Raw genomic sequence first — 62,045 nt, 5'->3', positions numbered from 1 at the left:
TTATTGTTATACTATTAATGCACTAACTAAATTATATCAATACTTAAAAAATCAGTATTAAGCCAAGGATATTTTAACGTTTACTATTATATACATTTTTTTTTTTTTACATATACATAGACACTTATCTATAAAATATCTATAATGTAACAATATCATCACCCCTATCCTTGTCTGGTTTGGCTTAATTTGTGCAAGAATATAATATTATGTCTGTTTATATACAAATAAATAAGTATATATATATATATTATATATGGTTGGAGTGTGTACATATATATATATTTATTTATAATTACAATATATTGTATTACTATTTTGTTATGCAACATGCTAAAAGTTTAGGCTTTTGATAATTAAGTGCCTTAGGTCATTCCTTTATAAGCGAAATTATTCGAAACGGAATTTGTTTTGTTTTCGTTCAACAACATCGCGTCACTTTGTCTCGTACATAAGACATTGAAGATCGTTAATTTATGATTGTGTACTGGTTGATATATGCATGCTAATTATATTTTACTTTCCAATTTTTGGAGAAAAAATAGCATATTTAATGTTTATTAAATAAATATATGAAAACCAAAATTTGTTTTGTTTTTATTTCTATACATATTTTAAGCAGCAATAGAATTTGAAAAAATTATGTTTAATGTAACAAAAATGTTAAAAAGTTTTCAACATATTATAATAGTCTATTATATGGGTGGCCAAACTGTGACTCTCGACATAGTCAGATGTAGCTCACGTCTTTTTATAATTATTAATATAAATTGTTATGTTTTTGGTAAGTAAACATTAATAAAAATGTATCAAATTATACAAAATATATTCAAAATACCTATATTTATAAACATTTTGGCTCTTGGTATCAGTGTATTTATTTATGTGGTTTGCCAACATATTCATAAATCACTGATCTGTTATAAAATTAATCGTTTAGTAATTAATAATTACTATTATAAATTATAACAAATATTATTATTAACTGAACAATCAATAACTATCTAGATCTTCGTCACTAGATGTCGCTATCTTATATGAATATACGCTTTTTATTGTATTTCATTCAATTTATACTCAGGCCAAAATAGGTTTAAATTTTTTTGTGACAAACTATACTATTATTTTGAACAAAAGGGACATTCAAGATCTTATATATATAAATATCTTATAATTACAAAATTTTATTGACTAATGACTATGTCAATAGTACGATTTATGGTATAATAACTTATTTTCTGTTATTAAATAGGTAGGTTATATTGGTAATAAAAGATAAGCAACTATAACTCAATCTAATTTGGACTATTGGGCACAAAAAAAAAACTTAGAAACCAAAAATAAACAGTTTGATTTAGTTTAGTGTTAGCGTTACATTCGTTCAAATTTTGGTAAGCAAAAAAATTAATAAGGTTTAAACGTTCGAAAACTAAATATTACTTGCTGATTAGTATTATATAAGTGACAGGTCACAAATAAAATGTATGAAGAAAATTATTATATTTTCCTGTTTGGAAAAATTATAATACTCGTTTTTAATCAAATTTGAGCGTATAACTTTATAATTTACATGATGAATAGAGACAAATTATTGTATTAAAAGTGCGTTACTCTAATAATAATGTTTGTTATCAATATATTTATATATTTTACTGGACATTGCCCTACTTAGCTATATCAAAATCAATTTCCTGTAGAGACACCCACTTGTTTCACTGAAAATAAAATAAAAATCTGCAGTAGTCAATACAATTTAACATGTAGAGCTTCTAAAACTAATATTTAAATTTTAATATAGCAAAAAAATAATAAAAATATGAAGTTAATAGTTTTTTTAATTATTTTGATTATTGAGAGGTTACATTGCCGGTCTGCAAATGATTTTTTGAAAGACGTATTTTCAATTGAAGATGATCTAAAAGAACAAAAATGCTCAACAATGCAATGTCAAACGGCAGGTAATTATCTAAACACCATTAATTAATAAAAAATTATAATAATATATTATTAATGTTTAGGTAAACTTTTCTCAAAATAGTTTTTATATTTATTTATTTATTAGACTCTGAGGTTAACAATAATGTACCATATGTATTATGTAACAATTAAAAAAAAAAAAAAAAAAAATGTGAAGCTAATTATTAGCTAAGCAATAGAATATTACAAAGCTTTAAAAATATGTATTATAATTCACTACTGTTATAGAATATCTGTTGAAGAGTATAAATAGATCAGTAGATCCATGTGAGGATTTCTACGAGTTTACGTGTGGTTTATGGGTAAGAGATCATCAAGTTAAAGCCACTAAAGTGTCTTGGTATCAATATAAAGAGGCAGAAAAGAGTATAACACATAATTTAAAAGGTATTTAATAAATTAATATAAAATTGTATACACTCTCTTAGGGTTAAAGTTAGTACATTACTTCTAAAGGTCATACAAACAAACGCACCTGACTATGTATATTTCGTTAATAACATGTTTAAAAATAAAAAAATCTTTAATTTGAATAGTAAGGCATTAATAACATAAATATTCTTTTTGTTTAGTTATAAATTGTATAATCATATATTTTAGAAATTTTGGAAGACAACAATCCTGATACAATTTTAGATCCAGCGCAAAAGTTCTATAAAAGTTGTTTAAATTCTGGTAAATCTCAAAATTGTTATCAAACATGAGATATTTATATTTAACGTAAAATTACTTAATCTTATGTCCTTAGTTAGTAACGGAATGAATATTGAATATTTGAAATCGATTGTCTCATTATTTGGTGGATGGCCAATCGGACAAAATGACCACAGCGACAAGTTACAATCTTTGGATTGGATTAAAATGTATATTTATATGGAAAAAAACTGGAAAGTATCAACAATTTTAGACACTGGTATATCCATTAATTATTTGAATACCAGTCAATACATTTTAATGGTAAATGGGCGTGATGTGTTTGCAATGATTTTAATCGGTTTTATATAGAATTATAATGTATAGATAGGGCAGCCAGATTTAATGTTACCGAGATCAATGTTTATGAACCCAGATCGATACAAGACTCAAATAAACGCTTATTCAAAACTTATCGCTGGTACGGTATTTTTGTTGCACGAAGAATTTGGGTCTAAATTCACTCGAAGCAGACATTTCGGAGATGAAATCGCCGATGAAATAATTAAATTCGAAATTCAATTGGCCAAAGTAAGTGCTTTAAATATTTTGAAAAAAATAAACTGTATGTCTTTTATAATATGAATAGATACAAAGCACCGGAGAAATAAGAAAAAGCGAAAAGGTATTAAAGAATCGAATAATGACAATAGACGAACTTCAAAAAGATTTGAACAATGTATCAGATTCGTTTCAGGTACCTGTAGACAATAAATTAAAATTACACCGCCCTGTTTGGTTTACGTACTATTCGTACACGTGCTTATGAACTAATAACGTATACATTATATATTATAATACTTTTAACAGGTTGATTGGTTAAAAATGTTTCGGCTTCTTTTTAAAGGAACTGATGTACTTCTAAAAAAAACAGAACAAATATTTGTTAAAGAAGAGAACTATCTAAAAGACTTAGTACGGTTATTGGAAAAAACGCCAAAAAGAATTTTAAGTATGTTATACATAGGTAGTCATAAATGTCATAAATTTACTGTGAAATTTCACATTATATATTAATATAATTAGTTTTGTAATATTGTAGTAAATTATATGTCATGGTGCCTTTTAAGATCCATGTTATCTGATATCAAAGAAGATTTGAAAAATCTCGTTCAAGACTTTAATGTGGTATTCACTGGAGATGTTAAAGAAGTTTCTAGGTAATATTGAAATAATAATAAAGATGTTTAATTTATTAGTTCGAAACTTAGTAAAAATATAATGTGCATAGACATATTCTATTCCCCATATTATATTATATGGATAATCAATTTTTTATGATCATATGGGTTCCAATTAGTCAAACATATATGAAAAATTAACAATAAGTCTTAATTTTTCAGAATTTAATATCATTTTTTTTCTTTTTACTGACAAGTAAAAAATAAGTAGGTATTAGGTGTATTAAAATTATGTTCAGAGAAGCTTTTTTTAATATTTAATAATAAACTTCGTTATTTGTTAATTTGTATTAATTTATGTCTTGTAGGTGGGTGGATTGCGTATCAATTACCAGTTCATATTTTGCATTTAATGTTGGTTATAAATACGTCACTAAGTATTTCGACGAGTCTACGAAAGACATGGTGAGGTATTATAATAACTTAAGACACATTTTAAACCTACTTGATTTGATCACGTTATTATAATAATTACACTGCTGATTGGAGTTTAAATTTAACGTTGAAATAAAAATCCATAGGCTACAGAAATGGTTAATAATATACAAGAAGCTTATATGGAACGATTAGAGAACATAGTGTGGATGGATTCGATTACTAGGCAATCCGCTATCGATAAATTACAGTCAATGCACAAATTTATTGCATACCCTGATTGGTTCCATGACACTTCATATTTACACAATAAACTAAAAATCGTAAGCATGTTAAACCAGTACACACAGGTACTTAATCAATAATATTGTAATAAACCGTTCGTATAAAATGGATACAATTAATACATTTTTATTTTATACGGTATAGTTGATACTATATATATTATAGATATCGCAAATTTTTGGTTTAAAATTAACTGTTGTGATTATTAAGATCAAAATATTACAAAAAAATCAATTTCGGTTTATGAAATTGGGATTATTATATTGGATGAATACTTTTTGCTTTAGGTAAATATGACAGACAGTTATTTGATGAACTTGGAGATACTACAAAATGAATCAAACTTAAAAAAGCTTTCAAAATTAAATAGTTTTCATAATCATACAGAGTAAGCAATATTATGTATTAAATTGGTGATTTTTTGGTTTTGATTTTGTTGTACAAAATGTGTTTCAATATTATATAATAAGTAGTAATAAATTATAATAAATGTATTTAGCATAAATCGAAATGTTGACTTCCCGACATAAGATATAATACTGCATCCGTTTATTTACCCATAATACTTATAAACAAATATTGTACAAAGTTGCACTAATTAGACTATAAGAAAAACTTGTTCAATTGATGTGAAGAGTGATTTTATTAAAAGCAGATATTTATACTAATACATTAATTTACATTTTATAAATATTACATTCACGTTATACGATTATGTTTGTCTTACAGATGGACAACGGATATAGTTAGTGTAAATGGATACAACGATATTTACTCGAACGCAATAGGTAAAATAGTAATTTAAGTTCAATTATCTTTAATAAAAGCGATTTAAAAATCATATTAAACATTATTTTTATTCATATTCGTGTAAATATATAATTTATAAATTGTTGATTGCTTAATTTCTTTTATAGTTGAAAAGCATTTTAGATTAAAAATAAAAAATTTTTGCTTGAAATAATTTTAATAGATTTTATATTTTATTTATAAGCACATAGCAGCACGTATTTATATTGATCGTCTTGCGGAAGGCAATCTGCATGGTAGTGCACGTTATTAGTATTTCAATTACATTTAATTTTTAATTTTCAAAGCTTATCTTTGATGTATAGAATATCTTTAAATCATACATATTTTATTTAAATTAGTACAAAAATACCTATGGTAGTTATAGCTGAAATGTATGTTTACTTAAATAAATATAGAAAACCAAAGTTAACTGAATGATATTTTATATTTACAATAAACTACGTCGGAAAAACCCATATTAATTTGTAGAGAAGGAAAGAAGAAATGATATTTTTCATTTTATAAAAAAAGTATCATCAAAAAACATCCATTTTAAAATTTTGTCTTTCACGACAGTGTCCGTATTACATTACATTATTATGTAGTTATAACTTTAAAAATAATTACTAATTATTTAGATTTTTAATAAACTTATTTTTTCAGTTTTACCAGCTGGAATGTTACAACTTCCATTTTACCACAAAAGTCGAATTCAGTGAGTGCATATTAAATACCTACTTATTTGTAAATGGGATATAATATACACTGGTGCTCTCAAACGTGCTTATAAATATTTTGTTTTTTATATTTTAGGGCTTTAAATTATGGAATGGTGGGTTTAGTCGTAGGACACGAAATAATGCATGCATTTGATGATTCCGGTCTGTATACCTACACTTTATTATGTAAAGTAGGGTTTCATGAGTAATCATGAAGTTTTGTTTTTTATAATTAGGCAGAATGTATGATAAACATGGCAATAGGCGACAATGGTGGACTCAAGAAACACAGGAGACGTTTTCAATAAAAGCCGAATGTTTCGTCCAACAATATAATAATTATAGTTTGAATGTTCTTGGTAACGAAGTTAAGGTAGAGGATTATATTATTTTCGACTTGATTTCAAACAAACATTTATTACTATTATAATTTATGTTTAATTTAAGCAGAGTATTAAATTAAACTTTATGTTATAAAGCCTTTTAGGCTTATTTTTTATACTGATTAAAATGCGGTATGCTTTAAAAGTTGAACTAATTCTAATAAATATGGATTTTTTTTTTTTAAACCAGTTAAAAAAAAGTTAAAATAATAATAATCTTTATTTGTAAACACAGTCTAAATAATTTTGACTCTTCACACTTTTACAGATATTAATGTTTTTTTGGTGATTTAAAACTGAAAAACCCATACAATAATTAAAACATTATTCAAAATATTAACTTTTTTTTAGATAAATGGCCAAATGACTCAAAATGAAAATATTGCAGATATAGGTGGTTTAAGTCATGCTTACATGGCATACCAAAAGTACGTATCAAAACATGGCGCAGAAAACCGGCTACCCGGATTAGAGGATCTGTCAGCTGAACAATTATTTTTCATTGGATTTGCTAGCGTAAGATGTCGTTTATTATCATTGATATTAAACATATAGATACGGATTTACTTTCTATACTAAACATTAAATTTTATGCCAAAATAACGGAGTGAGAAACACTTTGTAACACTCGTACAGAAGCTTTTGAGCGATTAAGAAACTAACATTTAAACAAAAGAGTAAAGAGATATAACGATGTAACAACTAATTATAATATCAGTTGTGTTGGCTTACAAATTTGTGTATAATACAACATTCGTACGTTTAATATCAACGCCTATTACGTACATGGTTTTTTTAAATTTTAAATTTAATTTAAATTTACAGATATGGTGTGAATCGACAACTGAACAAACATTATTAAACGATTTATTGACGGACGTCCATAGCCCAGGTAAAATTCGAGTATTAGGAACCTTATCAAATTCTAATGAATTTTCTAAAGCTTTTCGTTGTCCAATTGGATCTCCCATGAATCCATTAAAAAAATGTAAAATTTTGTAAAATATTAAAATAAATAATTGAACAATTTTTTTTTTTTTTTAATTTCTATTATCTTTCTACAACGTAATTCGTCAATAAATAATCGTTAATATTAGATGAAAATAAATTTTTCATTATGGTACATTTAAAAAAATATATTTGATATTGTTTGTAATAGAAGGATTAATAATATATATATATCATGTTTTTGTATGCATATTCTGTTATTTCGACTTTAAAAATTATAAACAAAACATAAAATATCACAACAAATCGAACAGTAAGTATAAAAAAGGAAATCACTAAATCAGGAAAAAGAAATCATTTATGCTTAACGTATTTCATTTTAGTTAAATTTCCATGTAATAGTTGGTCAAACTTGTTATAAAATATGATTAATATTCCAGACATTGAATATTTTTCAATATTTTAGTAAAAACATAAACTTGTATTTTGAATTATAATTTATTGGCTTATTGTGCTTGCCATGAAAGTAATAAATTCTATATAATAATTATTACCAACAATAGTTGACTGTTTTCTTCACTAAATTTTTAACTCTCTGTGGTATTAGTTTTACACAAAATATATTGCCTTATTTTGTTGTTATTAAAAAACAAATAACCGTCAATACTTGAAATTTTCACCAAATATTTATATACAAATTTTATATACATCGTATAATTTTTGAAATATTTTTACTCTTTATCGCATTTGAGTTATTTATAGATATTTGATATTTTATTATTATTATTTTTTTTTTTCATAAATATTGATAGAAAGTTAAATTTGGTCAAAAATTTTAAACATTTAATATCATTTTCCTCAAAACCTATTAGTGTTTTTATTGAAATCAATACAATAGTTTTTTTTTTTAGATATTTAAACTAAGTATAATAATTTTAGTTTTTTTGTTGCAATATAAAAATATTATTTATATATAGTATTGAAACTTTTATGTACGAGATATTATTACCGTATACTACAGACCAATTTATATTGTTCTACGATTAGTTAGTATTGGCTATTGACTCAATAGAGTCAATAGTTAATAACGATAATATATTATATAACATAATAAATATATGTTACTATAATAATACTAGTTGACTCACTAAAAGTTGTTTTCCAATAAAAAATTTTTATATTTTGTAACTGACTCAACAAATGTTAAATACGCATATGGTTGTGAGTTCATACGAATTTCTAACAAAAAAAGCATATTTAGTTGTTCCTGAACTTTTCAATTTTCCAGACTACTTGTCCAATTTTTCATTCAATAAAAACTTTACTCTAATTATTACAAACTTTTTTTTTTAATGTGCTCAATCATTTCGTTTGTCTTTAAATTATGCACTTACCAACAAACAGTATTTTATTTATAGAAATGAATGAAATTTTTTAGAAAAAAATGAATTCAACTTATCATATTACTATTAGTAAAATAAATAACTGTGATAATTAATATAAATATATCATAAAATATACTTAATAATATAAATTGACAAACTGTATTCATTTAAAATTATTTTGTATGGAATAATTTATCATTAAATCCAAACATACACCTTACAGTAACTTGCACAATCACGAGGTACAGCAAAGTGATTATCTATTTTCCTTCTTTTTAATTGTCCACGATGTCTCCTGTTAGTATAATAACAGACAAAATTAAAAAAAAAAAAACAATTGTATTAGATGATAAGAGTTATTATGTATTATTAAAAATCATTCACGACATGTATTAGACTCGGATGTTATTTTTATTAATACTTTTTATTTATAACATACATCATATATTTAGATATGAAATATTCTGGAAATTGGTCAGTTCAATATTCAACGGATTAAGGTAACTTTTATTCGTGATTTGTGAGTTTTAAACTACATAATAAGTGAATTGCATTCAGTTTTAAAATAAGTAATGTTCAAATTGCACTTAAGTGAAAAAAGTTGTACTCAAATCCCTCATGTTCTGATCATTACAAAAACGTATTTACTAATAATCAGTTAGTATATAGTAAACTGTAATTTTAATATATAAAAGTTATTGTCTTTATTGTATTAGTTTCTTATAGTTACAGTTTAAAAATAATATAATGAAAAGAAATTTTAATTTAAAAATCAATAAATAATAATATAAGGTATAATGAGTAAATATTTTCAGAAATAATAAATTATAATGAAAATAGTTTCAAAACTTTTGTTTGTAATAATTGTAAAATCCACATTTTTAGATTCGCCATTATATTTTACTTTTATTTTTAAATGAATTACTCTACGAATATCAATCGATTTTTAACTAAATCAATATGTACAATATATTCCAATTTTTATTGAATAATAATCGAGTGAAATGCAATCCATACATTTTCATTTCTGAGCCTGAGTGCAATTTGAACATTTTAGTTTATATAATGAATACATTATCCTAAAAAAGATAACTGTCAATATTATTACATATAATTCTTGATTCCCGCATCGTTGTATACATTATATATTTATTTTAAGTACACTGCAAACATGATTACGTCGATATCAACAATAATATGCAAACATGATTATATGTCGATATCAATAATAATATTACATTATATTGTATTATACATAATATGAAATGTTTAAACTTATATTATACTATAATCAATCAATCAGTTATTAGTTATAGTCAAGCACTCTTATTCACATGACTACAGTGTTACAATGTATCATTAGTTTCTACAGGTATTTTTTCAGAAGTGGCGTGGCAAAAGAATAATATGAATTTGAATAGCATTTTCTTAGGTTATAGAAAGTATGTAACCAGTGATGATGGTATACTAAGATATTAGATTATAATAAATAAACGTTATTTGGGCTAACAAAAAGTTAGGACGTGTAAATATATAGGAGTAGATAACAGATTTAAATACAAATGCCACGCCACTATATGTATGTATGTATAAATGTAAATTTTTGATGTGTAGGTGTATGTATTAAGTACGAATATACAAAACGAAAAAAAGGAAAAATTTTAAACGTTCATTATATTATGCGTTTCATAATACTTTCTATCGAATATTGGAGACATGATCTAAAGGCGAAAACAAATAATTAGCCATTATAACATGTATTTTATTGGAGATTAGGGATTTCTGAGTATTTTTTTATTTTATTTGTTTGCTTGTTACACGACTGCTTCTACTGCTCGCACACTAATGATGGCGTAGCTTCGACGTCGGGTGGTGTCACAGCCACTGTGACAGCGTTGTGAAATTGTCCACTTGAAACAAGTCTCACCGTGGTCACCCCACACATAATCGTCTCCACAGCGTTTTCTATGGAAGAAAATTAGCGATACACAACTCGTAATATTATACTAATAATAATCAAACGAATATCTATTATAAAATTCTCACACGGCTCTTGAAATAGGCAATTTTGGTACGCGTAAATAAACATTGCGAAATTGTTATGTGATACTTTTTTCACCGCCGGATCAGTATTTTGTTATTTTTTTACATTTATTTGTTAAATTTTAAACATTATATAGCTCATATCAATTATTTTTTAAAACTTTAGCCTCTCTCTAGAATTTTCACCTTAGGCGCGCTGCTATGATTCCACTATTCATCAAATAGTATTATACGAGAAACATGATTTAATTGGAAACTTTCGACTACGAGACTATGAAATAAAATACGAACGATTTGTTTTATACATAATGAGAACCTCTAATCGATTCCAGTGTTACCGTTATTTTGTTGTACAGTAAAATATATTTACTGCTATAGTAATACTTAACTTAATGATAATAAGTTGTGTTGTCTTACTCACCTGGTTTCGAGTTTGTGCCGCAAATTGAATCAATCATGGACAACTGAGCTAAGCCGTCCCCACCGCCGACTTGAACAAAATCTGGCAACCCTTGTTTGTCACACTATTAATTAATTAATTTTGATTTCGTCAAAAGTCACAGTAACATAATTAATCATACTATAAATATACGATATGTTGTTATAATTGAGTTAGTAAATACATAATTACGTATAATATTATATATACGTTTATAATTTATGAGTCTGCTCCTCTTGTGCTAAAGACGCTGACGCGTAATATAACAGAAGCCACGTACGAATGACTTATTTTTTTCATTTATTGCCATAATAATGATTATATTATAATATATATCATATACCTTGTGAATCGTGCCGGTTTCGCGTTCCGTTGGTGTCCTTTTTTGTTCATGCCCGAGACCAACACCCAATGCTAAGATTTTCACCTGAGCCGGATACAACATCGTCAGACTGCAGTTTACTGGTTTTCCATAATTCCTCAGCGTGTGCACGTCACTAATGTCAGCCATAAGTATGTTGCAAGCTACAGCGACGAATTACCAATTACAGAAGTAATAATCGTTTTCGTAGTAAAAAAAAAAAAATCATTATTTAATTTAAAAAAAAATAAAAAAATACTCATGTGTTTGTATTGGATGAAAGCATTGAAGAATTTTTTTCAGAAATTTGAATTCTCAATTGTCGTTTAATTTTAGAGTGCCAAAAACAATTATTTAAAAAATGCAATTAAATGCGTAATTTAACGTTTTGGTATTTGTGTAAATTATTACATTCTACATGATATGATAATAAATTCAACTCTTTGAGGATTCTGTCACTGAACTGCCCTGCCTCTATTATTAGTAATGATGTTAATAATTTTCACATCATATATCATACTTTCTTATTGTACTTATGAATATCGAGCGGAAAACCACCGTGCCCTGGTCGTAATAGTGGCACATTATGATGACTTAGCAGAACTGACGTCCCGGGAGGGATTTCTGGGGTGCTTGATTCCAGGGAGCACACCATGGTTTCTCGCCTAGAGGAAGATACTCCGCAATTACATATAAGGGTGAAGTATCGCTGAGATAAAAGTCAGACAGACTTGTCAAACCCCGTAACACACAGAAAGATCTACTTATGAATTATGATACAGATTGTAAATTTTCTATTTTAATAAAAAAAAATTAAATTAAATATCTATATTATTATTTTAACGGCGTTATATATTATGTCAACCCTACTCATACAGTATATTCAATAGAATATTTTCAGAACCAATAAATTTAAATATTAATTGATTTAAAACTTCTTAACAACAATTTAAACTTTAAAAAATTATAACACGAGTACTGTTAAAAGAAACCGAATTATATAACCAACCACTTAATACGTTCATTGATTACGGGCCTTCTTCATGTATAAAAATATTGACAAAATCATTACTATAATAACTACTATATAGATACTATATATGTATACATATAGAACTATGTGTTATTATAAATACAATTTTAATTGATTGTAATATAATAACATTTATAATTAAACAAAATTTAATTATATATAATATATGTGTTCATCAAATAAACGGAAAAAGTTGGTTAATTGGTAAGATGCTACGATACATTTCTTTAACTAATATCTTATTTAATGCGAATACGCAATTGTGTTTGTACATTAACGTGATCGATTGTTTTTGTTAAATAGATCAGGGAGATAAGTTTTTTTTTTTTTGGCATACGACGTAACGAAGTTTACTATAATCAACTATGAACAAACAGGAAATTTAATTCATTTTCACTAAATGCATATAGACAACTTTTACAAACATCAAACTTAGACGATCTGTCGTGGCACTTATCCAATAACCACAAATGGTTTTAATCACTATATATATATATATATATATATATGTGTGTGTGTTTGTGTTACCTACTTAATGAATTGAATTTGCTTTATATCTTTGTCTTTGGTAGAGCATAGTTTTTCAAAGATCACGATGTTTACTATAAAGAAAATAATAACAATCGAGTGTCTGTGTCACATTTTATACGAGCATTATTCTCCACATAACTCTGCATTAAATCAAGAAAATAATTTATTTTGAATTATAAAATAACCTGTTTTACCTGCATGTGATTTTCAAGAACACTTTTTAAATATTTACATCATATATTATTAAACGTTTAATATTATTTAAACATCACATACATTTTTGACACTTTAATCGTTTACTCGTACCAATATCAAAAAAAAAAAATAGATACATTTAAGAACTTAAATTTTATATTTTTACAAAATTTCAAAAAATTTATTATCATTAAGTAGATAAATTTAAAGTTATTTAATGATAAAAAGAAGCAAAATGTACAATGCTGTTAAATTTTTTAGTACTTTTGACATATTTATACATATATTTTTATTTTAATAATATATTATAAGTATTGGTCACATAATAATATTCAATGCGTTTATTATTTTATATTTTATTATGTAAACATATAATTTTATTTTTATCTGATTTGACTGATTGTTAATCAAGTCAATCGTGTCATTTTTTAATGGTTTTTAAATAAATCCCATATCGTATTTTATAATCAACTGTTTTTATTTTAATCAATCACTTAATAATTCTATATTTTATTAATTAAACCTACTAATTTAATTAGGTGCTTTTTAAGATTATTATTTTTAACTTTTCAGTATTTTTGTTAACTTACAAGTAATACTTTTAACTTTTGCAGCTATTCACTCATTTCTCAATGAATATAATGTTCATGTATATATTTTATATAGAGGCGTTTTAGTATATTACTAAAAAAAGTTGAATAATTTCATTGTACATATTGCAAGACATTATAATATTGAATATACATTAATTTACACGAGCATATGGCTTTGATCACCCCTATTTACTATTCAAGAATCAAAACACATTTATTTGAATACCTCTTCGAGATTTGAATAATATTTATGGATATAGGTGCCATCATATTATTGTTTTAAAACAATAAAATAACGAGTGACATATACTATCACGAACAGGATGCTAATACAGTATAATAATATAAATATTCGCTTGGAAAAACAATTGCTCACCAAGGCATATTATAAGTACTATAACGTCGCTTAATAGAAATGTCTAATCGATAATGCAAATTTATTTATTGGAACGTTTATTTCTAAATTTTACTTTAACCATTATACATCTTATAAAATATTTTAAGTCTTCATCAGAAATTTATTGAACCGACGTGAAAATTAATTTAAAAAATAATTCAATAGAATATTCATTTGAATTTTTCATAATTTATAATATAACATTTAAATATCCCAATTTCCTTCTAATATGGGTATTCGTTTAGATTTCGTACAAGCAAATTTAAACGACAATTTATTCAAATTTGATTATTTTGTTTATAAATGCAAATAATTATAATATATTATGTGTACATGATTATTTTTAAAATCATTTTTCACATAAAAAATAAGTATTTAAATCAGATATTGGAATAACATGGGTTTCTGGTATCAAAGGAAGAACTACCATATGGAGAAATGTTTGTAATTCCGATATGTAGATGATACCGCAATAGCCGCATTAAAACGTATACTTATTCTATTTATTATTAGTTATTCGTATTCAGTTGGCGTGAGAATTATAACCGTAACGTAATTGCAAGCGAACCACGCACATCCGTGTTGCCATTAAATTATGCCAGCTGTAATTTAACGGTGTCCGGGTAGTGTGAGCTTAACCAAATTTTACAAATGGAATATAATTTGATAACGGCGTAATATATACGCACCCGTACGTACAAGCACATATTTAAAAGGGTTTACTGGTGTAGATATATAATATATTGTGTCAGTTGCTTATGATAACGATTTGAATTGAACGTAAACGCGGTTTATACTTTGTACACTATTGCTGGGGTTATGTTTTAGGGTCACTGAAATCGTTTGTCATATAATATTTTGTATTATTAAGCACATAATCAGTGACAGTGACCTATCTAGTGACTACATAGGTGTACATTTAGTAACTAGTCTTACAAAATCAAGTTACGTTACGACCAGAAGATAATCTGAGATTTTCGTTTATTAGGAGCTTTTTTTCTTTTTTCTTTTTTTACCTCATTATATCTTATTTGCCTTTTTATAAATCCCTATGCATTTTTTAAATTAGCAGCTAAGATATAAATTTATAAACGTAATAAAATAATTGAAAAATCAATATTATATATTTTTATATAATTTAAAAAGACTTATAAAAATAATTAAATAATATAAACTAATGAATTTTTAACGTAATTTAAAATAATTGAAAATTAACTCAGATAATAATGAAAGTTTCAACATTTTTCCATCACCTAAATATGTTTCTGATTATGAACAATAAAACTTATTTTTATGTTAGAATAACCATGTATAAATATTTGATGATTCATTTACTTTAGAAAACTCATTATATTGAAATGTATTAACTTTTTTGAAAATATTATAGTTTTGAATATTATTATTTTTATAGTTTTTTAAGTTTTTAGTTTAAAAAAAACTAACTAACTAACTTTTTTTTTTTATATATATTTTAACAAATAATTGAAAATATCTTTTTTATAATTCTAATCAAAAAATGAATGAAAAAATTGAAAATGTTTTGATGATTTCTCTTTTGCTATAAACAACTAAACATTTACATTTTGTCTAGTCAAGATAAAGACAAAATCATTTCTTCAACCTACCTTTATAATATTATTAATTTATTAGTAATTATTATAATATATTATTATACATACGGGTAGGGTTGTCGATGAACGATACGTAAAAGCTAAATCCATTTCCTCTACGTGGAACTCTGTATTGTATCAAAGCAGCATTCTGCGACGATTTCAATATTTGTTTGTGTTTTTTTGTACCACACATCTCGAAGAAACGGTCATTTATCGATTTTGGATGGTCTTCTTCATTGGGAAATAACTGTCCGTTGAGTTCCCATCCATCTACAAACTATACACAAGTAGGAAAATATAATTTATCACATATATATACCTTTGTAACATATACGACTTTGGGTACCCGTATAATATTTAAATGGTAGATTACGTATGTATAGTATAAACATTGAATATTATAATAAAATCATATAAATATTTACTGAATTTAAAATAGCTAATAGTATTTACAATAAATAAAACAAAAAATACGACCATTTATTCGTGATCACATGGTCTATGTTGTAGATTATAGATATGGCTATTCAAATTTAATTTCAGCGTGTGATTGAAAAATCTTCTAGTTATATATACACTATATTATACATATTTATGTATTATAAAATGACTGCAAATTATCATAATTCATAAGTCATAATATTATGACTTACTATTAATTATTAAGTAACACCATAAGTCAAACCAGCATACATCAAACCAAAACATTGAAAGACTTTTTAACAGACTTATTGTTTTAGAACATCATTATCATCAATACTATTTACTACTGAACAATTTGGACATTGTTATTAAGCTATATGTAAATCGAATTAGTAAAATATACTAAATAGTAATCATACTAATTTAATGATGGCATTATGTATACATTTACAATAAATATACCGATGTGATATAATTACAAATGAATTGCCCATTTGATGTAGGTACAAAATTACTATTGCAGACGCGTGAACATAAGACATGTTGAATTTATTTATAATTAAACAACATTTAATGTTTAAATTTTATTATATAATATTATTAAAATAACGTTCTAGCTTAAATTAATAAAAATGATTATCACATTTTATTATATGAATACTGAATAGTACTGTATTATATGAATTTTCTAAAATAAGTTTTCGATTTTCACTGTTTCATTATTTTATTACTAATCACATTATGTTTAATGTAAATTTTATTTATATGTGATAATATAATTAAAGAATCAGATCAATGATTCAATAAAATTGCACGAAAAAAATAAAAATAACTTTTGAAAAATAAAGCATTATCTAAAAAACTTAATGCATTACAATCGGATGATCTTATTTTAAGGTATAGGTACACATGATTATATTATGTGTTCAGGGAAGAGTGTATTATCACTTTGGTACATCATAAATTACTACAATACTTATATCTTTCAACAAAGAATTTGAGCTCAGTTGTTTTAATAGTTTATACATTTTATGTATAAAAAAAAATGAAAATGTACGTTATTAAAAATTTTACCCGCATATATATATATATATATATATATAAATATACGTTTTCAAGTCTAATTGAAAGTATAAAAATGTAATAACTACAAACATGAAATGTTTATATAACATTTAAATATTAAATGATCAAAAAGGTTTTCAAATAAAATAAACCAATTATATTATTCTAATAGCTTCTCGTTCCCGTTAAAAATCAAAATATTAATAATTAATAAATATGCCTCCTAGTAAACTATTTTATACAACAATGATTAAAATATAAATTATTAGTATGATGTGTATATAGTAGTATTCTGGTTTTGACATTTCGATAAAAATAAATAAATAATTTCTATAAAATCAAAAAGCTGGTTGTCATTAAAGCTTAGTAATAACCGTGTCAGTAACATTTTTCCGTCAATACAGTGTATTTATATATTTTTAATATAATATGAATAATTAAAATGTGTCTAAAATTAATACAAAATGTATTGCAAAAAAAAAAAAAGATAAAAAAAACTATAGCACGGCTTGAGTAAAGGGAATTTTTACTGTTCATTAATGATATCATCAATTTATGTATTTGTATAAGAATTGGATACATTAATTAAAACAATCTTTATGTCATTTACGCTAAAACCGACGAGATGAGCTATCTATGAGAGTGTTGCAAGTTTACATTCATTATATTTCATTACATTCATAGTTTTTATTTTGAGCTGAGAAATGCACGAAATGATTTAATGTTGTGTCATTTACTGCTTCAAACTTCAATCTTGATATGTTTTTTGGTATGAAAATGTATCTATTTCTTATTTTAGGGGTCAAAAGTAAAAAATTCCCAATACTTTTCATAATAATTTAGAAAATAAAAAGTAGAGAAAATGGTCATTTTTACACAAAACAATTTTTGAAAAAATCGGTTTTATTTAATTTTGTTGTATTATTTGTGGGGGGCTTGTAACTTTTACGCAGATATCTACTTGTATTATTATATTTTACTGTACTTTTAAAATATTTAAAATGTCTATTTATACTAAGAACTAATTACCTACTCAAACCGTTTTATGCAGTGGCGCTGAACTTCTAAAAATGTTCTCAGGCCAAATGAAAATACAACGGCCCCAAGCCACCCCAGCGGCCACAAACCTACTCTTACGTACCTAATGGCTAATTTGATTTATTATTTTTATATTTTGTTTCTGTAGCTATAAGAATTCAACTGAGACAGAGAAGTCTTTAAACTACAAACTAGATACCTAAATAAGTAAGTATTAATATACATTTTTTATTTTCATCAAATAACCAAGTACATTATGTTAATTAAAATATTGCAAAAACGTCCAACCCCCCTCTGATCGCCGACCCCTTTTAAAAATTTTGTCAGGCTGTGGCCTGACCTAAACACAGGACTTGGCGCCACTGGTTTTATGATAAGACAGAATTGACTTAAAAGTTATATATTATGTAAGCATACTATTATAATAGTACCTATTATTATAATAATAGTTTCTCGCTTTTTACTTATATCATACAATTATTCAAAATCTGATTTTAAGTATACTTGCAAAACATATTTTTTAATTTATAAATTTTTATACCATTCAAAAAACATACTGTGATCAAATTTATATTTTTAAATAAGAACAATACTTTTATGTTTTTACGGTAAATTTTAAACCTTTTATAAAAATGTTTATAAATATTAATCATGATTTGATTAAATCTGTTTTGAGTTATTAAATTTTAAGAGGATATCTATTATGAATAATAATCTATGAAAATGGACATAAAATATATATGGGCTATGATGATTATAATATTATAATAAACATTTTATAATTTGTAAAAATTATCCGAGCATTATGAATATGTCTTAATTAACTAAATTATTTATTATAACTCATGTCCATCCAAAAACGGTGTATATGTATTACACGTGACTGGTATAGAATTGGTTCCCGTATAAAAAAAGTATTTTATTAATATGAGCTAAATTGGTTCCCGTTTATATTTAAGCCAGATAGTTTAAATTTTTATTTTTAAACAATAAAAATTATTATTATTAGAACTACAAATGTTAGCGAATCGTTCCATTTAAAACTAAATAATGAGTTTACTAGCGCTCGTCTCAGTATAATTTATTTTTTGGAAACTTTGAATGAACAATACTTAAACATTAAATTATATTAAATTTCTCATTAGTATTACAATTTACATAAAAACTTACCAACAAACAAGAAAAAACAATCAACATTGGAAAACTGTATGACTGACTACATTAATGGGAAATATAAACGATTTAATTATTTGAAGAAAATCTGGTTCAAATTTTCAAGGTTAGTTTAACTTGAACCATCAGCTCAACAGTTTTAAATTTTAAATTTTAAATCATTATTTTTTATTATTTTTATTTTATACATCTAAGTAATAACTACTTTAACGATCGCTTATACACATTCATTTTTATCTACGTCTCCTAAGTCGGTAGACTTAAATCTATAAAATTGGGGAAAGAAATGTTAAAAAATGAGAAGCAACTCGACCAGTAGTGGGATTATTATAAATTTAAACTATTATAAAATAATAACTAATCATATGAGTGTCACCAATGTCAAAGTCATAATTTATTACTCTAATCTTAAATTTTACATTTTATTAAATATTTTATTGATACATTAATATAATGATTAGGTATGATGAAACGTTTTCGAAGATTTTCATCGTGGTTTTTAGATGTAAGAAATTTCTCTGCGAAGCTAAGATTTTTAACATTTCATAAAATATCATTTATTAAATTATAAAAGGCACCTATATTTATATTTTGTATATTACTATAGTTTAATTTTGTTTGTAATTACACTGAATAAATTGAATACCCTGAACTTGATTGTTAACTTGATTTAACTTTTAAAACTCAGCTTCAAAGGAAATGTAGGTTTTTTAGTAACAAAATTATTATGAACATTCAATTAAACATAACTTCACAAAGTATTGGTATTAATTATGTAATGTCTTAATTTGTATGGATATTTTATTATTAATATAATAAAATATATATTAATATAGATATTAATAATTTTATTATTAATATAGATATTTTATTTAAATTACTCGAATTATGTAAATATATTTTTATCAAGAGATTATTTATACTCTACGATTATACATATGACTATTATGATATTACACTGAATTATTATAGGAAAAAAATGTCTATAAAATAAATAAAAATGTAAATTCAATTATTATTGTAATTTATATTGGATATTTGAACACGCATGCATACTGTTTAAAACACAGAATACGCCACTGATGTATTTGAATTATTCTACAGTAAATATTTTTAAATATAAAATAATTTATAACTAGTTAATAGAGATTGACTGTGTCGAGAAACTACATATTATAGGTACGCATGTTTGCCTACATCATTATTAATGCATTCGCGTAATCTTACTTAATATGCACTTAAACACAGACACTTACCGCTATTAAACCACCGGTATTGCAGGGTACGTCTACGTAATCAAAGTAAACGTGAACCGTCTGCTCGGGTTTTGCTATTATGTAAATGCCACACACGGTCGGATCGTTGGTTAGCGATTTGTAGTATAGGTGGCCTTCTTCGGACCACACGGTCATACAGTCTATAAAAAAATACAAACACGTTATCAACTCTCGACGTGACTATCGTGAACATACAATCATAAAGTGATGATCATCGCATCATCTTTAACTAAATATTAAAATTATCTCCTTCGCGATTTCTCGCGAATACACAAGATCTACTGTCATTGTAATATTATGTAAATAATATAATATAGTATGTACATATTATAATATAGTTTACCTGTAATGATTTTCTCTTGTGTTCGGATCCGTTTGCTCTGTACTGGGTACAATAATGATGATGTCTGTCGGGGATACGAAAAGCGAAATAATAAACAAATATATATTAATGTTATCATGAACTTCAATTATTGTTATAACTATACCTAATTAAATCGTCTCCTTTTCCACCACCTATCTTATACGGGTTTTCTAACTACGTCATCTTAATTAAAACAACAATATATTATGAACTAAATAACTACAACGCCGTTTAAATAGTGAACGTTTATAGTCTATTTACGGGTATTGAGAAAATATGGTCATAAAAATACAATAAAAGTGAAATTAAGTTATAAATCTCGCGTTATATTCCTGTAATTTAAATGAATGTTTTTAATATTTTATTTTATTTATATTTTTTGTAAATGGGCAGTTTTATTTTAAATATCTAGTATGTAATTATAATAGCATTAATTATATAGATTATCTATTTCATATTTAATAATAAGTACTAATAGTTTTGGTACTTCTAATTGCATCGTCTAATATAATTAAACATTATAAAGTCATATCATAAATTATCATAATAAGCTTGTGTACATTATGATATGAAGAGGTGTGTCTGCAGGTTAGGTTAATGAAAAAACACTCATATTTCAAATTATGCGACCCTATCTAGTATCTTAATCATTCAAGGATTATCCCAAAATGGAATAGCGCTGATTATCTGTGCACAATTATTAAATTATTTATAAGGAATACATGTACTCGTATAATATTATGTTAACATTACAGATTTATGACACACCATTGTAAAAAAAAAAAAAAAAATTATGCGATAGTACAATTTCAATTTTTTTTTTCACATATTTATTTTTATTTAAACAATCTGTTTAAAGTATTTACAATAAGCACAATAGATGGATGATATTATAATTGGCCATAGTTGGCTTGGGTGAAAAAGCTATTCAGTAATAGCACTTCATGGCGTGGGTGGTGACGATTTCAATTAAAATTAAAAATATATATTTTTTACCAATGAAATTCGATTTAATAATAATAATAATTTATTAATTCTCCAACAAATAATATTTACAAGGTGAATTACAATTAAAAAATTTTTGTGAATCACCTTCAAAGTCAAAGGTAGTGTTGAAGGTGAAAGCTCATGTAAGTAGAATATTAAATAAACATTAATAGTAGATAATAAATGCTATTATTAAAATAAATTATTACAAATACATGATAAATATATTCAAATATTATTTAAATCCAAAAACATAAGATTTATTTTTAATTGTTTAAAATTAATAAAATTATGAATAGATACAAATTGTATGTTAAGTACAAAAATGATTGAATAAAAAATATGATCTGGATTGAAAAAGTCAGTTCTCGATTTAGGTAATGTAATATTAATATCTTTAACAAATAGTCTGTTATAACTATGAATTTTAAAAGTTATTGTATTATTGTATTTAAAATATAAAACATCAAAAATATGCATTATATTAAGAGACTTCATGTTTAAAATGTTACATTAGTTTTATAAAAAGTCGTTGAGAAGAGACAAGGATTATTTAATATATACTTTACAAGAGAATTTAATGTTATATGTAATATTTTATTATGAGTATCAAAAACGTTATTACAAAATCTTATATCATAAGACACTTATGATTACATTAGAAATGTATATACTATTGTTTTAACATTAACAGTTTAGATATTTTCAAACATTCAAAAACAAAAAAAAATTGGACTGAAATTATTACTTTATTTATGCAGACATTCTTGACTTAAGTATTTTACTAAGCTAAAAAAATAAATAAATAAATAAAATGCTATTTTTTATATAAGTAACCATTTAAATCTTAAGTTTATATCACATTACACATTTTTAAGTAGTTTTATTTTAATTTTTTTTTTTTTTTTTGAGGAGAGCAAATAAACAATTTTAATATATTAGGTTTCTAGCGTTTCAACAAACATTACACAACAAACCTGGAATTATAATTTATATTAGCATTTAAAAACCATGTGCAATATTTATTTCATATTATTTGTATAACTGTATGCGTAAAATTGTAATAAATAGCTTATAATATGTATATTTTATTTAGCTGTATAGCTATCACCATTTTTGTCACTTAATGATAATAAAGATAAAATTTGTCACGTGTACAATTCGACGTTACCTATGGTTGTTATTATTTTTATTTCAACCTATATTTTCATACTTAAATTGAATAACCAATAGAATGGATGGGTTATGGATGTGAACGATAAATATAATTATATGCCCACTTGTATAAATTAAGAAATGAACATTTTACAAACATGTGTCAATTTTACCTAATACCTACATAAAAGTCATATTTACGTTTTATTGTTAACACTTTAAAAATAAAGAATATTGATAGAAAAGAATAAATAAAAACTACATAGTTATCTATATTATTATATTGTTCTTAGTTTTAATTAAATTAATAATAATTATGTTTTAAAATGGATGAAGTGTAATATAAACTGTTTTTAATTATCTCAAAAATATAGAGTATTATAAACAATAATTTAATGATTTATGATAATGAATTATATTTTTATATAGATTTTGTACTATGTTCCGAGATTTACTTAGTATAAAAAAACTGTCTTTGGTACCTACGAGTTATTCACTGGTGCTTGTCAGACAAAATTTAATATCCATTGAGCTTATTATGCATAACTTGGTATAGTTCTCATATTAAATATTAAGTAGAATATACATTTATGTATGATCGTGTCCCACTGCTGTTTTGTCCCTATCGATAACATTTATTACTTCATTTAGTTTTTTTTTAAATCTTTTATTAATCTTTGTTTTTTATATTAACTATAAGGAATTTTCTTATTCATTAGCTGTATATTCATGCTGTAAATAAACTTAGTCACAGTTATCAAGGAAATAAATATTATTCCTTTTTTTTTTTTTTTTTTGAAAAATTCGAATGCTTTATACAGTTTTACATTTTAAATTGAATTTAGGAAAATCGAGGTTATTGTATACAATGAAAATACGCCTAAGTCGTGTTTCGAAAAAAAGTGAATAGTAAAATAGTCGGTGAAAAATTTACAGTGTGCTACGCTCTATACCATATAATTTATGTGTTGGTATATCACGTAAATATTCAATAGAATAAAATATAATAGCATAGTTTGAGACAAAAAATGAGTCAATACCATAAAGACAGACAAATTATTATTACGAGTGTATGAGTAATAAAATATAATATTAAGTACGTTTAAATTAAATTTAAATATTTGTGATGTATCCATTATTTAATTATACTCAAAACGCATTTATCGATGTTAATGAGTAATATTTTATATTATAGGCTTCACGATGTGTTTTGTTTGTACCTTAATATAATATACAATAATACACATGTATGCTGAATATCGAAAAGTTATGTTAGCATATCATGTACATATTATGTTATAGCATAAAGTAAAGGAATAAAATAATAATAGTGTCAGTTTAATAATATATATGTGCATACACAGGGACTTTTCAAATCAATATTATATGTACCAAAATAGCTCGCACAAGATATTTGACAAGTGTTGAGTAGGTGATGGCATTATTGTGTTAGCAATATCATCACTCCTTAACGCAGAGATAATCAACATAATATAGTATTAACATTTACACATACGGTTTCAGTATAAATTGAATGGAAATTGTCGGTAGTCTTATTCACTCAATATTTTCCCGCATGGTTTGAGTGAAGTTTCGAAGACATTGTTCAATGGTCTTGGCAAATAAATGTTATTATTTATTTACTTATCTCGAATTCTCTAGTGTCTAAATTCCATAATATCTAATACTAATAAAAATATCATTGGAACAGTAAATAAAAACTTTGAAGCTTCATAATCATTCAATAGACATAAATTATTGCACATAAACAAATAGTTAATTTAACAAGTTATTTTATGAATAGGTATAATCTTTTTTTTGAGTACGAAAATGTTAATTAATTTTTTTAATTTTTTCCAAAAAGTTTTCTTAACTTAACGATATAAAATAAAAGGATGAATGATGGTCAAATATTATCCTAGTCTATCAAGTTTTATTTATTTTTGTTAGTCACAGATCACAGTTTAGTTTTCATCTTAACTTAAAAAATCATAAACATAATTAGATAATACAATAAAATGTACTTCATGATTTTAATTATAACTTAGTACACAAGCAAAATTATATAATTTAAGAATTAAAATGGGAGGTATTTTTGAATAATTGTTTAAACATTAATCGTGAAATAATTACTCCAAATAAATAAATTATTACTATTCAAGTTATTCTCTTCTCTTGATAAATTATTTAAATAATTATTAGAAAATATTACTACTATAAATAAACCCAGATATTTAGTTCTTGGTATTCATTTATTTTAAGCTATCTTTAAAACGATCTAGGAATTGTACACTGGTCTGTTTTTCATATACATAATGTCATATTATATCTCACGTGAGATGTTGGTACTCTAAGTTTTGTATAATTTTCCGAATTTTAATATCGCACTAAATGTTTTATCTAATTGGCGAAAAATATTAATGTGGAGTATAATATTTCCTCGAGTTCCACCTAGTATGGGACAGTTTTTGACACGGTTTTATATTTTATTTTACTTACAAAATCATATAATACATTATATTAAGTAAATACTAATGAAACTGTACAATGCTTGCACAGTTTAACAAGCTCCTTGAAACTAAATAACTCATGGGTAGAAAAAACAATATAAATACATATGAGTATACTTAACTCTTGAAAGTGTTCAATTGAACTTAGGACGAATCTAATACCGATATACGCATGCACGAAACGAATGGAAATTGTTATTGATGGTTTTGAGAGTATTCTATTAGTATATATTGATTAATCAAGACGCAATCAACAAAACAATACTCTGCAACAGGGTTAATCGAAATGTGTTCCTTACACACTATATTGTATAAATTAATTGTCTTCCATTTTAATGTTGTTGAAATTGCGTAGGGTGTATTTACATTTACTTAGAATTTAGAAAATATAATTCAGCCCCTAAAATAGTGTGTAATACATTATACTATGCGCACTACGAAAAGTAAAGTTTACAATACGAAATTTAAAAGTGTACTTTTAACAATATTTATTTTGTCAAAATATTTTAGCACTTTTTTTAAAATCATTGATTCATTAGTATAAATAACCTAAAAAATTTTAATAATATAATATTAGAGTAAATTAAAGCAATTTTTTTTTTTTTTAATTAATTAATATATTAGTTAATAATAATTAAATTTTTTTTACAGTTATAAAATAATTTATTTATAATATTTTGTTGTTTAATTTATATTATGCATTTTTGGTTAAAGAAATGCACAAGCATCGGTGCTAGTTTTTAGAGCATTAATTATTTATTTAGATTTGACTATGTGTGTAGTACGGAAATTCAGATATTTTAGGGGATGATATAATGGTATGAAAATTAAAAAATGTAATTGTTAGAATCTATCTAAAACAAATATTTATCCGAATTTCCATCAAACGATAATTACAAGTATTCAATTAATTTTTAATTTGACCAATACGTGACACGCAGTGGGTTTTTCAGTTTTGTTCTTTCATTTTTTGTCTCGTACTTTCATAATGATAAGATTAAAGTTGTAAATAAAAATTAATTTAAAAACCGAACATCACTGTGTACAGTAACTTAATTATCAAACTGAAAATTGTTCTAGATAAAAATCTTGGCATTATCATAATATTTTATGCGTAATTATATTTATAAAACTACTATTGTATACATGGTTATTGGTTACATAGTTTCTGCCGGTGCAAAACATAAATTCATTTACCCACTGAATTATAAATTACTGGTGTTAAATACAATGTTTGTTGTTAAAACTATTGTATTAAATAACTTGATGTAATACATTTAGCTAGATAAAACTTTTTTTGTAAAATAGCATTAAAATGATGAATCTCACGGCAATATTAAGAACGCTATAAAGTTTTGTCATAAAATTGATATTTTAATTTGACGACACATATTAAAATTTTAATAAATTTTAGTTTTTTTGTTGAGATTACAATGCACAATATATTCCTTATTTTTTACATACTATAATATTTAGTATCTAAAAGTAATTAAATTAGTTATAACCTTTTATTTGAACATTTAAAATGTTATTAGGTTATAATTAAGATAAATATATAGTAAAATTATAGTTCATCAATTTGCTTGTAGTAATATTTTCTCTTATACTTAAAATAAAATTCAGATAGTGCTAGAATGATAATACTTTGATTTACATTATGTTGTAATCACTTTGTTTTTTTTTTTTTACTTCAGTCAGTTAAGATAAAAGTTCAAAAGCATTAATATCACAATAAGATTCTTAAATTCTTATAAGAAGTTTAAATATATAGAAATTAATTACTAAAATGATATATTTTTAATTTAGTCTTTAATTAATAATTCACATGATATTTTTAGACAATCATCTTGGAATAGCAAAATGGCTAGTTATTGGGGTATATGGTTTATGTTAATTAATGACCATTATCAATACGATATTTATTTTTATCGTTGGTAGTAAGTATTGTATTCAATACTATGGTATATGATTTTTAAGTATTGTAACTATTATAATAATTATATTTGATGTAATATTTAGTAAAAATCATGTGTTTAATGTAAATTATATTATAATATGACACAATACATACCGAATTAATATAAGTTAGAAATAAATAAAATAATTCTTACAAAAAATAAAAATGATTTGAAATAGTACAATAGAAAATATAAGTTTGTTCACAATAATAAAACCCGAACAGGATACAGTGACTTGGTGTGCCAAACTATCAACTCGCATCTATTCTTTCATTTCCAGCTATAGTTTGGTTTTTCTTAATATAAGTTTGAAAACAATAATATATCGCTGTTTTAGAAAAATCGATTATGCTTTTAAGTGCATAATTTATTATAAATGTTTTAAAATATTAAACTTCACGACATACCTATTATTTTTTTAAATTTTTGAATTCAATGTATTTAATCTTTTTTGAAAATATCGATTTTTTTTTTAAATATAAATAATAAATATATACAAATAATTCCAAGTTTTTAAATTAAAATACAACATTAAAAACATAATAGTATTACTATGTTTTTTACAATTTTCGATGACTATTCTTTACATTTAGGAAACCTTTATAGTATAAAAGTATATGAGTTTATTGAATTTTGCTTAAAAATAACTACAAAAAAACAACAAAAATACAATTTTTTTTTTTACATAAGTACCTATATACAGTAGTATTTTTTTCATTCCACTCAGAATTTAGAATTGATTATATAGACGAATATTTTTACTCTATGCTCTTTTTAATCGTATGCAATTCAGTTATTTCAAACACAATTTTTAAACATTTTTAAATTCAACTATCAAATATTTATAAAATATTATGTTTTTCTACATTTGCAGTATGATCCATCATATAATGTTCTTTTACCTCCAAACCAGACAATTATGTGTTGCTTGCTGCCAGTATTACTATAATACTATATTTTATACAAGTGCAAAATATTCTATATTGTGATCTTAAATTAATTCTTCAAAAACACTTTAAAGGCATAATTTTAATTGATAAAGTACCTACTTTCGTTGGTTATAATGTCTGCACTGTTAATATTTCAAGTTTGTGAGCTTGGTTAAGCACTTGTATACATTTTACAATAAATCACCACGAATGACATTTTTCTCAACTTGTCAAGATATATTTTTCTTATAGTCTTACTTTTTATATTTCACGTGTCTCGGTACTGTATATTTATAATTTCTATATTTCACATTACTATGTATAATATTATGCATTTGAAATTAATTTATAATAATATTAAAAAATACAATGATTATTTAATATAAAGTTTTTTAAATAATGTTAAAAACATTTACATGGAAAAATGCGTTTTGGACATTAAATGATTAGATTTAAATTTAAAAATAAAAATATAATACTTTTCTATTATAATTATTTATAAATGACTATATTTATATTATTAAATATTAAAATGTATAAATATACATTTATAAACCGTTCTGCTACCGCTAGGGGTTGTTCAACATAAATATCTAGCCTTTTAGTAAATGGAGATAATTAATAATGTGAAGATTTATAAGGTAGCTTTTCACAAATAAACAACTTCTACAAATTGGTATATCAACACACACAGTGGCCATAGTATAATATGACTGAGTAAAACGTGGTCAGAATTAATTGAAAATAAACAATCATGTATAACTAAAGACGTTACTTTGTCAACATGGAAGAGGTTGGTTATATAATGTGATCGTGATTATGAGTAATTGGACGTCTATTATCATTAATAATAGAAATCATACTTAATAATTTATTCAAACAGAATATAATATCACAATTCACAAAACTATATATTATAATATAGGACATATGGGTAGCCAGGTAAGTACTGAATATTTTATTTGCATGTATTATTATTAAGTAAAAATAAATCTGAGTTGTATTATCATCATAAATATCAAGATAAATTAAACTTCGAAATTATAAGTATTTAACTTGTTATTAAATTAAAACTAAAAAACAAAAAATAATTACTGAGAAATTTTAATATTGATTTTTATACAATAAATAATAATTTTATACTGCATTTTTTTTTTTTAAATAAAATAAATGTGAAATATTTTAGTAAATAAATTAAATTATTATAACGTCAATTTTAATTTTCAATATTTTAAGTTAAACTAGCAAAATTATTTTATATAGTGAGTTTTTAAATATAAAATTTTAAAATGTATTATAAAATCGATTGCTTTTATGCAGCTAAGTTGTTAAATTTAAAATAGTTCAGTTAATTTATTGTCATGATTCGTAGAAGTAAAAGATGTAAAAAATATAACACTTAATAATTAATAAAAATAAAATAAAACTACGGGCATTTTATTCTTAAATAACACAATTTATTATGTGTTAATTGGGTTATCATTTTTAAGTTTAATAATACTTTTAAATAAAATCAGTAACATACTATATTAGGTATATTATTATGTTTTGAATATCTGCAATCGTGCTTATATTATATTACCATCAATTTAAACTAGGCACCTACTACCTAATAATAAAAAAAATAATAATCATAATTAATCCAAAATTATTATTTCTAAATAAAAAGGATATATAATTACTGAGAGACTATAGAGTCTAGAATTAATAATTATAATTATACAACAAATACAACAGGTTATTGAATTTTATCGTTAATAATATCACACTCATTTACTTACGAATTACGATATATAGCCGTGTTTTTAATGCATACTGTCATGAATATTTCTAAAGTAATATGTAACCTACATATTATATTAATAAAAAATAATTTCACATTGTAACTAGATATATAGCTAAAGAATACTTTATAACATAATATTGTATAGTATTCATGACTTTATTTATTCAATTACTTATAATAAATAAAAGTTGTATCTTTAATTAAGTATCTATTTTGCAAACAGATGGTTTTGAACAATTCAAAAACACTCTAACTTATTACTTTTTCTGTTACGAAAATAACAAAATGAGACCAAAATAATTATTAAATTATACTCAACAAGAAGACTTTAAGCTAACATTCTTCTGGTTTTAAATATCTACTTGTATTTACATACTAATTTTATTTAGATAAAGACAAATTAGCCTAAGTAACAAAAAACAAAAAAAAAACGCAAACACAAACACTAGTAAAATTATTTGGTATTTCTATTTAATACAAAAAAAAGTAAATCTATCGTTTTCTTTTTTTAAGTTATATTTTTAAATTTGAATATTATAGAAGTAAGTATACAAGAAAAATGTAATATTTGTATATTACACAGTTAAAAAAAAGATAAGAAAATAAAATTTCACCAATCAATTACTTTGGGACAGTAGCAAAACGAACGTGGTGTTTGAGAAGCGATTGATTCCCGATTTATTTTAAGATTTAGGGGTGTAATAGTGCCAAACAATAACTAAATATCAGTACTACTAATACTAGTATTTATTACAATTTATGTATATAAATATATCATGAGTAATGACAATTAGCAGTAACGGCAGACGGCATTAATAGAGCTAATGAATAAATTCATATATTATGCCATAGATAAGTTCACCATGGCTTAAGGTGTTTTTAAAAAACAGTTTATGTATAAATAATTAATTTCATATTTTTAATTTTGTTTTTAATTGATATAATATTACTGTGTTACTATTTAGGTTACTGTTAAAATATGTTAATAAATATACTATAATAGAATGTGATTATTTATTATAATATGTACAGTACATAAATTTACCTACATAATTTTATTGGTAAAAACGTCAATTGAAAAAAAAATATTTTAAGTGTAAGATATGTATAGATATGTATACCTAGTTGATAAGTGGGTGGGTGGGTGGGTGGGTGTGTACATTTTAGTTCGTTTATGGGTTATTTTAGGTTCGTTTCGCCACTGCTTTGGAAAATAACGATTTTAAGATAGTTTATAGATATTTAGTTATATTGTTGAAATTAATTCCCGTAAAGCTAATATTTTGAAGTAGAATAAATAAGAAACCTTAAATCTTGTATACTCTTGATGTGAAGTGGTTCGGTTCTCAAAACTAAGAAACGAATGATAACCAACCAACAACCCGTGAACATATAAACATAATAAGTTAATGTATAAAAATGTGTTAACGATATCAAACAACTTTTATTCAATTTTGCACTTGTAAATATATTTGAAGGGAAGAAATGGAATACTTTTATATAATATATATATATGCAACTATTAAGATATTTTAATGCGGTTACTACTGAATAATTACAAATATTAACTAAGTAGATTTAAAATAAAATAAGATAAATATTTAAGAAAGTTTTCGATCCTTGGAAAAAATACTAAAATAGAGTTATTCTTAAATCATTAAAATTTAAATTTTACCGCTTTAATTCATCACGCACAGAGTACAAATATTGAATAATTACAATTTAAAGTAAATACTAAATACGTATGTTTTATTACAAATCCCTAACTACAAGACAAGTGTTTATTATTATATAATATTATAATCAATTACACTAATAATTGAATTTGTGTAATACATTTAAGAATTTTAAACAAATATATATATATTTATATTGATATTTTAGAGTGGTACATCATAATAATTTTAAAAATATTTAATGGTAATTTAGTTATATATTGAGTATTCATACAGTCTTATGATTCAATTTGTGTATAATAAAAACATTAAAAATAATCTAATTTATTGAGATACCATTTTAAATTTTTTTTTAACAATCCAATTATTCAAAAATGATTATATAATATTATTTTTTATGAAATCATGAGATAATAAGTTATTATAATAAATAAAAATTATAATTATTTAAAACAATATTTGGTGCGTTGAAGAAGGGAGTATAAAAATTAAAATTCTGAACGCCTCTAATATAATAACTACTAATAAACAACTTATAATATAATACTAACTACTAATAGTGATAGGCCCAATATTATTTTAATTTTATAACTTGATTATTTGAGTTATACTAATAATATTTTAACTAAAAAGAACGATATAAATCTTCTTAAAATTTAGTAATCTTATTATATCATTCTTATATTTATAAAAAATATCTTATGAGAATTTAAAGAATCATTGTTTAAAATTATATTTAAAACTTTATATGAATCATCAAGTGTAAGGAAAATATATCTGTTACGATTTTAAAAATTAATTTTTCGCTATTTGTTTTAGATTTTAAGTGAAATAATGAATATATTGATTTTACTCTGATATGTGTTTTCGGGGCTGAAAACACTTTTAAAAATGTTTCAATTTTTAACTTAAGTACTTATTTTTTCTGGTAGTAAAATATGTCTAGTTGATTCTTTGGGGAGACAAATTTAAAATATCGGCTTTATTTTTCTTAACCATTGAAAAAAAAAACAAAGTTAAGAAAAATTGGAATATTTAGACAAATTGATTTTATTATTTTATTGTAATTAAAAGCCAACAAATCACAGATACTTGAAATGTTTACAAAACATTTAAATTGGAATTTTTCTACATTCTATATAATTTTAAAAATATATTGGCTCTTTTCGATCTAATTATATATGATTTAAATTTTTGTTATTTTTTTGTTATTTATAAATATTAATGACAAAATTTTGCTTTGAGATAAAACTTTATAATGTAATAAAAAGTTTTTCGTAAATAATTTATAATGGAACCAAAAAATTAAAAAAAAAGTACATAAACAAAATTTACGTTTATAGCCTGAATAATATCAGCTAATCAAATATGATAAATTATCAATACAAAATAAGAAATAAATTAAAAAATATATTAGGTACAATTTTAAAGAAAGTAGAGATATTTGGGTAATTTTTAAACTCAATGAGATCAGTATGTAATAATAATTGTTGTTTATAATTGGTATTTTTATTTCAAAAAGGAGTGAATATTTTATCAATATACATAAAAAAATAATATTTTTATTCTTGAAAATAATGATCAATGTCTATGACTCTATTGGCCTTATTTTAACGCAATTTACCTGGTAATGTGTATAAATATGTTAATGAAACTTCAGAAGATTTATTGTATAAATATAATAACTTATAATCTATCATTAATATAAATAAATATCGCGTTAAATAAATTATTAACATTTTTATTAAGAGTTCTTGAAAAATAAATGGATATTTATTTATGACAAAACGTTTTCACGCTTCGTTAATTAATACTTAAAGTAGTTTCTGCCAGTCTATATTATTATTTACGCGTACATGAAATTTTAAACACGAACCAATTTAATTAAATTTCTATAGGTATAGTTTAATCATATTACTTCAGTTATAAATTATATATAATACGTAAGTATACAAATATCTAATGACATAATTTATAGAAGTCTATAACAATACCAATGTTTATACCGCTATGCAATAAAACTGCAATCAAGATGAATTGTATATTATTTCGTCTGTGTTAGTTAAAACATGAAAAACTTTCGATACAAAATGTATACGTTTATTTACTCAATTATAATAAAAAAAGTTTCAGATCAAAATAAAATATAGTAAGACTAGGTAACTTTTTAAAATTTAATCATAAAATACTGCTCGGTAATAATGGCCCAATAATTTTCATCTTCTTAAAAATTTTATAAACCAAGGTGTTATTTATGGAAATTGTTATAAGTAGTGATACTATAAATGGTGTATCACAACGAAATTGTCAAACTTAAATATGAAAATATGATTTTTTTATTACTAGTTAGGTTTTATGTCTACCAACTACCAAATACTAATATGCATACAAACAAAAAATAAATTAATCAAAATATATAGTCTTTCAGCTAATAAAAATTTAATAATTAATTTTTAGATTTAGTGGTAAAACAATAGCGCATAAAATATTTGAAAAGAGTAAACAGCTTTAACTATCCAATAATATTATCATCATCAGCTATATGGTTACTATTTTACATTGTTCAAAGGCTGCACTTAGATTATTTAGATACATGAATAATATTTCTATTGAATTATATTATATTAAGTTATCAACTCAATTTTATTTGAGAAAATAAATATTTTGTTTGTGTCTGATAGGGCTCTATTGCTTCATTCAGATCTCTGAAATTTGACATTCTTTTCAGGCCTCTAAGAATATCGAACTGTGGATAATTATATGTTAGATCGTGATGTATATGTTACATGAAGAACAACCAAACACCAATTCTAAGTAAGTTTAATATAATTTCTTTTTTATAGCTTAAATTATTGAGTTTGGGCTAAGTTTTGTTGAATGCTTAATTTCTCCTAATTTCTTTTTTGTTACTTGGTAACAGTATTGATCTCTATTTCAATAAAATATAAAATTTACTTTCCTCAATTATAAAATGTGTGCCATCAGCAAAAACAATTGATTTGATTTGATAAGTTACAATAATAAATAGATTGTTAATTAAAGTTTAAAATAAAAATATGCTAAGAGGGGAAATTTGACGTACTTAGTCTCCAACATAAAAATATTAAATGTGTAATTTCTGATTTTTATTTAAATAATCTTTGACTTAGGAAGTTTGTTGAATATCTTATCTTATTTCTGTGAATGTTCTATTTTTGTAGTAATTTGATAACAGTATCATATGCTTTTTGTAAATCTAAGCTAATTAGGATCATTTATTTATTAACAAAAGTTTCTAGGATTTCTGATTTAATTTTATACATAACAATCAGTAGAACTATAGTTGAATGATGTTTTATAGATTCATGTTAGTTAAGTGATAGCAATTTTAAAATTATGTTTTTTCGTATATAAATTTAGTCTGTTATTCATATTTTTTTCTAATAATAATTTGCTTAAACTACAAAGTATAGATATTGATTGTTATCCGGGTAGTTTAAATCTATCATTGCGTTAATTTAGGGTTATAGTTTATAGTTTATAATAGCATTTTATTTAATTGATTTGTAGTGAAACCATTCTACAGATTTTTTAAATAAATTAAGTAGTAAGAATTTGCCACTTGAAAGGAGGTTTTGTAAAAAAAAATAAATAGAATTTTGTCTGAACCACAACTGTTGTTTTTTTTCCCGAGAGATATGTATTTAGTTCACACTAAATAATAAGTTCATTTAAAATGTTCTCAAGATTTCAGTTTATGAACATGACCGGAAACAATAATAAAAAATAAAAAAAGTTTAAGAAAGTTAGGATTTAATGTAGATTTGCTATTATTTGAATAGAAATGATGACTAATTAACTGAGCTATTGTTTCTGATTCGGTAAGAATTTTATTTTCTGGTTTGAATTTGTACAGACAGAATTCCTTTAATAATTTTAATTTTAATCAAAATGTTTGCAGCTTATACTTTGAAATTTTAGAATTGAAGTGAATTATATCCACGATTTATTTTTTGTGTTTTATAAAGCATCTGACTAATGCCTTGTTTTTTTTTTAAATCAATGAAGTTCTCGATGTTATTTGTTGAATACTGTTTTTTTACTTCTTATCGCGTATTTTATAGTTTTACTACATCAAGGAACCAGAGGTAATTTTACAGTGTAGCTGTTTTGTTTAAAAATATTGAGGCTGTATTATAAATAGACCGCATCATTATTTTTTATTTATCGTTAAAATAAATATTTTTTTCAAATTTTAACTTAAATTACACATAAAAAATAATTGCATTTATATTTTTTAGTTTTAGTATGAATTATTCATAAATAATTTGTTTTACATTTTTAAAACTTGGATATAAAAAGAAAAGTGTTGATGCATTTCGAAGAACGAAATGTCTTAAATTCTTTCAATTTTTCGTTAAAATTCTAACTTCAAATAAATATAAAAAAATAACTCATATGTAATTTTTATTATTTTTTATACAGATATAAGAACAAATTTCATGAGATCCTGTATTAGATATATTAGAATTTTTACTTGGTGAACAATTTTATTTTATATGTATATTTATTTAAAAAAACTAAAAAAAAATTTTAAAAATCTCAAACCTACTTATAAATAGTTAAAAAAGAATTAAATAATTTGAAAAATCTAATCATATTTTTAAAATAATAATATGAATATTTGGTAAACACTTCAAATATCTAAAATTCATCATTTCCAAGTTATATTAAAAACACGAAATTGATTTTTGAAAATTAGATTTGTGTAAAAATTTACTATTGTTTTTTAATTAATTAATTTTTTTTTGTTTTTCTAATTATAAAAAGTATTGACATTTTTTTAATTTTAACCTTACTAATGTAGGTATTAACTAGATAAAATTTTATAGTAGAAGACACGCTCTTTTTCGAAAATTGAAACATTTTATCAGCTACCTGATTATTTATTATGGCAGCTAACTATAATTATAGTACATATAATACATATGTTTTTTTCTAATATAATACGAAAATAAAACATCATAGTACCAGTAATAAGGTCGTGTAATAATTGATTCTACTACTATTTATGAAAATTGCATTAGGTATTTAACAGTATATATAAATAGTTGTATCAGTGGTTAGGTAGCACTTGCACCGCCACATCTAAAATATGGTGGTGCAAAGATATGTTTTTGCACTACTAGAAAATCATTGAAATAAAATTTGTATACCTATGATACTATTTTAAATTTTGTAACTATCTTTTTTTTGTATAATATATACATAAACAGGTATAAAATTGTAATTTTTGTGCATGTATTAGACCTTATCAATTAAATTATTATTCATATCTATATTCTAAAATAGTGTAACCGCCATAGATAATTAGATTATTATCTATGGTAACCACATAATTCTGTGATTACCAAATAAATAATTGTAAATAATTCAAAATTTATTTATTATTTAAAGAAATATTTGGGAAAATATATACTATATAGATTTTTAGGAAGGATTTTACTTAGGAAGTTGGATTATTGGTGTGTCGGAAATTATAGATTGAGGATATATGGCTCTGCACCACCAGAAATCGGGTTTGATTTTCATATTTTTATTATTTGCTTCATGTTTATAATTTATATATTTTTTTCTTCAACGTAGTTTTTCTAACAATACAGACATATTCCTAACGTTCATTTATTTCCCGAGACGAAAACTTTATTGCTTGACTTGAGTATAGCCCCCCCACCTCAATATATAGAAAATAAAAAAAAAAATTCTATTATTGTTTTTTGTCACTATTTCGATGTGAAAGTAGAAATTCTTTGTATTCTTTAGGTTTTATATTGTATTACAAAATATACCATTATAGTGGTGGTGATGTTTGTATATATAAATATATATATAAGACATTTTTGAGAAACCGTTTATAAAGAACATAATCCATTTATTATGTGCAATGTACATCTTTAGCGTTTTATGTTCCAAAAAAAAAAAAAAAAGTAAAAACATTTGTGATTTGTACTATTTTAAAAAATGGTGAACTTTGTGTATTACGACATAATATGAGATATATTTTATTGTTTAAAACTGAAAGATCCCAAGAGTACTAAATAAATAAATATATACCAATATGAATAAAATTCAATTAAGTAGGAATACAATATATAAACTAGGAAGTGAGCTAGTTGTTCGACTCATTAACCAGATGCAAGTGGACAATCATTGTAATTTGTAACATGACATGATATTAGTAACTTAACTTATAGAACAGGTAAGTAGTTGTGAATGGGATAGTGAACATATAATATATTAAATAAATGTGGTACCTATTATAATAAACAGAGTTTATGTTTAGGAAGTAGAAACGTAGGGATACGAGTAGTTCAACTAATTTTCAAACATAATTTACTAAAGTCCTACTATTATTTGTTAAATTAAACATATAACAGGCAGACACTGCATTCCATGAATATAATACTATTTTATTTTAAAAATAAAATAACTGATCATCGAAATAATTTATTTATATATTTATTTATTATATATTTAACTGCAAACGTATGCCAGTGTCTTATTAACTATAGCCAGTCAAGTAAGAATATAACATCAAGACAAAATTTGAATTTCAAATTTTCATCAACAGAGATATAACAAATAAAAATAATAAACCAAATGGGATTTAATTATGGAATATTGAGAAAATTTATCTTGCTTCACTCAAGTCACTTCTATGTAAAATAGTGGTGTAATATAACAAACTTGAAACAAAAAAATTAATCTAAATGAACATTTTTTTTTACTTTACATAGATTTTATAAAACGTTTTATAAAATGTTAAGTTCCTAAAAAATTATACACTCAAATAGCTTCAACATGAACACCATTAATAAAATAAATCCAAAAACCTAAAATTTTGTAAAAAAAAAACCATCTTAATTCAAACTTTAATCACTTATAAAACATTCTTGTATTTACGATTACAGTGAATTATAATTATAATGAATGAGGTGTACTTTTATTAAATTATCAGGGTTAAGAAAAAAAAATTCAAATCTTAATATTAAAAAAACTATGTTTTCAAATATTTTGATATTTATTCAAACAATGAACAAAAATCAAAACGTCTTCATATTATTTTATTTTTATATAATATATTTAATAGAAATGTCTGTGAATACTTTAGGATTAAGGAAATAATTTAAAAATACAAAAAATGTCTTTCTTAAAGTTGGTAAAGATTAAAGAGTAATATTTAATATATATCGCTACCGTACTTCCACACATGCCTAATTAAAATTTGGTAACACCCATATAAGTACCTAGGCAACGCTAGTAAAATAGCTCGGTGTAACATTGGATAAAAGCCTCATATGGAACCCCATATTTCAACTAAACTATGACAAGCAAACAAGCCTTTTAAATTTTAATATTATATCTTGTTATAAATAAAAAATTTACAGTACATAAAAACTTTCTTTTTAAATACAAATAAATTCTACGTAAATAACTACTTACGCTTGCCCGATCTGGTAAAAGAGCGCACCTTCTCACATTGAAAAAATACAAATCTTTCAAACCAAAGTACTCAAATTAATCGCAGATATCCATGGCTTTTTAAAAATGTTAACCTACATAAAGACACATATTCAAAAAATTTTAAACTACATTAAGACTCTTTCAATTTAACAGGTTCAATTTACTACGAGTTATAGAGATAAATACACCATAATGTTGATTTAAACATGGTCGTCCATGATTTTTAGTTAGCCACACTTAACATATTACTTCAAATAAAATGTAAATTATTATTAATATAAATGCTATTATTTAAACATTTTTCTTCTTGGTTCTTATATTATCACTACATATTGTTATATTATTGTTCGTCATAAATTTTACAACACACATATTGTAAAATGATTATATTCATCTCTCTGCTTAGAATCTAAAAGTGTACTAATCAAGATAGAAATAACTAATATAAATATTATACCTTTTCAAGATTTTTTTAAGTATTCCTGCTGCTTGAAAAAGATAATTAAACTAAACTTATAGCAAAAAACTGTGTCTCCGGTAAAACCAATTTAATATTGTCAACTTCAACATTAAAGTGAATTGATCTATAAATTATTATCAAACTCAAATTTAAGAAAATATGTGTTCCTACGATATTTTAATTTTATGATGAGTTATGAGTATTTTCATATAATAATATTTGCATACTCATAGCTTACAAGTTACATTTCTTAATATATTTTGAGTCTTAGATGAATATTTACAGAAAATAAAATGGAGAATAGTAGTTTGATTAATAGGTTACAGTGAGAATTCAATTTAAAATGAAATTTTAAGTAAAATAGTTTGAATAATTAATTAAGGGTAAGCATTTTTAAGTCTTTATGGGAATTTTTGTTCATGAAATAACGAAGAAAGGACGTTATTAATCGTAATTACAATGGATTGATACGCCTAAAGCATTTTAGTATTAAAAGCTTCGCAGACCCTCATAACTGAATACTATGTTCTGGTTAATTGAATTATTTACTTATATATAGTTAGTTTATTGGACAAGGAAAGTTTAAATTTCAAGTGTGGTCTTAGAAGATGAAGTCTAGAGTTAACTGCTTTATAATTAAGTTTTGTGTATGAGCTCTAGGTTAAGCGTTTGTTCAAATGTAACTTACTTGACAATTTAAACTACGTAAAAATCTATAGTACAAACACAGATAATGTTCTTACTATATTTAATCTGTTATTTTGTCGTTTTTTCATATTTTAATACAACCATATTATCACGATAAAAACAGTTATTATAACACTTATTACAGACTCTACAATATATAATAAACATTAAAATTTATATGACGCGTGAAAATTAAAATTCACAAAATCTATCAACAGGTATATCCATGATATAATGTACAATTATTTTAACAAAATATTATGTTATTCACTGACAAATAATAGTGATAAATAGTATAATATATTATTAGTTATTGTATTTCAATCATGGTTTTCGAAATAATAGAATTATAACTACCTCCATAATCTATTGTAATATATAATATTAAATAACAAATGGAAGCGGGATCTTCTTATTTATCTCAATTAATAGAATACATAGTATAACAAAATTCAAGTAATAGACTTTACCTTTAAAATCCCTATAATTGTAACTTATTCTGCATATACATTAGTATGGTTATATATAATATCTGTGTACTACTAATCATCGGGACATGAAAGTGCCTATATTCCATTTGATATTTTACGGTTCATGCATTTTGTAACGTTAGAACACTTAAATAACATAATAATATTTAACACCGAGCAAAAACTTTTGTACATAACTATCGTGCTGCTTAAAAGTGTTAATATATAGTTTTAAAAAATATACCATTTGATATTTTATATTTGTTTTATAGAATATTTTTTATTGCAATCTGCAACTGAAATTTTTGTTCTCGACAACCATTATTTTTTATCTAGATTTTTTTTATAAGCTGGTTACATATTGGCTAAGTTTATTAGTTTTTTCCGTGTCGATTAAAAACATTTAATGTTTAAATATGTGTCTAATCTTACTAAATATACAAAATTATAAATATATTAATGTATTTATTATAAATAAACATTTGAATTAATTTTTAAATCGTCAGTAAAAAAATATAATGAAGTAAGGCTCATCCAAAGATTTTATAATAACATTTTTTTAAAAACCTATTAAAAAAAAATAATAATAATAATATTTAGGGAAAAGGGAAAATATTGACCGGGGCAAACGCTGAGGAAGTTATCTCATGTATATTAATATTTTTAATCCTCAGATGTTATTCGTGATGTTGGTATGATAAATTGTTATTGAATCAATAACAATATTTATTGAACATTGCAATTTATTTCGAAATCATAATTCCCAACGTTTTATTTACATACCTACAACCTACGTACTTACATATTATGTATAATATAGATACTTAAACATAAAAGTATGAAATTATAGTCAAGTTGTTTGTATTATTGGAAATACTATAAAATTCAAATGTAGAAAAGTACATCAAACATACGTACATATTAATATACATATATCTGCTAAAATATTAAAAATAGTTTACCTACAAATATGCAGTTATATCTGTAGCACATTTTTTATTAAATTATTAATAGTATTATATTATATTAAAAAAAAACAATAATTTATTAGTATTAATACCATTTATGTGTCGAGTGACATCCTTATAATGTGTATATTATTTTCAATCTTCTTACCAACATTATTTTAATATTTTTAGTTTTAAAATACACGGTAAATATAGACACCAGTACCAACACTAGCAAAATCAGGAAAAAAAAATTTAAAAGATTAATGGACTTATGAAGCAATTATTTTGATGAAAAAAAAAAAAACCAAAAACCTGAAAAACTGTTATGGAAGTGCTCAGAGTCTAGTGCACTAATAAAATATTTTATATTTATCTCCTTCTTAAAGGACAAAGTATACTAGTTTTAATTATTTTTAAGAACGAATAAATATTTTTATTTAAACTTAAATATTTCAGAAATATACAATATTTTAATATCATAATGAATATTAATCATTCTTTGTGTAGTTAATATTAAATATTCTATGAAAGTTTAAATAATTAAAAGCAAAATGAAGAAATAAAGTATATCAAGTATATTATGAATATTTATATGACACATAAGGTATAAGTAATTATTTTATATTAGCGATAAAAAAATTGCATATTATGTTGTATGAATATAAAAGTAATGTTTTTTTGAATAAATAGCCACTTTAGAAATTGTAATTATACTTTATTAAATATTCAACTATATAGTTAAGGATGTCACTCAATTTATTCATTGAAATCTTAAATACATTTAAATAAGATACTACAGTATAATTTATTTTATTTTAAGAGTCAAATCTTTTGAAAATAATATATGAAAGATTAATTTGGATCATTGTCCGTTCAAATAAAAAATAATTTCTTTAAATGATATATTTAATAAACAAAAAATTATTCCCAAAGATTGTAATATCCTATATTTTATTAATATTAAATTACATTTACAAATATAAATAAAAAAATAATACTGTTTAAAATAATAATTAGTAGTAGAGAAAAATAACAAGCTTATTTCTTATGAGTTTTTTTAATAGAACAAATTATAATAAAAACATACATTTTATTAACATTTAAATTTAAAAATAAACATCCATTATTTAGTTATTATATACTATTATAATTTATACCTGATATTCATAAACACTGAACAACATTTTTATAATTTACCAAATTAATTAATATTCATATACTAACGTATATCGACAAAAATGTAATGAAATACTATTTATAATATTAATATTAATATTATTAATAACTAATATCTATATAGTATGTACCTACTATCTACTATTAAATGGCATATACATAAAAAATATCTGACTTCATAAAATAGTTTATTTTTCATACAATTTATTTAATTTCTTATATCTTTCGGGTACATAACATTATTTCATATTGTATAGTCCTAAAAGAATTGTTACGGTTATGATAAAAAAAAAAAAATTTCAATTCAATTAAAACTGTTAATGGATGTGACGAGAAAACTCATTGTTTATCCAAACGAGTTAAATTTAAAATAATTATAGCTCCAGTAAATATGTTCGTTTTGGTCAGGAAACATTCAGGTTTCTCAAGAACAACCCAACGTTCATTAATCGAATTATTTTATGCAAAATACCATCATCAATATTTGTTATATACAATCAATTATAATCGTGCAAAAAAATAGAATATATTCATTTTTTTTTTTCGTAACAAATTAAAAGAGCACACACGTTTTATAAACGGTCATATTTATAAATATAGGTCATAAGTAGAGATTTATAAAATAACATATAATCATACATACATAATATATTATAATACATTATATATACTCACACATATAAAACCTTCTTGAAATTAACTATACAGAGAATAGTACATCAAAATTTCGTGTTGTCTTATTCAGACAATATAAATTTTAAAAGATTATAAATCTATTATATATCAACTATTACTTTAATACACCTATAAATAAACATTAACAAAAATATTCAGGGTTGGTTTTAAAATTATAATTTAACAAGTTACCATTAAAAAAAAAAAATTAAAGATCCCAATAACTCAAAACTCAATATGAAAAAAAAAATGTTTTAATTGGAAATTACTATAAACAAAGATCGTTTTCCATATTACTATAATATTAATGAAAAACTAAATCCAGAATAGGTAATCAATACAAATCTTCGTAAATAACCAACAAGAGTTAATAACAATTATAGTTATAGTAGTATAAAAATTACCAGATACACATTACACAATATATAATATAATATTATGTGCGACACTAAACATACAACATATGTGAACGAGTGATTCAAGGAAATTGATTTACCTGCTACATTATTTGACAATTATTTTAAAAACGTCTTTATTTTTTTGAATTTAAAAAAATATCCATTTCTTATTTATTTTATAGTTCCACAATTTTGTTGCTATAATCTTGAGTCTGTCTTCGATTAAAATAATATACGAGTATTTATAACCTATATACAAATACAAATAAAGTTATTCGTTCAATATTTCTCAGTGATGTGCTTATGACAGATCGCATAATATGTTGAACTGCAGTAGATAAATCTAATTATTAAGGGCACTTATAATAAAATAATATATAAACATTCACATCTGCAGTAAGCTCGATGCTTCAACAAACGTTAATAGAACATTAAATCAAACCAATTTAATAATTCAAAGAGAGTAGTCATATATGATCATTAGGAATATACATATTGTTTTAAATTTGACTCAAAAATTGATAATTTGTTGCAGCAAACAATAAGGGAAACTAATAACGTATTTTTTTAATCAAAAATAACAATCGATTTATTATTTTCAATAAATTATATTTTTTGTTTTATTTCAAATTTTTATTAATTCAAATTAAATTCTTTACTAAATTAAATTATTTAATTTTTACGACAAATTTTATTTCACTAAAATCATTTTTTAATAATAATAAGATTATTCATATTTTTGGTAAATATTTCAATAAGAATCGTAAGAATTTCTAGTTTAGCCTTTTGTTAGCATAACGCGTAAGATGTCACATGTGTTTCTTATTTACGTTATTAATTTAAAAAGTTTCTCAGCCTAAACAAAAGGTTTCTATCTAATAAAATAATTTTTATAATGTTTGTTTTAACGACATATTGTTTCTGGTTATTGTGGAAATTATATTAAAAATACAAAGGATAAATTATATTATCTTATAAACGGCATTAAATTAGTTTAAATTAGTACATTATATTACATTATACTAAGAATATCACCATTTTTTTTTTTTTAAATTGGAGCCAAATCAGTAATTGAGTGTGTGTAATTAATGAATAATAGAGACGCATCTTACATTACTTACGTAAATAGATTTCTGTATACATTATTATTTAAAACAAATTATCAATAATAATTATTAACAATTCATATGTAGATATAATATTATAATGAACAAATATAATGGCTTATCAACAGTAGTAGCTGCGACATCATAGCCAATGCAGAATAAATTAGCTAAAATGTAAGGACCAAAAGCCATATATTTGTTGTATACAAATAACTTTTTCATTTGTTTTGACCACCAAGGTAAAATATAACTCGATTATACAGTTTGTTAGTTGAATATAAGTCTAAATTCCGTGTACTCTTTGCAGCAACAAATTATTAGATTTATTTTTCCAGAAAATAAATATGTATATATTTGATACAGTTTAAGGCATTTTAACGTTTATGTGTTTTTTTAAAGTACTTATATATTCAATACGCAAAAATGTTTGTATTTTATAAATATACGTGAAACAAAATATATATTTATGTGCTCGACAATATTTTAGATTCCGATTAAAACTATTAGTTTTATAGTGATGTATTTTTTTTTTTTTAGAAAACTTTTTTTTGAAGCGATTAAAGCGTTAAAAAAAGTTGTATGTATAAACCCTTTACTGATTGTAAAGTTGAAAGAAAATTGTAAGCCATAAAAAAATAAATAAATAAAATAAATTTTAAGTTTGAAAAAACTTTTTAAAGGCATAAATGTGTTTTGATAATAAACATGAATGAATAGATTTATATTTGGGGGTAAAGTATGTAATACAATTTACAAGCATGCAACATTTTTATTCCATGTAATAATCTAATAACTGTGGTATCTATTTTTAAACAACTTAAAAATATTTGAAAAATGTAGTTTAAAATTAATATCATATATAATTAGATAATCTCAATAAATATTTATTTTTAATCACTTCTAATATACGTACTGTACGTAGTAAAATATTGTTATATATTTTAATACAATAGTAAATCATCATATTGGAAAAATAGCTCAATGTACTCGTAGATCAATTAAAACCTCAATAGCTGAAGTTCTTTTATATTGCTTGCACTTCTGTGGAGTTCCCTTAATCCAATTTTTAACTTTGAGTTATATTACTTATATTTTCAATAACTTTAATTACCTACTAAATAAGAATTTCACAAAGAACAAACTTTATTTTAAAACACTATCTGTTAAAATCAAATATTCTGTTTTTTTTTTTTAAAAAAAACTTTAAAGTTAAATTAATTAAATTAACTACAAATCCAATAAAACCATTCATCATTATTCTTTCTCTTTAAATTGGTGTAACAGAATATTGTTAAATATGTTTAGCAATAGTCTTAAATTTATAAAAACATTGAAAACCTTAATCATAGAGATATTGTATATTAGGATATTATTATAAATGTTCAATATATTATATAAAATATTTTAAAATACGGTAGTATATTATTATTTTTTTTATTATTATTCAATAATAAATATTGTGTATTTACAACTTAAAAGTTCTTATTTTATTTGTGTCTCCCGTCATTTACAAGGTAATTAATTTTCAAGATATTAAGTTAAATAATTGAAACTCAAACAAAGATCAAAAACAATAAATCACAAAAGCTTTATTTAAAATGTATGTATTGGTGTATTACGATAAAAATTAATTTTATTACTTAACCTAATCAATATAATAATATTTTAAGTTAAAAAAAAAAAACATTATTCAAACCTTAAATATTAAAGTTAATATTTTCTTGATAAACTTGCTGTAATATATCATATTGTATGAAAGTGGTTGTTTATTTTTACAATTAATAATTATAAATATGCGTTGAACCAATTTTCAAACGACTAGTTATTATTTTATCACAGTTATAAATCTTAAAATTTCTGTTTTAAAGGAGTGCTTGGAAATTCATCATCTCTCCCCTAATCAGTTCATCACTGTTTTCAATTGCAATATTATTCAATGTATTCACTATATAAATATAATTCGTACTATAATTTATAAGTACCGAATCAATTATACAAAATTTGCTTAAATTAAGTATAAAAAAATAATTGAATACATTCAAAAATTATCTGTATCTGTAATCAAGCCCAAATACTTTTTGTAAATCTTTTGGAAAATTAGTATCTTTTTCTTTATTATGATTCTTATAAAAGTTCTAGTTAATATGATTACTTTTTATTTAAACTAAATACCTCGAAGACTTTTAACTTAGACAAATTTGGAAATAACTATATGTACTCGTTAGTATTTAAGATTTTTTTTTTTTTTTTGAAAGAAACTTTTTATAGTTTCTAGAATAGAAAATTTGATCCAATAAATTTAAAAATATAAAATTCTTAGTATTTTTCAAAATGATTAGAAAAAAAATTACTAAAAACTAATTAATAAAAAAAAAATTTAATAAGTTTATAAAATTTTAACTATGACACCATGATGAATATTCAAACAAAAATAAAACTTTTAAATTATTATACTTTGTTGTAATATGAAAAATACTAATGGTAAGGACTAGAAACTTTTTATCATTATATAATATATTATTATTTTCTATATACAAAAAAATTTTCAAAATATTTAGGCTAATTTTAAGCAATATATGGTATAAACTTATTAATTCCATTCTAGTCTATGATGGTATTGACTACATGTTAATCATAAAAATACATTAAATAATTACTATAATATTTTTTTTTTAAGAAGTCCAATATATTATACATAACATTGTTGTTAAAATTAGTTTAACCTATTGTATAACCAATAGAACAAAAAAATGATTAATAATTATAAAATAGCATCAGGAATAAATTTGGTCTATTGTGTACAACTATTTATCAAAAAATATTTTAATAATAATACATTTTAATTAATTTAAATAACGCGTAATATAAGTAGACACTATTAGTATTACTATTGATATAATTTTTTTAATCTATTAAAGTTACCTAACAGTAAGACATTGATCAATTTACATCATTTTAATAATCATGATTATACTCTAGTAAAAAAAAAAAAAGAAATCTATAATAATGTAATATATTTTAGAATAAGTTTTAAATAACAATTTTTTTAAAGTTAAAATGTAATTTTTTATTAAATAGAAATCAAATTATTAAAAAACAAAATTTTATGCTAAAAGTAATAAACATAAATTTATTATTTTGTATACTTTTTAATTATTTAAAATGAACTTCGAATTTTTATTATAATATGAAAAAAATTATTTACTAAATTGAATAGAATTTTAAAATAATTAATATTTTGGTTTTTTAATAAATAATTTAAATATAATTTAATATGAAAAACAATAAACTAATAACTAAATTTTACTTTTTATCATTATCTGATTGATATGTATAAATAGACATTTAACTGAATTTTAAACTATAAAATCAAATATTTTTTCTATTCTTTTAAAACTAAAACAAAAATAGGTTACCTACAATTTTTAGTTAAAATAAGTATTTTAACACTTAAAACGTTCATGAAAAAATTTGAAAATATTAACAAAAACTAGCTGCAAAATTGTATTATTAATGTAAATCCAATATTAAAATTAAATATTAAGTATTCTATATTTCATATCATATACTCTTGTATACACCGTTAATCAATGTTTATTAATTTATTTGTAGTACCTAGCTATTATTACTTAAAAGTAGATTATTTTTAATTATGTCATCCCATTAAAATCGGAAATTATCAAATTAAAACGGTGAATTATTATACAGTATATACAACATATTTGATAATATGCAATTCAAAATGAAGCAATAGATAGTGATATGAAAACGATTACGATAAATCCCTGTTGCAAATATGTTTTATATTTTTTATGGCCAAAATAACATAATAATAACAACAACAATAGATATAGGACGATTATCTACACCACGTTATAAAGAAAAAACAAACAAATACGTGTAATACTTGTATAATATAACAACTTTTTTTTCAATTTAATTTTATCACATTATTATTAATACACGTACTTGAACGTGAGCGGCGAATGCGGAGGCGAGTACTGGGACGATGACGATCAGCAACAGATGGTTCATGGTGGTAAAAACGTGTGGTTTCTGACAGCGTGTCCCGCGATACGTGGTTTCAGTACAAATGACAGTGTCCAAATGCCGACTACCCTTTTATACAACCAACGCCACCACCATCATCGACCCCCAGCAACAACCCCTCTTGGATGACGCAAAGGAGGTGACGGTACGCGGTCGCAGAATCTAGTCAAAAACATAGCACTACACACGATAATATTGTTACAATAATATAAAATTACCTATATTTGTATATTATTATTTATAATATTAATTATTACCGTACATTATTGTTTAACCTTATTTACAATACCTATGATATTATTAGTATTTAATAAATTCTTATATATTTTATTTATACGTTATTCCAACTCAGAAATAGCTCAAGAATATTTTTGAGATTTTGATAATAATACTTTTCATTAATTTGTATACGTACTTAAATTGTGTTCCAATTATGTTATTCTAAAAACCACCATATAACACATAACGTAATTACTTGACGGAGATTTAACTTCAAATTAAAAATTTAGCTAGGTATCTAGCAGAGTAGCGAACATCTATTAAATAATATTTTATATACTTTAAATTATAATAAAATATTCTAAATAATTCTAATAACAGTTATAGAAACATACAAAACAGAATAACTTACAAAGAACAGGTACAAGTTTGTTCGGATTCCAAAATTTCTGGCCAATTATATTACTATTCCAGATTTTATATATTTTATATTTTTATATATTATTATTCATAATATTTTCTTTAATAAAATAAGGGGCGTAGCATGCACATATAAGCATTTTAAGCACTACTTACACTTTAAATTCAAAGGAAAAATAAATTTGATCAATAAAGTCTAATAGGTACATAATAAATAATTTTTTAAATTTTATTTTTATTTATAAAATATTTAAAGTTACAGGCAGTGGTTTTTGTTATCGTTTTATTGGTGCTGTACGCTATCCACTGATTAGTGATTACTAACTATTTATGGAAAACCATCAATTAACGGTCTATTTATAGATAGTCTATATATCATAATATGATCGAACTATAATAAATTCCACTACAGTGAAACACATTCTGAAATTGCTTACGCGCAACTATTGTTTTCGAATTGCCCAGTGTCATAGAGGGGGTCAAGTATATAGCTAGCGTTTGTAAGCACATCTGATATTGCTTATGCTAAAAGCGTAGTAGCACCCTAGTTCGACACGTTGTAGTAGTTTAGTAGTTTTATTCTTATCTATACTATCATTGGCTTTATAGCCTTTTACAGTTATATAAATTCTTTGTTTTCTTGAATTTATAACATGTTAAAGGATGAAATTTATTTTTACATAATTTATTATTACTTATTAGGTATAAACGTATAGTATTATTCTAATCACTTATGAAAAAAAATATCACTGCTTACATCCTCTAAATACTCACGATCATGCCACGCCACTAAATAGAAAACTAAGCAATCTCTAAAATCAATAAACCAATAATTTTTCCAACAATTGTTTTTGTTTTCATCCTATGACTGTAGGTACAATGTTATGCTTATACATAAGTAAGAAAAATCGTAGTTACAGAGATACTAACAATTTATATATAGGTATTCCTCTACATTTATTTAAGTCATAGAATATTTGGTGGTACATTTTTACTTCTTTTAATTAGATCCTGTAAGCATCTATCAATAAAAGGTGAATGCTGTGCGCCTCACCTTGGCTCGTCATACTCGGGAAACAAATGATCAGATATTATAACGAAACATCGAAAATCGCATTTATAATATGCGTACGTGCAAGACTCACCTGCTGAATATCCAAGCTCTGCACGCCGCCATTATTTATATTATCTATTTGCACCTGTGAACGATGGCGTAAAAATGATTTAATAAATATTAATAATAGATCGAACTGCACAACGAACGTGGAGAAAAAGACAATGACTTCCATGTTTTTTACGACTGATTACTGACCCATGACGGAATTATTGCGATTGACAAATGGAACATATATAATATTATGTACAATATTGATTATGGACCACGATCAATACATTTATACCTATTTCCACTATTTAGTCGACTAACTGCTTAACACATTCAAAGCGACTGGCGTTCATTTATTTAACCTATATAACGATTAACCATGATATTTTTCGTTGGTCATCAGAAAAACAGTGACCGTTTACTATTTACTTAGAATCCCTTGCGCACTCTGTCCGATTATCAACGGTTCTTGATCAAACTATTTTATCGTCGCCATTTTGTAGACGAGTATAAAGTTAAGATTAATTATTTTTATAGACATTTCCAATTAAATGTTTAAATGAAAAATAACATTTTCAAATAAAACTTATATTATATAAAATATACCTACAATATTATTGAAAAACAATTAGTTCAACTTACAGTACCAATACCATACATCAGAGATAACGAACCTTTATGTACTCGTGCAGCGTGTTAAAAAAAAGTTTTAGCTATATTTTATTTACTCTGTGTGTTAATTAATTTGGTGACTTTTTTTCTTATTAAACCTTAAAACTTCTTACGAATGTCTTTTTTAATTTAATACTGTGCGTGTCACCATCTTCACCATAGATTAAAATATATACTAATGCCATACTGTTATTTAATAATAATTATAAAAAAATGTATTTATACTTTAAATAATACATTTTCCCAGGGCTTGTACTAACAAGTAGGTAGTTGTACACAAAATGTACAGTTCTAAATTAAAATGTGCAGTTTTTGTTTAAATGTTGTGCAGTTCATAAAAAGTGCTATGAATTATGATTCAAATTTTTAATGCTGTATGTTTTAATGCTGATTTCTATTTTCCGAAATTAATAATTATTAAACTAACGATTAAAACATTGATAATAAATAAATAATATTTATCTATCAAATATCAAGAACTATCAACGGACTTTATTGTAATGGGACAATGACACGTTTATGCGTCTAAAACTCTAAAACGTTACTTTTGAATCTGCTATAATTCAGTCATTTTTATTTTAATAAACTTGCTGATCTAGTCGCATATACCATAGAGTCTATGATATAGACAATCGACTCTAAATTTAATGTTTGGTTTTAGTTTTCGTTATTCTTAGATATCTTATGATAATTGTTGCTTCTGATTATTTTTGTTTGTCTTCCAAGAACAATATATAAATAGTACTATGGTCTATGTATATATTTGTAGTGTATAAAAGCTGTATAATTACTAATTTTTGTTCATTGTTTAGTCTTCACTTTTTACTTCTGTGTCCAGAGGTCTAACCAATAACCACCATATGAACTCAACACAGGTAGTACAGCAGTTTCGGTTTTTTAGATAGTTACTATTTTTTTACCAAATCATTTATGTTTTTAAAGCAGATATTCGTAATGTAAAAAATAAATTTAAATAATACAGTAAAAAAATATTATTAAATTAAACATTGATCAAACCAATATTTTAAGATTCTAATACCTACGTCAATTGTGATATGGATGTACAACAAAAAACATAAATTAATTACAAGAAGAAAAGCTAAGCTACAATATTATTTCAATGATGTATTTCCAAATGCTACAAATAAAAATTATCAAATCAAGCACACTCATATACTTTTCTACACTTTAAGAAGATAATCTAATGAGGAAAATCGAACGGAATAGCTGTCCACGGTCAGGTATTATTGACTATTGTATTAAATATTCTTCAGAAATTCCCTCCCTATAAGCGAATATCTGCTACCCAAAATCTGCGATTTGATTTAGGTATACCGTTTACAGACTATATCAGCGGTGCTTAACCTTTTGTAGATCATGGACCCTTGATCAAAGATTTTTAGAAATTGTGGACATCCTTACCAATTTTTTTTTTTTAATACTTTTTTTTTACAAAACATTTCATGTTATTATAACCAAAATTATAATAATTATTTAATATTAATAATTATATAAGTAGACATAACAAAACATATAATTTATAATATTTTTGTTACACCTAATTGTTCATAAAAAATTTATGTAAATAAGATAATATAGGTTTATCTTTTATGTAATAAGATATATTACATATGAAAAAATAAATAAAAATCCAACATTATTGTAACAATGTCGCGTTATGTCTCGTATTGATGTATGTTATGTGTTAAGGCTACCGTGGACCCCCAACATGAGTGTGACGGACCCCCAGGGGCCGCGGACCACAGGTTAAGAATCACTGGTAATACTATATACCCAATAGGAGTAAAACGCGGTCATCAGACCGATATAAAAGCTTATAACAATTCCAAAATCTATACTGTAATGTTATAGGTCTACATAATATATTAACAATTAACATAACCGTAATACGGACATTTTGATTATTATAGTTATTATATTTAAATTTACTTCGTTGAATTACTAATAGAAATGTTTATAATTTGATAATATAGTAGGATATAAATATTAAACGTTTTAAAATATACAGTGAGCAATATTTCTATTTATAATCAAAAACAGGATAATACATTTTGCTGTATTTTTTTATCTTTTATTAAAACAAAAAATAATTTAATTTAAGTCATATAAATATAGAATATTCATTATACACTTAAGAAAAAAAAATGTAAAATAATTAATTGAATTACAGTGATGTATTTAAAAAATTTCAAAGAAGCAGACTGTATTTTAATATTCAGAAAACCAATTGTAAATAATTATTATTAATAAAGATAAAATCTTTACTATCTCTTTATTTATACGCCACGTAGAGTATTAAATTATAAACATTTTTATTAATAGTTGATAATTTTAATTTTATGTTTACTTTAAAAATCTATATAAGAACCACTGGTCTAGACCATTGACTAGAATGTATTCGTATTTTCTAACCATACTAACCAACTCATAATCATAGAATTATTCGTGATCCACGTTTCACTGGTGCAACGATAATATCGAGTTTTTCCGAAACCAACAGTCCAGCGAAATAGCTAAAAACTAGACTAAATACTATCTGAGAGACAAATACGATTAATAAGAACGTCTACACATAGATGTTTCACGCAATAAGTTGTAATGTACCTACTTAACAATATAATAATAAACAATAATTAAATATAATCTAACTACGGTGGTAAACTATTCATGGAATATGTCCATCCCACGGGCAACCGTTTTCCCGCGCATATTCCAGACATGAGTCGTGCCCGTTCGACGCGGCCTCGTCACACGTGATCATGTCCCACAAGCAACCGTTACCGTGCGCGTACGTCAGACAATGGAGGTGGCCACCGGCTGCGGCCGCTTCGCACGTCGTTTTATCCCACAGACAGCCGTTTTCGTGGGCATACGCCAGGCACGCCAGGTGGCCATTGGCCGCAGCTTCACAGCACGTCGACGAGTCCCACGGGCAGCCGTGGTCGCGCGCATACCGCAGAACGTCGATGTGCCCGCCGGCCGCGGCCGCCTCGCACGTGGCCGCGTCCCACGGACACCCGTTGTCCTGGAGGTACGCCAGACATTCGAGTTGGCCACGGCCAGCCGCCTTCTCGCACACGATCTCGTCCCACGGACAGCCGTGTTCCCGGGCATACTGCAGGCACTGCAAATGGCCGTTGGCCGCGGCGTACTCGCACACCGTCACGTCCCACGGACAGCCCTGTTCGCGCGCGTACTTAAGGCACTCGAGCTGTCCGTTGGCGGCCGCGTGGGCGCACACGGCCCGTGTCCACGGGAACCCGCGACTTTCGGCGAACGCCAAGCACTCCAAATGTCCGCTGGCAGCGGCTTTTTCGCTCATTGAGTCGGCTGCGCCGTATTTTTGATTATTGCCGGATGGTATGGCTTGAAACGGAATCGGCACGAGATCGCAATGTGAAGTGATGGTATTATAGTGGGGAAAAATTGTCGTCGACCCTTCAAAAAATAAATGACGTTTGAATATTATTTTATTTATTTTACTAAGATAAACGTCATAATTGGCTGAAATATAAAATAGTATATATTATTAGCATAGATGTATAAAATAATAAGACAACAAATATTGCAATTATATAAGCAAAATAAATATAAGCCTAAGATTCAATGAAAATTTAACAAACAACATAACCGGCTTACTCATAATATAGAACACATGTTTATAAATAAAAGAAGTAAAGCTCTCAATTATTTCTCAGTATTAGAATCCTCTTAAGAGGTTTATTATGTACATAATTAATCCAGTGAGTTTCAATAAAAAAAAAAAAAGTAGGACACGTTCGTGAATAATATCGAGGTATTATAACAAACACATTAAATAAAATATTTAGAAAAAACCTTTCCAAGTCCTGGGACTACTATTTGAATAAGTACTTATGGAGCTCAAAATTCTCACTCCCTTCACAAGCATTATTAATATTTGCCATACCGATCGTTCGATATTGTATGTGCAGACTCGAATTAAAGGATAAAAGGTGATCAACTAGTGTGGTATTTAATGATGTTATACGAGTACAAATAATAAGTTACAATAGTTGGGTTTTATAAATAAGAGTAACTGGGGCAACAATATTAGAGTTTGTTATAACCTTTATATTCGTTTTAGGCCATATTACTTACCTGCATTGTTTTTAAATTTATTATCATGGTAAAAATCAACATCTTTAATATTTGATCCTGTCTCGTTCTTTAGGTATCTCAATACATCGATACAACAAGGTTGAATATCGATTTTTAATGTCTCCAAATTATCATAAAATATTCTATCATCATCGTCACAAACAGAGTACGCTAACTTGGCAAGAGAAAACATTTCACAACTGTGAAAAACAATATAATTTTAATAATACATTAGTATAACAAATATGTTTAACCAAAACTATACACAAAGAAGTATAAAAGAGGATTTAATCGAATCAAAGAATTTTGATTATTTAATTTAAGTATTAAAATATAAAATATTTGAAATAATTTAAATTTTCTAACTTTTTTTCTTTACAATTTGTATAATATATAAATATAAATATTATATGAACTTTAATACTGTAATTAATATTAGATTAATAATAAAAATAATTATAAGTGATACAGAACCATGCTGCAGTAAAAACTACGATTGGTGTAATCAGTCTAGTGAATCCACTGTCGCAGTAAATTCAAAAAAATAAATGATAAAAATGAATGTTGACTAAGTAGTACCTAAGTATATTAGATAATATACTAAATCCATCTAGATACAGTATTAGTAATTTTATTCAAATTCACTGTACTATATTCAATATCCTTACTACATACCTACTGCAATAATTATACACATCAGTTCCGTTCAACGTTGATTTAATAGTGATTCTACAATAAATATATATTCAAGAAAAACATTTTTCTAAAATAAAAATAAGATTGATAATAATATCTCTAAAGCTTGTACATTTTTTTAAATAATACTGGGAACTACCAATTATTCAGACTTGATGTATCTTGATAGACGGATCGAGACGGAGACATGATTTTCGGGACATTAAAGTAGTACAACCCACGGGACCTTTAGCTTGTCTACCCGATCTAATTTTTTTCCATGTGACAGAAAATAACAGTAAGTTACCGAGTGACTGTAGCCCTCGAACAATGATGTCACCGCCTGAATCCCAAAAATTTTCAAAATACTTTGTAATACACTGTGGCAACTGATAAAAGGACAGCCAATTGATCTAATATCATCAGCTATAAGTATGTATCATCCTACACTTTTGGAAATTAGATTTTATTAAGTGATGAGTAAACATAACTAACCAGAAAAATTGTCAACTTTAATAGTATTTCTAAAGCCATACTGTTAGTTCTACAGCTAGATTTATAAGGTAAGGGACCAACGTCCTGTGCAAAATGATAACATATGTCATACTTTTCATCTTCATAAACAATTTTCTTATAATTTAAATTTAATTGTGAATTGCATAAAAATTACAGAACATTTTTATTAATTTAAATGCCACTAATGAAAATAATCAGAACTACAGCAAAAATATAATGCATCTTCTACGTTTAGCAACTTAATAACGATAAACTTAAGCATAATTACTATAGACCATTATAAATTGAACCCTTTTAAATTATACTATTTCATTATTGAAAGTTCACTTAGAACCTAAACAATTGAAAACAAACAATTCAATGAAAAATTTCATCAATCAAACATTTGATAAAATAAGTACATATATTTAATTTAAGTTAATATATAAAATAGAAATATTTGTTACTTGTTAGTTTAGATTTTATAAAATTACAGTCCTTAAGGTATGAACCTATAATAGAATCGAAATACCTTTTTATATCTGTTGCCTCAATCCTTTAGTCACGTTTTTTGTTACCTACTAAATATATGTAGGTATTATTGTCAATTTTAAATGCGAAATGCTATAAGACGATATTTTATTTACATCAAATTACATAACTAAATCTATTATTTCGTATGTATTATTATAATATATAGATTACTATAGTAGCCAATGATTATTACCACACTATTGATAATTTTATCATTTTATTACCTAAATCTAAAATAAAATAATAAATTTTTTTTCTTGATAAATTGTATATTAATGTTGGGAAATAAATTCAAGGATTTTGATTTTTTTTTCATATTTTTCACGAATTGAATAACAATTTAAAAAATTATTTTCTTCTGATACATTAAAATTAATATCAATATGTTTTATTTAAATTTTGTTATTCTTTATTCTTGCATAAATTTCAAAATATTTGTTTTCACTACAATTATATTCTTTTTATTTTTATTGTTATTATTATTTTTATATAATTAATTATTATCATTTGTAAATTTTATATCTGTATTCTATACCTATTGGGTATTTATTGTTCATAAATAAAAAATTTTATATTGGTATTTCACTATGTCGATTTTTAGTTAGTCAATATAATACATAATAATATATTATAATATTATAATAACGATCAGTGGCGTATTTAGGTTTTTGTCATGGGGGGGGGGGGATATGACACTAAATTGTGGTATTATTTAAGTATTGTAAAAGATATACAATGTTTTATGTTTTACATACCTATACCAAATGAAGATACCAATGAGAATATTCTACAATATATTACGAGTATAATATTTTAATTCTAGCAAATTTAATCAATTATTGATAAAAAAAAATAATAATAATAATAATTTTTTAAATAATATGATGACTATAATTATTTGTGTGTATACAGCCTATGGGAGGGATTTATCTTCTTGATTCCTCCACCGTAAATACGCCACTGATAATGATTAAATTTTGTTAATTTGACATTCTACAATTTTATAAAATACATAGATTCTTAATTTACTTATAGAAAAGAGAAATCGGAGTTTGAAAACGGCGCTTTTTGTTAGATACTGTTTGTTTATAAATCAATAAAACAAAAGACTAGCTAGTTAATTCGTTAACATACTAAAAATTGTTTAAACTTTATTCCATTAGCTACAAAAACAAGGAGCGTTTTTTTTTTCAATAAATTAAGGATAATTTTTATGTTATATTGTTTTTAGTAAATTTTTTACTGACTTAAAAACATTAAGCTCAACAAAAATCTTTTTTATTGGATTTTTAGTTGTTACAAATAAATAATAAAATAAAAAATACTATACATAGTCATGAGTTAAATAAAACAACAAAAAATGTTCTTAACAAATATTTATCACTTAAACTAAAACAATATTCTGTGTATGTAGTATTTTTTCAGTAGATATATTGGATAATATTTTAGTTGTTTTTTAGTTATACCCCTAAGCCCCCTGATTTTTGCCAATGAATAATTTGCTAAATAATTGTAACCGAACGGTAACAATTGTACTGATAATAGTAATAACAAATACATACATATAATATCGGTTCGTAAATATAGAGTGTGTGTAACATTAAGTCAGCATAAAAACTTAAACTCAGAGTCAATAATTTTCCACGGTCCGATAAATAATCGAACCGGAAACGTCGATGGGAAAACTCTTCGACCAGATTAGGTTAAGTTTACTAACTACTAATTATAAAGAAGGTACAATACGATTATGGAAAGTAAATGAAATAAATCGCGTTCATCGTCACGGCGGTGATTATTAGCATTAAAATCACGATTGTCGCCTAGCATAGTGTGCATATACTATTTAAATACGGCTGGTTGAGGCACGGTGACCGTATACGAAAGATGAATCGGTTACAAGCAACTACTATGCTGCTAGTGGCGTCGGCAATAACGGCAGAAGTGACGACAGCCACTGGACAACTTGATCATATGTCAACTCAACAAACACATTGGTTACATGGTTGCGGTACAGCCGAATGGTTACAGTGTGTGACTCAAAATGTGATCAGGACGTTTAGGATGTTGGAACAATCAGACCGTTTGCAACTAGCCGACGGCGTGCGTTTGGTCAAGACCTCTACAACGACCGACCGATCCACCAAGTAAGTACATTAATCACATCGTGTAATTAAACAACCTACCTATACTCGATAATATATAATAATAATAACAACGGGCGTATTTATGCAGTTAAATAATTAATTAAAAAGTCTATTATACACTATCATAGGGCCAAGTCACAACTGCGCTGAAAAAGTTCAAATATGCTCTAACCAACTTCTTAACAATCATTACAACAACTGCCGTAACAAAGAAAATGATTTTTTTCTTGGCAATAAAATCTCCGTTTAGGCCACTTCTATAGATAAGATATTCAACACAGACCATATTGTAGATACGTCGTGTTTTTATTTATTTACTATGGTACTTGATAAAATTGAGACAGGTTAGAATTCTCAAAAGATTACCTTTTTTGGTTAAGCCAAGTTCATCAGTATTGCTTTATAACGTCATACTTTTTCAGTGTATAATTACGTGTTCTAAATCTGCTACTGACGGAATAATAAATTTACTATTTTGTTACCTACATCTAGTCGTCATCAAACGCATAGGTAATAATTTTTTTTTTTTTTTATGAATGAATAAATAAATAATAATATATGTTATTATAAATATTATATTTACATTTAAATTTTGAATCTATTTAAAGGAAATTACGTAGATACTTTTAATTTGGTAAAATATTTATCATACATTTTGGAATTTTGTTTTTAATAATTATTTAAAAAAGCGAAGAATCTATTATAAAATTAGTCCTGTTATACATAATGTTATAATATTGTGCAATTTACATATTTTTCCCCATATATACATAGTTATAAATAGGTACCTGTAAACATTTTATACCGATAAAATCGTGTAGCTCTATGCCAATATAATAACTTTGTCTTGAACATAATGAAAATAGTTTCTACAGTCTCATAAAATTACTTTAATGTTTTTCCCGTGCTGCTTTACCTATTTTAATATTAAGTTCACTTAGCGAAGTTATTAATAAATTTTCAATCTGATTATTAAAAATTACGTAAAATCAATAGTAATATTTTTGTATTTTAAACATTTGTACATTGCGATATTTCCGAGTGAAGTTGGATAAATATGCGTACATTTTATACGAATATAGGTGAAGTTAACGAAAATCGTATATACATATATGATATATAGTTAATACATAGTCATATAATGTATTATGATAGTATTATTTCCTTTAAAACATTAACCTTAAGAACAAAGGAATATAATATCATGTGTATATGTATATTAATATCCCGTTTATTTTCTTTAATATTTTTATAAAATTTACAAAGTACTACTCGCGTAACATAGGTTTGCCATCCCTAGTATAGAAGTTAGATAATTTTGTACATAAGTCATTTATATTTTGGTAATATATAGGTAGACAAATAATTATTTAACCAATTTCAAAACTTGAAAAAACTGAATTAACGGTTGACTTCGCTTACAACAAAAAGTGCAATTTACTTTAATAAAATTATGATTAAGCATATCCGTGGATGAATATTGATCTCAATTTAAAGTTGATGATTGAATCCGCTTCCAGAGACCTAAGTTTTTTCAGTCACCTTTGTGTTTTTTGGAATTCCACTGATATAAGATAATATTATAATAGTTTCCTCCGGTCAAGATCAACTTAGGCATCTTATTAAGCCTTATGTCATAGGAGTATACAATTATTTTTAATATGGAATTTTTCTGATCTTCTCAACCCATTCTTTAATGCTGAATTATTGTACTATTAGAGTAGGTAATCGTGTCCATATTCAACTAGAAATATAATTTTAAATAGTCTAGAATTTCTAGATAAAGCAAGCCTGGTACAGAAGTATTTCAATTTCGTAACAAGAAGAATAGATAACAATGATTGACACTCCATAAAGAAGATTTATCTTCAAATGCTCTAGG

At 24.4% G+C, this 62,045-nt stretch overlaps 4 protein-coding genes across 5 annotated transcripts in view; 2 read left to right on the top strand and 2 right to left on the bottom strand.

Annotated features, from left to right (window-relative positions):
• The first annotated feature begins 1,781 nt into the window (after positions 1–1,781).
• On the top strand, positions 1,782–7,433 carry LOC112603807 (endothelin-converting enzyme 1-like). Of its 2 annotated transcripts, none has more exons than XM_025352564.1 (17): positions 1,782–1,958; positions 2,206–2,364; positions 2,578–2,652; positions 2,726–2,934; positions 2,998–3,201; positions 3,260–3,367; positions 3,481–3,622; positions 3,713–3,830; positions 4,160–4,256; positions 4,373–4,549; positions 4,799–4,899; positions 5,241–5,299; positions 5,967–6,018; positions 6,117–6,184; positions 6,259–6,395; positions 6,757–6,921; positions 7,231–7,433. In XM_025352564.1, exons 1-17 carry the CDS (start codon positions 1,817–1,819, stop codon positions 7,405–7,407), a joined length of 2,190 nt encoding a protein of 729 aa, XP_025208349.1. In that variant the 5' UTR covers positions 1,782–1,816; the 3' UTR covers positions 7,408–7,433. The 2 variants fall into 2 exon arrangements, with proteins under 2 accessions (XP_025208349.1, XP_025208348.1); XM_025352563.1 differs by having other exon boundaries at positions 4,373–4,576.
• Positions 7,434–9,826: 2,393 nt separating this feature from the next.
• LOC112603810 (corticotropin-releasing factor-binding protein) lies at positions 9,827–49,801 on the bottom strand. The gene is made up of 7 exons (XM_025352570.1): positions 49,679–49,801; positions 21,263–21,326; positions 20,899–21,059; positions 16,010–16,220; positions 11,564–11,745; positions 11,203–11,305; positions 9,827–10,703 (listed from the first exon to the last, which is right to left on the bottom strand). Exons 1-7 carry the CDS (start codon positions 49,742–49,744, stop codon positions 10,567–10,569), a joined length of 924 nt encoding a protein of 307 aa, XP_025208355.1. The 5' UTR covers positions 49,745–49,801; the 3' UTR covers positions 9,827–10,566.
• Positions 49,802–54,861: 5,060 nt separating this feature from the next.
• LOC112603839 lies at positions 54,862–56,508 on the bottom strand. Its single transcript, XM_025352617.1, has 2 exons — positions 56,316–56,508; positions 54,862–55,526 (listed from the first exon to the last, which is right to left on the bottom strand). The coding sequence occupies exons 1-2, from the start codon at positions 56,506–56,508 to the stop codon at positions 54,862–54,864; spliced, it is 858 nt and encodes a 285-aa protein (XP_025208402.1).
• A 3,395-nt stretch (positions 56,509–59,903) lies between these two features.
• The window catches only part of LOC112603837, an 8,731-nt gene continuing 6,589 nt past the window's right edge, over positions 59,904–62,045 (top strand). The window contains exon 1 of the mRNA XM_025352612.1: positions 59,904–60,163. Coding sequence (XP_025208397.1) covers positions 59,904–60,163 — 260 coding nt within the window. The remainder of the gene's footprint in view (positions 60,164–62,045) is intronic.

Source organism: Melanaphis sacchari, unplaced genomic scaffold (genome assembly GCF_002803265.2).
Source record: "Melanaphis sacchari strain LSU unplaced genomic scaffold, SCAv2.0 Contig111_pilon_pilon, whole genome shotgun sequence".
Taxonomy (NCBI): Eukaryota; Metazoa; Arthropoda; class Insecta; order Hemiptera; family Aphididae; genus Melanaphis; species Melanaphis sacchari.
The sequence above is the reverse complement of the archived record's forward strand: the minus strand, read 5'-3'. Positions and strand labels throughout refer to the sequence as shown.

Bases quoted from the DNA above. Each gene is read 5' to 3' on its own strand.
- LOC112603807 (XM_025352563.1), top strand. From the start codon at position 1,817: ATGAAGTTAATAGTTTTTTTAATTATTTTGATTATTGAGAGGTTACAT. The intron at 6,185-6,258 runs GTCTGTATACCT...TTTTATAATTAG, and splicing joins GCATGCATTTGATGATTCCG to GCAGAATGTATGATAAACAT. The intron at 6,396-6,756 runs GTAGAGGATTAT...ACTTTTTTTTAG, and splicing joins TTCTTGGTAACGAAGTTAAG to ATAAATGGCCAAATGACTCA.
- LOC112603810 (XM_025352570.1), bottom strand. From the start codon at position 49,744: ATGAACCATCTGTTGCTGATCGTCATCGTCCCAGTACTCGCCTCCGCA. The intron at 21,327-49,678 runs GTACGTGTATTA...TATCCCCGACAG, and splicing joins CATTCGCCGCTCACGTTCAA to ACATCATCATTATTGTACCC. The intron at 16,221-20,898 runs GTAAGTGTCTGT...ACTTGTGTATAG, and splicing joins ATACCGGTGGTTTAATAGCG to TTTGTAGATGGATGGGAACT.
- LOC112603839 (XM_025352617.1), bottom strand. From the start codon at position 56,508: ATGTTTTCTCTTGCCAAGTTAGCGTACTCTGTTTGTGACGATGATGAT. The intron at 55,527-56,315 runs GTAAGTAATATG...AATACGGCGCAG, and splicing joins TAAATTTAAAAACAATGCAG to CCGACTCAATGAGCGAAAAA.